Source organism: Hoplias malabaricus, chromosome 4 (genome assembly GCF_029633855.1).
Source record: "Hoplias malabaricus isolate fHopMal1 chromosome 4, fHopMal1.hap1, whole genome shotgun sequence".
NCBI lineage: Eukaryota > Metazoa > Chordata > Actinopteri > Characiformes > Erythrinidae > Hoplias > Hoplias malabaricus.
Window position 1 is genome coordinate 8,500,195 of NC_089803.1, and position 72,089 is coordinate 8,572,283.

General features: G+C 38.4%; 1 protein-coding gene across 2 annotated transcripts; it reads right to left on the minus strand.

Annotated features, from left to right (window-relative positions):
• Positions 1-28,089: 28,089 nt before the first annotated feature.
• Positions 28,090-55,532, minus strand: LOC136694122 (uncharacterized). Of its 2 annotated transcripts, none has more exons than XR_010802147.1 (6): positions 55,347-55,532; positions 49,464-49,626; positions 38,589-38,840; positions 32,289-32,847; positions 31,988-32,065; positions 28,090-31,031 (listed from the first exon to the last, which is right to left on the minus strand). XR_010802147.1 is itself a non-coding variant. In XM_066667509.1 (6 exons), the coding sequence occupies exons 2-5, from the start codon at positions 49,525-49,527 to the stop codon at positions 32,004-32,006; spliced, it is 915 nt and encodes a 304-aa protein (XP_066523606.1). In that variant the 5' UTR covers positions 49,528-49,626; positions 55,347-55,532; the 3' UTR covers positions 28,094-31,031; positions 31,988-32,003. The 2 variants fall into 2 exon arrangements, 1 of the variants encoding a protein (XP_066523606.1); XM_066667509.1 differs by having other exon boundaries at positions 28,094-31,031; positions 32,311-32,847.
• Positions 55,533-72,089: the final 16,557 nt, after the last annotated feature.

The following is a 72,089-nucleotide window of genomic DNA, read 5'->3' on the forward strand; positions in this document are numbered from 1 at the left end:
ATTTTACAGCAGCACTGCCTGTATTACAGTGTGCTTAAGGGTAAGATACAGGAAAGTATGGAGGACTAAGCTACAGTTTATTTTACAGTAGCACTGCCTGTATTACAGGGTGCTTAAGGGTAAGATACAGGAAAGTATGGAGGACTAAGCTAGTTTATTTTACAGCAGCACTGCCTGTATTACAAGGTGCTTAAGGGTAAGATACAGGAATGTACAGAGGACTAAGCTACAGTTTATTTTACAGCAGCGCTACCTGTATTACAAGGTGCTTAACGGTAAGATACAGGAATGTACCGGGGACTAAGCTACAGTTTAATTTACAGCAGCACTGCCTGTATTACAGTGTGCTTAAGGGTAAGATACAGGAAAGTACCGGGGACTAAGCTACAGTTTAATTTACAGCAGCACTGCCTGTATTACAGGGTGCTTAAGGGTAAGATACAGGAAAGTACCGGGGGACTAAGCTACAGTTTAATTTATAGCAGCACTGCCTGTATTACAGGGTGCTTAAAGGTAAGATACAGGAAAGTACCGGGGACTAAGCTACAGTTTAATTTACAGCAGCACTGACTGTATTACAGGGTGTTTAAAGGTAAGATACAGGAAAGTACCGGGGACTAAGCTACAGTTTAATTTACAGCAGCACTGCCTGTATTACAGGGTGCTTAAGGGTAAGATACAGGAAAGTACCGGGGACTAAGCTGTATTAACATAACACTTAAGGGTAAACCGAGAGAGTACACATCTACTTTATTGTGTAGTTTGTTCAAAGGATGTTAAATATATAAAAGGAACGGTATGCCAAGGATTTCTTGTTTGAAGATGATGACCCAAAGGTAAGTCTGCTGAGCTGAGGAAGCAAGAAAGTGTGGAAGACAACGCTGATGCATATTCCTTAGCCATGTAAGCAGAAGAGAAACCCCCGTTCATCATTAGTCTGCTATGTACATTAAATGCCCCAATGCATATAGGCAAAGCAGTGTAAAATATTTCTGAAGTATGTGATGATGATTAATGTGGTAAATCATGTCCTGAACCTAATGAGTACAAAGTACCTTGAAACTTGGCTAGTGCTTGTAAAGGGTCTGTAGGAGCACTGTAAACAATGTTAAAGGATCTATAGTTACATGCAGAACGGCAGGGAATTCAAAATAGTAGCTTCATTATTTATAAAAAAAAACGACAGTAATAATCACTTGCATAAACGCTCATATTTTTAACTCAGTTTTATAATCTATAATTATGCTCAGAAGTACAATGGATTCAGAACGTAGTTACGTGTCTTATTTGTAAAATGTAAGATACCAGTAATAACCACATATTTCTAGTATCAAACCCTTTACTTACTCAGTACTTAATATATCTAATGGCTTAATTAACAAGCACTTTCTCTGTACATATCCAGTAACTAACTTTCTGCACCTCCTAATTTAATATGACATTGTCTAAAACTGAACGATTTAGAAATTACAGTCTTTAAATAAACATTATCAGGAGAAGTTCTGAATTCACCAGTTGGTGCTGTTCTAGACTTGCCACAATACATTTCATACAACAAGACAACTATTGTATACTGCACTTTATCTCACTTCATCCAGTGTACTGTGACTGTAGTCTCCCCTCTGAGAAATGTTTTGTTTCAATGTGTACTGGGCACTGTGCATAGTGTAAATGACAAAAATCCACTCGACCTTGAACTTGATCCTGGAGCTGGTTCTGAGTGAAAAAGAAAAAGACCATTAGAGACCATGTTATAACACTTTAAAAGAGTAAAGAGAGGACTGATACCGATCTGTAGATGCTGATGTCAGCTTTCGAGGTTGTGAAATAAAGACTAAGAATTACTCAAGTGATGTCCGGTTTGGAGAATCATCATAAAAACCTGTCCCTTACTTATCCAGAGCAACACCTTCTCAACTGCAGAGATCAGGGGTCAAAAGAAATCTTCATTTCACAAGGTAATTTCTCGTGTGAAACTGTCTTCACTTATTTATCTTTTCAGGAGCTGAACTTTTTAATGTAGTGTGAGTGTATAAAGAGATTACATATTTCTGTGGGGGATTGTTACATTAAGATGTAATTATCATGCTCAGTAAAGAAAATAGACTGTGATTCTTTTTTTCAGGTTCAACCTACAAAGAGTTATTTAAACCTGTGGAGTCTGCGTTCCCCCCAGAGAGATAAACCAGAACTTGCGTCAAAACACTTATGCCACTCAGCGAGCAATTGTCCTAGAAACATACTAAACATACTCCAGAAACCTTAAAGGGTCTACATATATGGAGGTTAAAAATAAATTTATTTTTACCTGGTTGTTATAGAAAGATAAGTAACAAGAGGCACGTCTCACTCTCTGAGACTCAGACTGTGATTCTTGATGGCCCACCCATTCATAAACATATGATTATAGCACGATAATATGGCCACTGTTATTGGAGGATTGGGATGAGTGAAAAACCTCATTTCAGTCATATAAACCTAAGCACATGACTCTGTTTTATCACTGAAAGTGGCGCTCTAAGACAGCACAGTATTTCTGCTGCTTGGGCAGGAATGTCTTCATTTTGGAATGGCTTTCATTTCTGCAGCACGTTTGGCAATATTTCATTAGTATATTCCAGCGACGGATTTGGTGAAGCTGTTCTGTAACTGTGCAGAGGCACAAAATTCAGCTGAAAATACGGCTTGTAGAAAAGTTTGGGTGCTCTCTCCTGCTTTCAAGCAGTCATCTGAAGATCATATGTATGGCTTTGTTGCTCCAAAGGAGTTGCTAAATAGTTAAAATACAACCATTCATTCTTTGTAACCACTTATCCAGTTCAGGGTCATGGTGGGCCCAGAGCTACCTGGAATCATTGGGCGCAAGGCGGGAATACACTCTGGAGGGGGCGCCAGTCCTTCACAGGGCAATACACACACATATCTATGGACACTTTTGAGTCACCAATCCAACCTACCAACGTGTGGGAGGAATCCGGAGCACCCGGAGGAAACCCACGCTGACACAGGGACTCCGACACTACCTGCTGCATACAACATACCTAACATACAACAATTTACGTCCTACTGATTCAGTTGGTCTCGTGGATGGTGTGGGGGTGCTACTGGGCCATTATCTTTGACAGTGGGGAGGGGATTTCACACCTATGAATAGCCAATGTGTGAGCCACAGAAATTGAGAAAAACATTGTTACATCAGATTCATAACAAAATAGAAGAAAAAATAATAAAAATATCAGAAAGCTGTACAAATAAGTGTGTAGATAGCACCTACTTCTACAGAGTTCGGAGCTCTAAAGAAAACTTAATCTTATATAAATAAATGTGTTTTTTTCACTATATGTCAGCACAATTGAAACTAGGATTTTGGAAAATCCATGTTTAGAGTTAATTTAAACAAAAAAGAGATGAATGACATACAGACTTCTCTCGCATTGTTGTTGCTGGGTTTGTGCTGAATATTAGCATGTGTAGCTTTTTGGGAACAAAAATTTGTAGGAAGGTGAAATTTGTTACAGTATAAAAAGCATATCTGATCACCTCAGAAAGGCATCAAACTCTAGGGGGTTAATGGCTGACAAGCCATTTTTATTTAACTAAAATAAATACATTCACTGAAATAATGGAAAATATAAAATAAGCTCAGATATATGAAGAATTTAGAAATATTTCAAATGCTGAAAAAAATGCTTTAAAAATGCACGTACAGTTGTGCAACACTGTTGTGCAATTTTTTATGTTTTTGTCATTCATTCGTTGTCTGTAAGTGCTTATCCAGTTCAGAGTGGAGGTGGGTCCAGAGCCCACCCAGAATCACTGGGCACAAGGCAAGAACACACCCTGGAGGGGGCTCCAGTGCCTCACAAGATTTTATGTTCTTGTATTTATTGTAATTATATACAATTTGATACAAACACCATGCTTATTGCTAATATAAATAGTTTTTAAAAATCACATTTCTCAGCTTTAAATAGTAAATAACTTTCTTCATCTACAGCACATAATAGAGCAATAGAAATATGTGTGTGTAAGGGACGAGTCCCAAACCAGTATTGACTGCCTGTGGTGTTCAGACTCTCAGGTGGAAATGAATAACCATTAGATATGTTTGTCTAGTAGAATAGATAAACACTTCACACATTCACACTTTATCACTGCATCCACAAATACACACAGTGTGTGGTTAAAAGAAGAGGTGATGAACAATGTGCTAAACAGGCCTCTGTGCCAGCCTCTTTAGTAGATGCTGCTGGCATTGATTCACATGGGCAAATCATTTTTCACCCCAAATAGTAGAAAAAGACAATATTTGAAGAAAAAAAAAAAAAAAAAAAAAAAAAAAAAAATATATATATATATATATATAATTGAAATAATAAAATTTAATTTTATTTCCATTCTGCATATTGTCCCAGCTGAAACACTGAATACACTAACGTAGCCACGATTTCTGAATAATTTATTTATTTTCAGATATTTTTTGGCTTTGAAGTAAGAAGATGTGTAATGACAGCAAGAATGGACATAGTCACTCGCCAGTAGATCAGCATTGTTTCACCTGTCACAGTGCACACAGCAGTGATAAGAGCACCTTGGCCAATGCAACAGGAAAGAAGCTGAGAATTTTCTACCACAAAGAACAGATAAAGGTTGAAGATGTGTTGACAAAAGCTGATTCCAGTGACACCAAGAGATTCAAACCTAATCCAGACTTCGGCTTCATCGACCTGCCACCAAAGGAGCACCTGGAATGTCCCAAGTTGAAGGAAGGCTTCACCAGCGTCTTTGCTGCAGATGAAAAAGACAGCGAGGTGTACGTTGAGACCATCGAGCTGAATTATCAAGTACTCCTTGGTGCCTGCGTCATTGTGACCGCCAAGAATGAGATCAAGTTCAGGAAGAGTGATGGAGGGGTTTGGATCGATGAGGACGGCAGAGACCACTGCCCCAAGTGATCCAGAGTCTGGAAGCTGAGATCAACAAACACATTCATTGTTACATTACTTCATCCATTTTTGAATATGTTCAGTAAACATGAATGTAAATGATTGTTCTCAAATAAACAAATACATTTATACTACAGCTTTGCCTTACTGAATGTATATATACATATATATGACAAACATTCACCCCAAGTCCCTGAACGGTGAAACAATTTCTAAATACATTGTCTTATGTTTAATAAAAATGATCAGTTTTAACAGTTATACCCTCTTTTGGATTTGAAAATATATCCTGACCCACCCTCTTTTTACTATCCATTGTGTGATTAATTACAGAAGAATAATTAAAAAATATATTTTCTCACTTCATAGCTCATTATTTAGGGATTAACAGAATTTCTCAAAAAAATGTTTTGGTCGAAACCTAAACTGAATAAAATATAACATTTGGCCAAAGTCTGAATACAATTTTTGTTAGTTTTTGCCACTTTTTTCACCACTGCATCATTTAATATTCTACATGTGTTTTTGTATTGGTTTTCAAAATAAATTTCTAAGTTGGTATTTAATAATATTTATTGAATATCGAACATTTTTAACATCCCAGAAGACATACAAAGAAAGCCCAATATAACTTAAAATCAAATAAAAGTTAAAATAAAATATGTGACTTTGATTTAAATAAATTAATAAAATCTAAATACAAAATGACCATATTACTTAACATAAATACATTAATTAAAAAATGTAACATATCTCTGTATAGCAATAACAAACAAACTGCATTAAAATGTAAATTAAAAAGTGCATAATAAGACTAATGTACCACTATCGTACAAATAAGTCTACTTAGCCTACTTCTTTAGGAAAAGTGACAGACTATTGTTTATGAAAATTAGATTCTCTGTTTTCTCACATAAAAGTCTATTCCGCTTCTCCTCAGTGACATGAGATGCAGCACTAAACACTCTTCGCTGTCTGTGCTTGTGCAAGGAGCAGACAAGTACCTAGGATGGGAATCGAGAATCAGAATCATTAACTCATATGTCCTGTCCCAATCTTCACCCTAAACCCCTCCTGGAAGTATAAATAGTCTACCTGCGTGCCATCTGAGCCAGATCAGGAAAACGGCATTGATATAATCTTTAATGTATGAGAGGGTTATCACTCCTGGTGATAGTCTGTCTCACTAATGTGTGGTTGACAGCTTCTATCAGTGCACTTTACATAGTTTTCACTCAATGGTCTGTATCAGTGTCTTTGCTCAGAAGATATTTAAGTGCAGCAAGCCTAGGGATAACATCAGCAACAGTTGCAGCAGATGAGTGTATCACTTTTGTAAGGGGGAAAGTAGAAAGAGAATGTTCTCAAATAACACCCACTGGTATAAGGTCAAACTCACAGTTAGATCATAATCTGCTATATATGCTTTCCAGGCTTTCCTGCATATAATAAGTACTGTTCCATATTGTGCTCACTTTGTGTTGGAGATGTTTTGGTGCCATTCTGAACTGCTCTTGGATTGGTCCTAGGTGCTCACAGACTATGTTTAAAATGGCCTACTATTTCCCTGTCAATCATTATCACATCTGCAATACTGCACCGACACAAAGGTCCCTCACTGACTGCTAGAAAAAGAGTGTTGGCCCTACACCATGTGCCTTTCAGACCACTGTCTTCCTTAGCTTTGCCCATACTTCTTGCATTGTCACTAACTTTATCAGTCAATATGCCAAGGGTCAAACATGTTTTTAAATGCCTCAGCGATAGTTGCAGCTGTAAAGGTCCCTCTAAAATCTTGTGAGTGAAGCACAGACTTTGTAGCTTGAAATCTGTGTCAGTCCACTGTGCAGTTAAACTCAGTGTACTGACATCCGAGGTCCATATATCTGTCGTGAAGCTGAAGGCCTCAATATCCATGGGCAAGAGCTTGTGTACGTGACTTGAAACAACATACATCTCAGGTAAACACGTCTGACAAATGGCATCTACTTGGGAGAGTGTAACAGGCCTCAATATACTCTTTAAGCCTAAGAAATCCAACAACCATGAATGGCGAGGAATTCAAAGATGTCAGCCACAGATGGTGTGGATGTGCTGGAACTGGGAGGAGGAACCTTCCTTTTCTATGCTGCGTCTGTATTTTTCTCATAGTTTGTGTATTATTCAGAGTGTTTTGAATCTTACGCTAAACCTGAAGTGCTCTAACCCTTCTGCAGATGTAACCCTTTTTGACAGATCATTAGTCTTGTGTCATTCCTGGTACTGATACTGATCTGTAGATGCTGATGTCAGAGCTCTGAAATAAAGAAAAAAACATTACTCAAAGGAAGTCCGGTTTGGAGAATAATATTACAAACTCTCTTAAGTCTCTTACTTGTCGAGAGCCATACCTTCTCAACTTCAGAGACCAGGCCAGAGGGCAAGGGTCAAAGGAAATCTTCATTTCACAAGGTAATTTCTTGTGTGAATCTGTCTTCACATCTTTTCAGGAGCTGATCTTTTTAATGCAGTGTGACCTGTGAGTGAGTGTATAAAGACATGCCATGTTTTTGTGGGGGGGTTTTAAATTAAGATTTAATTATCATTCTTAATAAAGACTGTTATTCTTTGTTTCAGGTTCAAACTACAAACCTTTCATTGATAAAAATCCATTTTTCATTCATTATCTGTAACCACTTACCCAGTTTAGGGTCGCGCTGTGCCTGTAGCCTAGCCAGAATCATTGGGCGCAAGGTAGGAATACACTCTGGATGGGGTGCCAGTCCTTCACAGGGTAACACAGACACACACACATTCACTTACACCTACGGACACTTTTGAGTCGCCAGTCCACCTACCAACATGTATTTTTGGACTGTGGGAGGAAACTGGAGCACCTGGAGCTTCAACTAAAAGGAGAGAACGAGAAGGACACAGACGCGGGATCTTCCTGAAACACTGGCATCCCTCTACTCCACCATCAACAATCCTGAATGATCACGTGAAGTAGAGGGAAGACACCACCGTCTCAGTTAACTATAATTCCCTGTGTCAATGGACCCCCTGGATCTGCCGCCTTTATCTATGGGGGAGCACTAACTACTAAATCATAAACTAAACAAATGAGTTTTTAGCCTAATTTTGAAGATTGTGACTGTGTCTGAGTCCCGAACATTTTCTGGAAGATCATTCCAGAGTCTGGGGGCTTTATAAGAAAAGACTCTTCCCCCAGCTGAGGCCTTCTGAATTCTGGGAACTATTAAATATCCAGTACTCTGTAATCTGAGCAATCATGGAGGCTCATAATAGGAAATAGTATCTTGAAGGTATTCAGGAGCGAGCCCATATAGGATGCAGAACAAGCAGCCAATGAAGTGATGACAGAACTGGACTGATATGTTCAAATTTTCTAGTTTTAGTGAGGACCCTGGCTGCAGCATTTTCAACTAGTTGAAGTTTTCTTAAATTGCTGCTGGTGCATCCTGACAGTAGTGTGTTACAATAGTCAAGCCTTGAAGTAATAAAGGCATGTATCAATGTGTCTGTGTCCTGCAGGGGTAAGGCATTTCTAATCTTGGCGATGTTGTGAAGATGTAAAAAAGCTGTCCTAGTGATACTACCTATGTGCTGATCAAATGATTAATCATTTGTCATAATGTCATAATAAGATTATGACACCGAGATTTTTAACGTTCAATGCCAATGTCTGCTGTAGGCTTCAGGGTCATGCCACATTGGGATGAGACCAGAGCAGATTACATCACCAGACATTGTCTGGTCCAGTTTAATCACCTCTCTAGTATTACCCTTAATTACCTCAGACTGCTGCAGACAAATATTATTGGCCCCTACATGAATGACTATCCTCAAATATCTCCTGTTAGCTAACAGTCTAATGTTGCCACAAATGTCTGGCACTCTGGCTTCCGGTAAACAGCTGTCACTGTTGGCGCCCCTAAAGGTGTAGCTAATTTCATGTTGAATGATAGAGTCTCCAATAACCAGAGCACTTTTAACAGGCTTCTCAGCGGCTGTTTGTGTCCCAGTGGGCTAGCTTTGGCTTTAGCATCAGCCTTAGCTCTCTGGCTATGTCGCTGAGACATCACCCATTCACCCTGCTGTGAGGGCTCTAACGCCAGAGTCGAGGGGGTGCTGACTCTCCCTAAGGCACCTGGAGTTCTTAGCACTGAATCTCACTGTTTATCCCTTGATAATAATAATCCTGTCGAGATTATCTATAAAATAAATCTATGAATGGTTAGTAAGTGGTAAGTACAGAAATTAAAACAGAAATAACAGTACAAACAGAAATAACAGGAACAGACTAAGTTCTAGACTAAGTTCCAATTTTTTTTCTGCCTGTTACACAAACCATAGACAGTTGTATAACTATTTCGGTAACACTTTCTATGAAGCCCATATTTATAAGCCTTTATAACTGCAATTACACCCTTTTATAATTTGGTAATACTGCTTCATAAGCATACTTATAAACTCTGATAATGCCTCATAAGGCTATTATAATAAACTATAATTAATTGTCTTGTAACTTATAAATATGTAGTAACAAAAGTATCACTATTCATTATAATGCCTTTTAAATGTATAATAACCTATGCATAATTATGAAGCACCTATAATACATTTGACCACTTATAAACATTATTGATGCTTAAAATGTACAATAGAGCACATAATTATAAGCCATTATAATGGAAATTATAACTCTTTGTAACTTGGTTATAATGCTGTGTAAGCATATCTATAATCCCCAAAAATGATTTATTATGATCCTCATAAGACTCTTATAATTAATTACAATTATTTATTTAGTAACTTATAAACATGTAGTAACACAAGTGTCACTATTCATTACAATGTCTTTTAAATGGATAATGACCTGTGTATGATAAAGCACATATGTATTACCAATTATAAATACATTAAAAATGTTTAAAATGCCATCATTGAGTGCTTCAAGTAAAGTGATTATTTTAAATTATATCTCATTTTAAATACCTTGTGTCCATAACTTTCATAATGTAAATGCAAAATAATTACAGAGGATGTATATAAAGTCAGACATCGCTGCATTTTAAACCTTTTATTTTTGCTTTTTATTTCACAAAATATAGCAAAACAATTAGAGGTGTTTGGTCTCCTAACAACCAAAACTGATAAAAATATATGTATCACCCTCTTTGCAAGCCCAGGTGTGCCCAGAATAATATAAATGATTTTAAAGAACGGGTAAAATTGAAAGGCACACCTGCATGTCAGGTGTGAAAAATGCAAACACATTTGTTCATTGTCAAAGACCTGCATGTAATGAAAAGTTAAACATTAAGTTAATTAATTTTAATTTTTAATTAATCTATCAATTACATTTGGCTAGTACTCTGATTATTCTGCTGATTAATCACGTAATCTTTAACTACATCAGATAGAAAATAACTGAACAAAGCATACAAAGCCTTTCAAAGATTATGAAACACTAGGAAAATGAAAAAAAGCCACCATATAAAGGATTTTTTACTAAAAATAAACAAGACCAAACAATAGAAACTGACTTAAGTGAGCAAGAAAATATCATGAGCCTTTCAGAAATTTAAAAATCACCTTGAAGAAACCTATTAATATTTTTAATGTCTTCAATCAATATACAGTATGTGGCAAAAAACAAACAAACAAACAAAAAATGCCCATTAGGCTCTTTTATACTGTAAGCAAGAGCAGCAGGAGAATTTAAAATATGCATTATTGTATGGAGATACATTAATTCACTTTTCTTCACGCTCTCTACATTTGATACCATTCAACTCCATATGGGTTTGGCAGTTGGTGGAATGGTTAAGTTGCTCATATCCTACATGGGAGAGCAAGTTAAGTCCTCATGCAAAGAAGCAGCCCTGTAAAAGTTTGTGCTATTTGTAATGCCATCACTCTGGTGCTGCATGTATGAGGCAGTTTGAAGAAATCAGATGAATGTGGTTTTTGCAAACTTTTCAATATTAAGACAGTGAAGTGCTCTTAAGCAACAAAGTGAATAAGATTTCAACTTGGGCCGATGCCCCTGAGGCTCCACCTCTAGTCCCGCCTCTGACTAACTATAAAATGTATAAATTTTTTGTTATCATCATCAAAATGAATCTTTGCCAATCAAGAGAGATTTTTCATTGCATAATTACTGAAACCCAATACATAATCAATTTTTTAAAGACGTCTTGGATACAGCGACAAATCGAAAGTGGATCTAGAGATAATGTTGGCTATATATGAACTTCTTACTTACCAAGGATGTTACTCGGACCAGGGATTTCTTCCATTTTTGAGCGGACCAGCCCCTGAATAAATTCTTCTTTCTTTGACAACTGTGATTGGAGATGCTCTTTGTCTTGTTTTAGTACTTTTATAGTTTCTTCTCTGAGTTTCCCTTTATCCTTCTCAGCCTCCAGTTGCAATTTCAGCAGCTCAGTTTCATTGCTGGCATTTGGTGCTGCACTCACTGATTGAGAGGGAAAGAAACAGGAGAAAGAATAAATGTAGTAAGCCGCATAGTAAGCTGCATGCAGAAATAGTTATAATGGTTTACTTAACATGTTTGTTACTACTAAGTTAAAGTAATTTATTTTTTACACATGACTTAACTTTTTTTTTTTGTTGAACAAGTTCTTCTTACCTACACCTTCCACGATAACACTCTAAATATTATTAATTGCTGGTATATTATTATATGTTTGGCATAGATTTCCAACCATGGAAAAGATAAAGGGTCAAAAATCAGGGCTGTCACTAGAGATTAATGATTAGGAGGGCTAAGATTTAACCAGAGCTTCAGAGGCAATTGCCTCATAGCAGCAAATTTCTTTGAGTTACTGATTAAGCAAAGCCACAAGGAGCTGCTGGCTTTACAAAAAAAAAATGAATATCCATCCAAAGGTAGAAAATCTAAACTGAGTTGTGAACAACTATTAACTGATTATATATAGGTTTCTGTACTTATACTGTACCATACTTATAAACTCTGATAATGCCTAGCATCACTTGTACAATTTTAATCATCAAAAGCATTTAAACTTTTCTTTCTTCCTCAGTCTTTTTTCCCTACTTGTGAGGTGTGCCAAAAGGGTAAATAAAATATCTTTTTAAATGGCTAAATGGCATTTTAAGAGGTTAAAGAGAGGACTGATATGATCTGTAGATGCTGAAGTCAGGGCTGTCAAGGTTGTGAAATACATACAAAGAATTACTCAAATGAAGTCCGGTTTTGGAGAATTATCATAAAAACTGTCCCTTACTTAGCAACACCTTCTCAACTGCAGAGACCATGGGTCAAATCTTCACAAGGTAATTTCACTCATCTCTTATCACTTGTTTATCTTTTCAGGAGCTGATCTTTTTAATACAGTGTCCCTGTGAGTGAGTGTATAAAGAGATGGGAGGATTATTGGGGGGTTATTGAATTAAGATTTAATTATCATTCTCAGTAAAGAAAATAGACTGTGTGATTCTTTGTTTCAGGTTCAACCTACAAACCTTCCTTTAATGGCAAACAAGCCATTTTTATTCAACTTAAATACATTGAAATAATGAAAAGTAAAAAAATAAAAGCTCAGATATGTGAAAGAGCTCTGTAATATTTTGAATGCTGAAACTGAGAACATGTATTTGTACAGTTCTTTGCAAACATTTGGGTAACTTTTGTGTTTTTGTATTATTATAATTCTATAAATTGTATACAGATAACATGCTTATTGGTAATATGAATTATTTAAATGTATTTTCTCAACTTTAAATGCTGGCGGTACAGTGGAGCAGCAGGTAGTGTCAGTCACACAGCTCCAGGGACCTGGAGGTTGTGGCTTTGAATTCCGCTCCAGGTGACTTTCTGTGTGGAGTTTTGTGTGTTCTCCCTGTGTCCGAGTGGGTTTCCTCCCACGGTCCAAAAACACATGTTGGTAGGTGGATTAGCGACTCAAAAGTGTCTGTAGGTGTGAGTGAATGTGTAAGTGTGTGTTGCCCTGTCACCCATGGTGTGTTCCTGCCTTGTGCCCAATGATTCCATGTGGGCTCCGGACACACTGCAACCCTGAATTGGAAAAGCAGTTACAGATAATAAACAAATGAATGAATTTAAACAGTCAATAACTTTTCTTAATCTAGAGTACATGATATGAATAATCAATAGAAATCTGTGTGTGTAAGGGACACGTTCCAAACTAGTACTGGCTGGCTGTGGTCTTCAGGCTCTCAGGTGGAAATGAATTACCATCAGATATGTTTATCTAGTGAAAACCACTGCATGGGCTCAGAAATATATTCCACAACCACTGTTTGTGAACAAACTTCACCACTGCATCCACGAATACACACAGTGTGTTGTCAAAAGGAGAGGTGATGAACAATGTGATGTGGCACGGTGGCGCAGCAGGTAGTGTCGCAGTCACACAGCTCCAGGGACCTGGAGGTTGTGGGTTCGATTCCCACTCCGGGTGACTGTCTGTGAGGAGTTGGTGTGTTGTCCGCGTGGGTTTCCTCTGGGTGCTCTGGTTTCCTCCCACAGTCCAAAAACACACGTTGGTAGGTGGATTGACGACTCCAAAGTGAATGTGTGTGTGTCTGTGTTGCCCTGTGAAGGACTGGCGCCCCCTCCAGGGTGTATTCCTGCCTTGCGCCCAATGATTCCAGGTAGGCTCTGGACCCCCCGTGACCCTGAATTGGATAAGCGGTTACAGATAATGAATGAATGAACAATGTTAAACATGCTTTTTTAGAAGCCGTTGCTAGTATTGATTTAGACGGGCACATCTTTTTTTTTTCTGAAAGAGTATAAAGACAATTTGAAATGTTTAAATTCATTCATTCATTCATTATCTGTAACCGCTTATCCAATTTAGGGTTGTGGTGGGTCCAGAACCTACCTGGAATCATTAATTAAATTAAATCAAATTAATTAATTAATTAATTAAATCATTTAATTATACACTTTTATACAAGCACTACACTTATTGCTAATAAAAATGTTTTAAGCATCACATTTGCCAACTTAAAATAGTAAATAATATTTTTTATTATTTTTTATATTTTTTATCTAGAGTACATTATATCGATAATCAATAGAAATCTCTCAGAGACAAAGCCCAAAGCAGTATTGGCTGGCTGTTGTCTTTAGACTTTCAGGTGGAACTGAATTAACATCAGATGTTTCTAAAACCACTGTCTGTGAACACACTTCATTTGTTTAAATCTACAAATACACACAGACACACATTGCGTTGCTAAAAGAAGAGGTGATGAAGAAAGTGGTAAAGATGCCCCTGTGCCAGCCTTTTGGAAGATTAAAAATTATTAACTGTTTCAGTTTCAACATTTCAAATGTTGTCTGTATACTATTTCCATTTACATATATATATATATATATATATATATATATACACTTCATAGTGATTGTATTTGCATTTTGCACATTTTTCCCAACTGAAACACTGATAACTCTAATGTGGCCACCACTTCTGAACAATTTATTTGCTTTCAGATTATTTTCTGGGTCCACTGAATTATCAAGTACCCCATGGTGCCTGCTGCATTGTGACCACCAAGAATGAGATCAAGTTCAGAAAGAGTGATGGAGGGGTTTGGATCGATGAGGATGGCCAAGACCACCACCCCCAGTGATCCAGAGTCTGGAAGCTGAGATCCCAGTAGGGCTGAGAGAATGAGAGTCTGTGCACCGTTTGAAACACATATATCAGTATATCACTTCATCAGTTGTTGATTACGTTTAGTAAAAATGAATGTGAATGATTATTCTCAAATAAACAAATGAATGAAATACTACTGTATGCACGTTAAATATTACATATTTAAAATATCTGGCTATCAATATCTATTATTTAATGAAGTCATTTTAAATCTCATTTAAATCTCATTTAAATCTCACACTCAGAAAGATTTCTTCTTCACCCCATACTGTTTCTAGACTATCTGTTGTACTGGGGCACACACAGTTTAGAGGGGGACCACTGTGCTAAACAAATAATAACAGAAACAGTTTAAATCTAAGTTTTGCACCATTTCTCCCTCTTTCATACAAAAATGTTTAGAGAACTGTGCAATTACTGACCTTCTACAGATCTTGACTTAATATGCCATTTTCCAGAACTGAATGATTAATAAATGACAGTCTTTAAATGTACACACTCAAGAGAAGTCCTGTGGAGGGGTGTTACATGCTCTTACCATCATTGTCTGAGGGCAGGGTATGTCAGACTCTTTGTTTTCGTGTGTATTATCAAACATTTTGAAAGATGCTGGGGCATTATGGGAAATGTATTCTCCCAGTAATTTGGGTCCGATGACATCCTTAGCTTCACCCAGTATTTATCTAGAACACTGTCATAAATTCTGTAATACGTGCTTTTTTCCCCCCCAGCACAATAAAGCACAATAAACCAGATGTAGACTGCTATGTGTGGACTAAGACATAGCTAGATACAGGACTCCTGGAGATATAAAGGGATATAAATTTAATGTAGGCTATAAGCTTTGTTTTGTAGATATCCGATGTGAAGGTAAGGTGTTTGAAACTAAATCCTGTGAATGTAAACTAAGCATTCATTGCTCACTATGGTCACTGCTGCTATGATTTTCAAAGGGGCGCTAGAAGAGCAGGAGCGCTAGCACAGCTCACCACTTTAATTCTGCATTTATTCCTAAGATTTTGAAATGTCTACAAATTATTGCTGCAACTGATTAATCAACAATTTAATTTGACTTCATTTTAAGCAAAAAGCAGCTAATGCATCAGTTAGTACTATATTAAAAAAATTCTCAATTACAATTCATATTGAATAACTTGAAAATATGTCTAGTAAAAAATTCAGGCACATTGACCAAGGATGTGTGTCATGTTACCTGGTCTTGCCTCTACCCCTGCCCCAATACTTGTACTTGAACATTGTACTTCCCAGAAAAAGATGTCCTCTTGATGGCAGTCTCTCTAAAATCCAAATGTATTACAACCTTTTCAGCTTCAAACATAATTCACCATGTGCACTGATAAACCTAGCCCCTATATCATGACATGGGTTTGGCTTTTGACCCTTTTACTTACTTACTTTTTTTTTTCCTGAAAACAAATGTATACATGGACAACAGAGTTTCAGTTTATATTTCCCAAACTGATTATTTCCCAAATTGATTTGTATTTTGGGGAAGTCAACTACTAGCTACATAGCAATACCTAATACAGGCCCCTTTGGCCTGTATGTGATGCAGTACATGTCCATAATTTATATTTTCATATATTGAAATGTATCCATACAATGTTTGTGTGACGCATGCCTTATGCTGAGTGAATTACTGGTAGCTATGATAGACTAGTACTTTTATGTGTATTTACATTATTCTCTCTTTGTAGAATACCACACACACACCTACACACATGTTGATACTTGTACCAGATTACTGTTCATGTACAAGTCAAATTAAAGGCCAGTTGAAAGTAAAATCAGCTGATGAACAGATTAGTGCAACCACACATAGGTAATGACATAAAGTCTTTCAGCATTATAAATGTGAATACCTACCATGAATGGATGCAATTATGGTTTCACTATCACTTTCTCACTGAATTAAATATTTTAGTGAAAAGTCTGAATTAAGCTTTCATTCCAATGTGTCAACAAAAAGAAAATGTTTCTGCACCAAATATACACTAGTAGACAATATAGGCTAATTAATGTCCTGAAAGAAATAATGGATGTAATGAGGTTATATTACACATTAGAGGTACAACTGAGGTCAACAAATTTAATTTATCAGTGAACTCTTTATCTGCTGCAACTCTAGTATATGTATTCTCATTCAAATCTATATGCTTTTTCAAAGGAATCAGAAAAGCAATAAATCTGAAGTGGTACTGTTTTCCATACTGGGCCTATATTCACAAAATTCTCAAAGTAAAATGCTTATCAAACTGTAATAAATTTACTGAGATGTCCTAGGTCAGCACTCATACATGTCTTGTGAATACTAGCCTTGTTCTGCAGTACCATTGCCCTGCATTTTGTAGTGTCTTATTATTTAGATGCATAAGTTGTATTGAGAGCAGGCTAAACTCAAAAAATGGAAATAGTGCTTCAAAATCATAATTGAGAAATATTATGTGAACAAATGTTTTGTGTATACCTTACCTTTCTGTGGGTTGATGCAAACATGTCGATATTTGTCTCTTCAGAACTATCTTCTGTTGATGTCAGGGCTGTCTTTTGCCTGAGAGATGTCTTTAGTCTCTGCATCATTTCAGCTTTTGCTGCCCGAGTAAGCTTTGCATTCTTCATCTGTGTATGAAAAAGAAAAAATACAAGACAGGGCATGTGATTGTTTAAAATATGAAATTCTGATTGCCTCAAACAAATGTTCACGTTGAGTGTAGATTCTGTCTCAAAAAAATATTAAAAAAAAATATATATATAGCCCTCATCTCAGCAAGTTTATTTACGAATTTTATCAGCAGTTTTAAATTGCAGGAAGTCCAGTGTGCCCATATAAGGCACACAAATAAGTCATGCTTTCCAATAAAACTAGCATTAAAACCAATGATAATAAAAAGCTATTATTCACCAGCCTGTTGTGGTCAGACTCTAATGTGTCTGATTTAGTTGCTTCATTGATTTCACAAGATGCCCTCCTCTTCTTCATTAATACCCCTCTTTTTTCAGTTGTCCAAGTATTTTTGCACTTTAAAAAGTCATTCTTTTTATTAATCAACTCTTGGTATATATCTAACAAAATGGAGGGCAAAGGGATTAGCTTTCAATGATCACATGCATGTTTTGACAACACCAAAACAGATAGTTAGATAGATAGTTTACAGATATTTAACGTTACCCTGCCTTTCTTGACAGTAAAACACAAATGTAAGTTTCTTGAACATTTTGGCTCATACTTTGCATACTAATATTAGCTGTTATCAAACTTTACTATCACAGTCTAGGTGAAACATCAAATTAGCACTGTACATGGCTACTGGAAATGTACATGTAAAGTAACTTTTTGACAATCTACAGAGCACGTCCAGCCTTACAAAGAGGTCTACTGAGTTTCAAAGCAATGTGATTTAAAACCCAAAAGAGGGCTGTACATATGTTTTGCAGATGATGGCTATCAAAAATTAAATTGGAGTGACTGTCCTCTCAGGTTTATTTGTATCGGTGTTGTATATAATTCATATAATAACTCAACCCTTATGAAGAGAAATAATTCAGTTGTACATTTAACAGATGGAACCTTGTGTAAAATAATGAGTATGGTAGATATCAAATCAGATGATGGAGACTATACTGCAAATATCTCTTGTATTTTGGTAAAAGAACAGGCAAAAAGTGCAAACATTTGCAAAAATTTGCAAACATTTTTCCACTCTGTGGAACGACATACCTTCACATACTAACTAAAATGTAAAAAGTGAAACTGACCTGTATTAGTGTTGCAATGAGAAATAAAATTATGTCTCTTCAGAAGACTATATATTTGTCATTACTTGATCACCAAATGTACAATTTATACAAACTACCTTACATTGAGTGCAAAATGCCAGGAAGTAATGAGTGCATTCAAGAAATACTTTCAGTGCAAGAGATACTCTTGGAAAAGCTGGGTCTTCAATGATTTCTTGGATGCGGAGAGGGTTTCTGTTGCTCTGATAGTGCATGGAAGCTCGTTCCACCAGCGTGGTACCAGAGATGAGATGTGGGTTTCCTCCGGGTGACTGTCTGTGAGGAGTGTGGTGTGTTCTCCCTGAGTCTGCGTGGGTTTCCTCCGGGTGACTGTCTGTGAGGAGTGTGGTGTGTTCTCCCCGTGTCTGCGTGTGTTTCCTCCGGGTGACTGTCTGTGAGGAGTGTGGTGTGTTCTCCCTGTGTCTGCATGGATTTCCTCCGGGTGCTCTGGTTTCCTTCCAAAAACACATGCTGGTAGGTGGATTGGTGACTCAGAAATGTCCATAGGTGTGTGTGTGTGTGTGTGTGTCGCCCTGTGAAGGACTGGCGCCCCCTCCAGGTTGTGTTCCCACAATTCGAGGTAGGCTCAGGACCCACTGCGACCCTGAATGGGACAAGCGTTTTCTGCTTCTGCTTCTGCTCTTATCTTTTTGACACACATGGCACACACCCCGATTTTTATATTTGATAATCAGTTGTTGGGTCTGAGAGCACTATTGCAGAAGTTTTGCAATCAAAAAACAGATGTGACTTTGTTTTTTGGACATCAAGAAAAGAGAATTAAGAACTACACCACTCTGCCATGTAAACATCTCTACTTACTATAAAACAGATATGACCATAGTGTAGATGAGAAATCAGAGCCAAATCAACACTGGAGAAAGGACTTATCACTGAGATAGGGGAAAAGGGTCATAGACATTTGGAGTTCTCACAGATGTTTTTTTTCTGGAGAACACTTCAGTCTGTAGCTTCAACGTGAAACTTGACTTTAAATAGCATGGTCCCACTTGTCTAATATGGTCCCAAGTGTCTCTAATAATTGTGTAGTTACACATGAACAACATATGCAACAACAATGTAACTACTGATGAATTTGCACCTGTTACTGATGGATTACAGTAGTAATTTATGTAACAATTTCAGTTTTGCCTAATTCCACAAATGGATCTTAATAGTTTGAATAGCATATTCTCTCTTAGGACTTAATGTAAAGTGGGACCCACCATTTCTTTACCCATAGACTGAAGAAACAACATGGGAGAGTTTACTGGCCATTGCTAATCTCTCCAAACAAATGGTATGGAGAAATGTGAGCAATACAAAAACAGCATTGAACTGCACTACAAAATTACCTTGGTGTGGTATGGCTGATTCATTTAACTGGAGAACCAGAAAAAGAATAAAATAACCCTCAATATGGTATTATCACAGCATGATGATTACGTGTCTTGTTATAAGTCTTATTTGTTTATATTCTCAGGACACTTGTTTGCCGAAGTAGCATGTATCAGTAGTGTCTGTACAACTGTCTGTCTAATATTTTGCACATTCATACAGGTTTCTTATGCAATATTAAAGCTATGTTATGGCTTTTATCTTTATCTGAAACACACATGGAACACAATCTGATTTCTATAATTAACAACAAGATACTCTGATACCTCTGATATTTAGACAGACATTAGTCACAATTTGGTCATTGTTTAGATATTCAAACCCACTTTAAAATTAAACACACATTAATTTTCTAGATTAAAAAATGATCATATTCCAGATTACTTTTGTGAGTGCTTTTAAATGCACGTAGCCTCCAGTCCTGTTTATCCTAGTCATCAACAATAAGAAAAGATAAGTTTGTAAGCTCAGCAATGGATTCTTAAGAGATCATACTAAAAACAATATATTAGGTAGGTCACAGAAATCTGTTCTGTAGTATCATTTATTCATCATTAGAGCTCTTTGGAAAGATTGAGACATTTTGTAAAATTCAGTAGAACAACAATCTGTGATGTGCTGTAGATGGCTCAACTGTGGAGATTGCCAAGAGCACCCATTTATATAATCTACTGCTAAATTAGTGTACTACGGTTTACATACTGCACTTTTTTCACTTACATTTCAGCCATAGTGAACTGGTTAAGAATGTACCGTCTCCCTTCTCTAGTATTTTTGTTTATTGTTATTGTACCTTTTCCCGATTGTTACAGGCTCACACTTGTGCACTTTATTTAGTCTTGTGTAGAATTTTTCTATGTCGCATGAGCAGTGAGATTATCAGACTGAACCAGTACCTGGATAAGGTTTTAGAGAAAAAAAATTGTAGACCACTACATAACTAATTCAATGTTGAAATGAGATAAGAACAATATCTAGTCATCAACAGTTACAACAAAGGTGTGTTCAGCATCAAACAGAATGACCACAGAGTCCTTGAAGGAGACTGTGAGATCAGGGTTTAGGCCATTAGTTCCCAATACATACAGTAGCACACTCCTTCTAAGGTTCAGCTTTATGTTGTGGGCATTCATTCATGAAGCAGTGTCCACCAGGCATGTTGGAGCCTGAGTGTCTGAAGAAAATGAGGAGCTGAGTGTTAATAAGTAGCAGTGGTTGGAGAAATCATGAGAATTATATTACATCAGCAAGAGAATATGTGTGAATGGAAAAGAGAATGTGACTGTATTTTATGCTTGTTAAGTCCCTAGAGCTAGAGCTGATTAAGTTTGGTTTGCCTCTGTGAGAGCACTGAATCTGTGCTTCGTTGTGCTATGAACATAAAACATTTTTGGTAATGTTAAATACAGCCCGCTAATTACTGGGTAAGTACAAAGTTCCTGTTAAAGTAGCAATCTGTAACATTGACACCACGCGTTTAAAATCACAAACTGTAATAAAGCTTCAAAACAGTGGAGATAGCTGTCTGTCTCCTCCTCCTTCTCAACAGATATTCGAGCTCGAGCAGGTTGCCAGTTTGAGGAAAACTGAACAAACAAACAAGAGACGAGTTTAAGAACCCGCTAAGGAACATAATCGCTAAGAAGAATGTGCCATAATCAACACATTTACACAGAAAAGTGTTCATCATTTTACTAAAACATCTACAGGTGTTTGTCATAAAATAAGAATATCATAAAAATGTGATTTATTTCAGTAATTCCATTCAAAAAGTGAAGTTTGTATATTATACTCATTCATTACACACAGACTGATATATTTCAAGTGTTTATTTCTTTTAATTTAATGATTATAACTGACAACTAATGAAAACCCCAAATTCAGTATCTCAGAATATTTGAATATTGTGAAATGGTTCAATATTGGAGTCACCTGTTCAAATCCACATTAAATATTTAGACTAGACAAGGCTGGTGTTATCAATTGTCCTTTCCACCATAAATGTCATTTAGGAGGCAGATCTTATCCACATTTTTTGTAATCAAACATTTAATTCCACCTTACATGTGCCTGTTTATGAGTCCTAATGGCATTATCTGCCAGCTTCTTGGATTTTCTGTTCCACCTTAAGAGCTGAAGCTAGCGCTATGGCTTTTGAAACTTTTTGGAGCAACTGTTATTCCACTTTATCTGTTTAGAACACACAAACCAATTGTAATATTTAACCAATTATTCACAATTTTCATATTCAGTCATTTAACTTCACCTTAAATGGGTCTGTCTAAGAGCCCTACTTGCTTATATTTGCTGTGTACTACCAAGCTTGATCTCTCTATTCCACCTTAAATAGGTGAATATGCTAGGCTTTTCAAACAAAATTCATTCTCCTTAGTTTGTTTTAAAACACACACACCATGGAGAAACACACATGAATCTGCCTCAATTTCTTTAAAATAAACAAACAATGGTATTTACACCTTTCAATCATATTGTTATTCACCCTCTTCATATAAAAAAATAAAAAACACAGCACAGTCCTGACCATTTCAAATGCAGCCTCACTTTCTTTATTTAAAACACAACCTATGGCCTTTAATCCTTTTAACCTATACATAGGCATCTGTAATTCTATATTTTTTCAGGAGAAAATTAGCCAGCTCTGGTTCTGTTCTGTAGTGTTGCTGCTTCTAAACTGGCACCACATTTCAAACATAATTTCAAACAATATTTCCTCTCGTTTTACTCCGTCTCTGGTCATGGAGATTTTTAGAAGGGCAGTGTGGCTTTATGGGTCCGGTAAAATTATATACATAATATAATATACAGAACATAATAACATTAACTATGTTCACTTGGTCATTTCATGACTGTGAGACACTGTTTGTAGGCCTGGCCACATGGTGGACTGTTATATGATTGGACAGAGGGGGGGATCACAGGATCTCTGCTCCGGACTGGGCACATCTCACGGAAAATGTACTGCTTATATAGATTATTAAATTGAGTTAAAATGTGAAAGTTTATACAAATGACTGTTATTGTATTTTTTTATAAATAAGGAATGCAGCTACTATTTGGAATTCACTATGTTTCTGAACGTAATTATAGATCCTTTAACATTATTTACAGTAAACCTAAAGAGAAGGACATGGTCAGCTACTTTCATTACAGACACTAGCCGAGTTTCAATGTGCTTTGAGTTCATTAGGTTCAGGTTGTCTATATGTACTGGGGCATTATATGAAGATAGCGGACTAATGATGAATGGGTGTTTCTCTTCTGGGTACAGCAGGGAATATGCATCAGTGTTGTCTTTCACTTTAAATTACAACCTAGTGAGTAAGTACATGTTCAGTAGGGTGTAACAAAAACATAAGCACATGGGAAACACAAGGGAAAATGGCTCTTTTTAATTTCAAATGACACACTTGAAAAGGAAATAGTCATGGCTTACTTAACAGGTACTTTCTCTGTACTTACGGTGTGCAGCATTTGTAAAACGTTTGTAGGATACTCTGTAATAACCACATATTTCTAGCATCATACCCTTTACTTTATCAGTACTTATTGAATCTTACAACTTAATTAACAGGGACTTACTCTGTACTTACCCAGCAATAACAGGCTGTAATTTAAAGTGTTACCCATTTTTTATAATACAATAGCAAATACATTAATTAATCCACTACAATGCACTGCAGCACATGTTTTGGGGATTTCAGTGTTGGATGTTGGAAAAAAGTAACTTTTAACTGTGTTTGAATTCCACAAATATTCTTTGTCCTTAGTTAGTTGTGAAAGAAAAGTTAAGAATTACTCAAATGAAAGCTGAGGTTGAGCATCACTATGAATACCATCACTCATTCGTCCAGAGAAACACTTTCTCAACTTTAGAGAACCAGCCTTAAAGGGTATCTTCACTTCCTTTTACAGGTTCATTTCACTCATCGATACCTGTTTATCTTTCCAGGAGCCAGTTTTTTTAATGCAGTGTATTAATTCCAGTGAAGGATTTAAGGGTGCTAGGACTGTCTTCAGGTTCATTCCAGATTTAATCATTCGACATAAAAGGATGAGCACATGATGTGTTTTTTTTTTTAAGTTCAACCTACAAAAATATATTTGCTTTATGCTAACATGTAATGGATTTTTTTTATTAAACATATATATGTGTGCGTGTGTGTGTATTATACATAATGTGATTAACTAAATTTTCTATTAAATGTCATGTTAAAATAAAAAGAACAATTGAAACATGTGGCCACCATTTCTGAAAAATCTCTTATTTCAGGTACTTTTTTTCAATCTCCTCTGAGAAGATGGGGGGAATTACAGCAATAATGCAGTAATAATGAAAGTCACGACTCAACAATGACACCAGAGAGTGTCCAGATGTGTGTGACATGGACGTGTCAGTGTTAGGACTCTTAGGAGAAGCTGATCTCAGAGTGGAGGAGTGAAAAGTAGGGCATGACAGTCAGCTTGAGTCTGTGACCCAATCCCAGGTTTGGTGTTATTGCTGGTGCTGCTCTCACATTCTGTTGTTTTTCAGTTTTCTAATGTAAATAGCTCCTCACTCCCTCTATTCTGAAGTACATACATCATTAAACTACATTATACACTGTATGGTATACTTCTTTTGTTCTTCTTTTGTATCTTTCCTTTTTCTCAGTGCAGGTTTCCTTCCTCTGTGTCCACATCCTTTCAGACCCAGAGTGTTGTTTTGCTCTTCTCACAGTGGAAGGATGAGCTCAAACAGCTGTAAACATGTTTACATCTGAAGTGCACATGCTGGTTGTAAGGGACGAAAGTATAAAAAGATGTTCTTGTTTGGGAGTGTTTAGGGGGAGACACCAGGTTTGCGGCAATGTTAAAAGTCTCACAATTACTGTCTCGAAATATGTTTTAAAACTGTATTTTAAACTATTTGAAACTGTATTTCTAAAATGAGGAAGAAAATCATCTGTGCAAAATTCAGTTTTGATGAATATTCTTCACAATTTTTACGTATTTTACTCCTTTCTCCACTTGCATCTATTTTCCAACCATTAGTTTTTTTAATAAAGGCGTATCTCTGCCCACATTTGGCTCCACCTCCGTCACGTTTCACAGAATATCTTATTTATTGCAGAATCTAACTAGGATAGTTTTTGACAAATGATATAAAGCCAACAAGAACTGTTTTCACCACCATTTTGGTGGCAACCTGTGCTCAAGACTGTTCTGTAATTAGCTGAACTGGATTTACTTTTTACTTTTTGGATGCTTCCATTTGCTGGTAAAATGTTGCAATGGTGTTGTGTGAAATGCTGCAGTAAATGGTTCCATGATAAAAATGCTTTTAAAGTTCACTTACAAGAAAGAAGTTTATTGAAGTGTGCTATTAGTATACTTACTTTAAACAAAAAATAAGCAAGTATATTTTCAGTGACTTAACACCATTATGCTTGGCTTATATTGACACGTACACAGAAATATCTTAAATATACTGGGCTTAGACTTGTGCTTGATCTTTTGATGGAGATGTACTAAGAAAGGTATAATCAAGAAGTCTTGCCTTTTAGATAAAGTTTACATATACTTTGCTTGTACTGTAGTTTGAAGTGGAATAGCTTACGTGGGTGGAACTGAAGTTGATCTTTTATTGTTAATTAATTGTTAATATTTAATTGTTAATTGTTAATAACCATCACAGAAACAGATTAACATTTTATTGACTTCCTGTGAGAGTACTGTGACAGACTTGATTTATACAGACTGATATAATTCATTACCACATACATTCATTCATTATCTGTAACCGCTTATCCAATTCAGGGTCGTGATGGGTCGAGAGTCTACCTGGAATCATCGGGCGCAAGGCAGGAATACACCCTGGAGGGGGCGCCAGTCCTTCACAGGGCAACACACACAGTCACACATTCACTCACACCTACGGACAATTTTTGAGTCGCCAATCCACCTACCAACGTGTGTTTTTGGACTGTGGGAAGAAACTGGAGCACCCGGGGGAAACCCACGCGGACACGGGGAGAATACACCACACTCCCCACAGTCACCTGGAGGAAACCCACGCAGACACAGGGAGAACACACCACACTCCTCACACCTGGAGCGGGAATCGAACCCACAACCTCCAGGTCCCTGGAGCTGTGTGACTGTGACACTACATGCTGCGCCACCATGCTGCAGGAGTGAGTCTCTTTTGGTAATACATAAATCATTGGCTGCAACACTGGACTTTTGATATAAAATCCAGTAGGGTACTACACAAAAAAAAATGCAAGACTGAGGGTTGTTCAAATTACAAATATGCCGTCTGTACGTATTTGTTTAATGGTTGTCTTCTGAACATAATTAAATCATAGCTAATTATTTCAATCTTAAGTGATTTATCTTCAACATGTAAAAAAGGAATATGTCACAATATTTAATAGCTTTATCAGGTATTCCAGTTTATCAATTAATACAGTGGTGGTCTAAAATATCATAAATGATATCTTTAAAGCAAAGTCATGTTAATTTAACATAATTCTGAAGAAACCTTCATGTTGGTTTAAAATAGAAATTGATTGTTTTACAAAAAATGATCATAAAGATGCCTATGTGAACTGCTAGTGAGCCGTGTTGTGTGCTCTGTTATTTTTCTATGACTTCATTGTGTATATTCAATTCTTTAAATCTTGGTTTTGACTTTGCGCTCTTCCTACTTCGACTATGAGTCAGTTTTGGCCCCTTTTGGTTGCTGACAATAAGTTGCTTGTGGTAAAGTTTTGTAAATACATACACTGTGTACTGTGTATATATTTCCATTTGTTTTGGGAGAGGGTTTTGTGTGTGTTTGTGTGTATACCTACAGAGTGAGGTAAAACATTGTCTTTTGTTTCCTTTTTGTTTCACTTAGGTTAGAGCTGTCTGTGGGTCAGCTAGGTGAGGTGTTTGTTATTTTGTCGTAACAGTTGTAGAAAACTGCATAACTAATTCAATGTTGAAATGAGATAAGAACAATAACTAGTCATCAACCGTTACAGTAAGGATGTGTTCATCATCAGACAGAATGACCACAGAGTCTTTCAAGGAGACTGTGAGATCAGGGTTGGGGCCATTAGTTCCCAAAACATACAGCATCACTATAAATACAGTCACTCATTTTCACAGAGCAACACTTTCTCAGCTTCAGAGATCCAGGTTTAGTGGTATCTTCACTTCCTTTTACAGGGTAATTTCACTCATTTACATTCACATGTCTGTTTTAATTTGACTGTCATGTGTTTAAAGGTGCTAGAACTTCAGGTTCAAGGATGAGCACATGATATATATATATATATATATATAGGTTCAACCTACAAAAATTTCTTTCCTATTTGCAAGCAGTTGAAAATGTAAATCTATGTCACATCAACTTTTAAGTGTACATTGTAGGTTGAGGATATTTTGAGTTGAAATAATAGATTTTCGGTTCCTTTAAATGTGTAAATTGTTTCACTGGTATTTAAACTTAAGGAAACATTATATTGCGATATATATATATATATATATATATATAAACTTATTTAATTGGATATTTCTATTAAATAATAATTAAAAAAAACATTTGAAACACTTGTGTGACCAGTATTTTTGAAATATTTCTAATTTCAGATTCCTTTTTTGGACCTTCTGAAAGAAGATGGGAGAAAGTCACAGCCGTAATGCAGTAAATGCACCTGTTACTGGTAGTGTCATTTTTTCCAGTGCACCTGGCAGTGATAAGAGCACCGTAGCCAATGCAACAGGAAAGAAGCTGAGAATTTTCTACCATAAAGAAGAGATAAAGGTTGAAGATGTGTTGACAAAAGCTGATTCCAGTGACACCAAGAGATTCAAACCTAATGCAGGCTTCGGCTTCATCGACCTGCCACCAAAGGAGTACCTGGAATGTCCCAGCTTGGAGGAAGGCTTCGCCAGTGTCTTTGCTGCAGATGAAAAAGACAGCGAGGTGTACATCGAGACCATTGCTTTGAATTATCAAGTACCCCATGGTGCCTGCTGCATTGTGACCGCCAAGAATGAGATCAAGTTCAGAAAGAGTGATGGAGGGGTTTGGATCGATGAAGACGGCAAAGACCACCGCCCCCAGTGATCCAGAGTCTGGAAGCTGAGATCTCAGTAGGGCTGAGAGAATGAGTTTCTGTGCCTTGTTTAATTTTAGATTAAATGTAATATTCTGCAGTTGTTTGTGTTCTCAAATAAATAAATGCATAAATGAGTAAATCCCTGCTTTACTGTCGTTTCACTGCGCTGTTCCTCTTACAGCACACATACACAACACACTGAGACAGCTTGATAATGAAAAACATGGGGCACTCCCAACATCACTGAAATGTGAAATGATTCATAAAAGCAGCCAATAAAGTCAGGACAACTCATATTTTAAACCAGGGATTTCTTACAGAAGATTAAATACATTTTAAATCTGCTCTCTTAATATCAGTAAAAGGCAGAGCTGCTGAAACATACTGGTAGTGACAGATTTTGAAAGGGTGAGTGCAAGTGTGATAAGAATATAAAGTGCCACGGTATGGAGTTGGGCTGGGTGTTGAGGGCCGTGCTTCATCGATGTAACACTCAGACCCACAGGACTAAGGAGAGTACACACAAAAGGCAAAGTGAAAACCATGGTCAAAGAGACAGGCAGAGAGCTCAAAACATGTGAAAGTCATGACTCAATAATGACACCAGAGAGTGTCCAGATGTGTGTGACATGGAAAAGTCAGTGTTAGGACTCTGGAGAAGCTGATCTCAGAGTGGAGGAGTGAAAAGTAGGGCATGACAGTCATCTTGAGTCTGTGACCCAATCCCAGGGTTGGTGTTATTGCTGGTGCTGCTCTCACATTCTATTGTTTTTCAGTTAAATCGGCTGAAATCTGACATTAGTAATAATAAATACAAATGCTATGAAAATTAACCAGTGAAAGTCAGACATTGCTTTTCAACTATGCTTCAACAGAATTATAAAAAAAAAATAAACTCGTGAAACAGGCCTGGACAGAAATGATGGTACCCTTAACTTAATATTTTGTTACACAAACTTTTAAGGCAATCACTGCAATCAAACGATTCCTGTAACTGTCGATGACACTTCTGCACCTCTTAGCAGGTATTTTGGCCCACTCCTCATAAGCAAACTGCTCCAGTTGTCTCAGGTTTGAAGGGTGCCTTTTTCAGATGGTATGTTTCAGCTCCTTCCAAAGATGCTCAATACTATTTAGGTTAGGGCTCGTAGAAGGTACATTTCAGAATAGTTTTCCTTTTTTACATAAAGCTGGAGAAATCCATATTTCATTTGTCTCTTGTCTGTTCTCCATCCAATTCTGGAAGGCTTTCTGCCAGCTACAGGGGTACTCTGTGAGACTTTCATGATCAGTCCAATGGCCAGACCAAATGGGGCAACCAAGATCTGAGAGGCAGGGCAGGGCAGGGCGGGGGCTAAAGGGCCATTTTCTTTGACAGCAGGGAGGGGATTTCTCACCTGTGTTTTCACACCTATCTCTTGAATGGTCAATGTGTGAGCCACAGTGTCATGTTAGATTTGTAGCAATATAGAAGCAAACCTACATAAAATGTCTGAAAGCTGTAAACACCCATGTGTAGCCAACACCCATGTTTCCAAGATTCAGAGCTCTAAATTTCATACAGGTTCACAATGTGTTTTTTCACTATACATCAGCACTTTTTAACATTTTTTGCAAAGTCCATGTTTAGAGGTAATTTAAACAAAAAAAATGATGAATGACATACAGACTTCTCTCACATTTTTGTGGCTGGCTTTGTGTTGAATATTAGCATGTGTAGCTTTTTGGGAACAAACTTTATTAGGTAGGTGAAATTTGTGAAAATGTCAAGACATGTCAAGAGTGCCACATAAGCTTGGCCAGTAATTTGGTAAAGTCCCTCGAGTGTTCTCTCAGGTCTCTTTCCTGTCAACACTTTAGACTGAACCATTTCACTCTGATTTGTCTTTTAAAAAGCGTTCTTTCCTCAGGTCTCTAAGTTTGTAATTCTTTTCTTAACTCCAATCATAGTTTGGTATATTTGCTTTCTGGTTATTTAGCCTCCTTTTGCTTCTTTTGTTGGGAAGCCCCCCTTGAACCAGAATTGCTACTATAATCAGTTTAACAACTAACAACTGTTTATTTTTATTTATTATTCTTTAAATTGCATATGGATAATTTAGATTTAGTGGCTGTTTGTGGCTATATCTGTGTGGTTCCTCTTTCTGTGTTCAGCTGTAAACAATGTTTAAACAATGACATTTCTCTGTAGAACAGTTCTCTGTAGATGTATGGCACCTGAAATATAGAATGTACTAAACTCTCTGGCTCCTGGATTGTACCCATCTACAATAAACCACCACAGCCACTCCCTTTCGCCTCCCCCCTACCCAATAGGTGATGTGTGGTGAGAGGACAGGTGTGGATTGGCTATCCCAAAAAAAAAAAAAAAAAAATACAAAGCACTTTGGGGATCTCAAAAATCATTGTAGATGTGGAAATAGTCATAAATTCATTCATATAAATAATACACATTATATAGATTATGTTTCTAATATAGTTCGTGTTTTTGGAGAACAGTGTGAGATGCAGCTCCACAGGGTCTGAGATCTTAAGGGATGTAGTGCATGACATACTGATGTATGGCCTTTAAATAAAACATTACCCCTCTTCTCCTCAGTGGAACACAGTTCTGGTTCTTAATGCCTCATCTGTGACCTGCTTTGGTCCAAACCCCACGCGCCCCACAGCAGTGTTCTCTCCCTGTCTAAACAGCCCTGTTCAGAGCGCCCGCTCTCAGCACCTTTTCCTTTAAATGATAATGAGATGCTCGCAGTTCACCTCGACCTCGAGCGCTGTGATCGGACAGACTCTCATGAGGGGCGTGGCAATTCTAAAGTCTGCACTTGACGTCAGATGTGGAGCAGGATCAGAACAGCCCGTTTTATCCAGTGTTTTCCGACTTTGGCTGCACACAGAAAACTGACTGGGTGGTCTTGTTTCACAGTGTGTGGGTTGGTGGGCTCCAGATACCACCATTAATGTGCACATGCACTGAGCATGTTCTTCATAATGTTGTCTTGTTTAAAAACATTTCTGAGGATCGTCTTCTCTTTTCTGCTGCTGCTGAATCATTGGGTCTTGCTGTGAGTCAGAAGAGTCATTTCCCTCTAATACTGCAAAACACACACACACACACACACACACAGAGTCCTTTCTTTGTAAAAACAAATTGTGATGTGTCAGTGGGGAAAACAAAGAACCCATCCACACATATTTGCATATTAAGCAAACCAATGCAATAACAGGTGTTTGTTTTTTTTAAATGGTGAATTTACTGTGGATGTTGTAGGAGAGTTTTTATAGTTTATAATGCCAAAAGTGGGTTCCTGAAGGAGCACTCATCAAACTCAAATGCACCTAAAGTACTGCACTGGACATTTATTTCAATTGACTATTTACAGTGTGGACTTTATGAGAAAACATAATTTTGTTTATAGTTTTGGGAGTTATATAATACATTGTGTTTTCACATCCAACCAAAAAAGCAGTTGCCCATAAATGATGATGTCACACCATGAGCAGTGCAGAACTGTTTCTGTTTACATTAGCACAGTGTTTTCTATCCCAGGACCATGGATTTGTGTGTGTGTGTGTGTGTGATGTCTCCATTTGAACAATTCCTTTTTTTGTTGTTGTTCTTTTAAGTCATGTCAAGAAGAATAGAAGAAAATGCAAAGCATAAAGGGCTAGAAGCATTTTTGTGCCACTTTTCTCATGTGGATACCTTCTAAAATATGCGTAGGCCAAAATTTTTATTTAAAAAAATGCAAATAAAAAATGGGATGGGGTAAAAATATGCAGAGCAACATATGGACTACAGTCTGCAATTGTAAAACTACAAAGTGACTGGTGTGGCCAGTGGAGTTGAGACAATGGACAGTGAGGGTAGATTCGACTTTTAATGTTTTGGCTGATCAGAGTGAATCTCGGACGTCTCTCATCTGGCCTCACATCAAAGATGCACCCAACCTCCACTTTTCTGAAGGGACTTATTTAACTCTCAGGCTCTGGGGCTAAAATCTACACAGTGTGTGTGTGTGTACGTGTGTGGTTGGTCTGTGGTCCTTACCTTAATAATTATCTGCTTATTCATCATCATCATCATCATCATCATCATCATCATCATCATCATAATCATCATCATCATCTAAATGTGAAAGGGAAAAAAACTGATTCAGCTTTGGATCCTGAACAGAACATGAATTAATTCTGGATCATTATCAGAGTATTGACTGATCGTAATCAGAGAGCCGATTAATCAGTGTTAATCAATCATTATCTGTTCATTATGAGAGTACTGATTGCTGTATCAGAGTATTCATGAATTAATATTTTTCGAGGTTAAAGCCTGTAAACCCGTGAACACTTACAGTAAGGTGACTTTAGTCTCACCATTTAAATCCTCTCTTCCTGGAGGCTCCTCTGCTGACCATGGTCTTCTACATGTATTAAAATGTAAATGTATGGATTGGTTCAAACAGGGGAGTAATGCACATGCAGCGTACTTCCTTCTCCGGAGGACAGTGCAAGCAATCAGTAAACAGACGATCAGCAACATCAGAAAAGAGAAGGACCAGCCTTCTTTTTCTTCAGGCCAAGCCACGGCATTACGCTCAGTGAAAAATGACAGTGTCTGAGTCTCTGTGATCACATTAGTGCTCAAAGCATTCAGGTATTTTATGAGTGTTTCCACACACCCTTCCATCACGTAATGCTTGAGGAACTGGTTGAGCTGGACTAAGTTGTCCCACTTAATTTTAACAGGGATAAAATTCAGGTCCAGTGCTTCCCACTGAACAGTGTTAGCGTTAAAGAAGAGGACAACATGCCCATTGTGCCTGTATTCGACCACACTCTTCAGTACAGTCACATCTCCAGTGGAGGATCTCTCAATCTCACACCCACGCCTCTTCTCATAGTGAAGAGTATCTGAAACACATACAAATACATTGACCATAGACATTCCTATTGGTACATATATGAACCCTAAACATCAACCCCACTCACAGCTGCCTCAAAAGCACAGAGACAAAATATATGACAGACATTGTCTTAATGGTCTTTAATGCTCATCTATGTATGCAAGCATATATATATATGTGTGTGTGTGTGTGTGTGCGTGTGCTGGTGTTTAGTCTTGTTAGTATATCTGTGTGCTGGTGTTTTGTCTTGTTAGTGTGTCTGTGTATGCTGGTGTTTAGTCTTGTTAGTATATCTGTGTGTGCTGGTGTTTAGTCTTGTTAGTATGTCTGTGTGTGCTGGTGTTTAGTCTTGTTAGTATATCTGTGTATGCCGGTGTTTAGACTTGTTAATATGTCTGTGTGTGCTGGTGTTTAGTCTTGTTAGTATATCTGTATGCTGGTGTTTAGACTTGTTAATATGTCTGTGTATGCTGGTGTTTAGTCTTGTTAGTATATCTGTGTATGCTGGTGTTTAGACTTGTTAATATGTCTGTGTGTGCTGGTGTCTAGACTTGTTAATATGTCTGTGTGTGCTGGTGTTTATTCTTGTTAGTATATCTGTGTGCTGGTGTTTAGTCTTGTTAGTGTGTCTGTGTATGCTGGTGTTTAGTCTTGTTAGTATGTCTGTGTGTGCTGGTGTTTAGTCTTGTTAATATGTTTGTGTGTGCTGGTGTTTATTCTTGTTAGTATATCTGTGTGCTGGTGTTTAGTCTTGTTAGTATATCTGTGTATGCTGGTGTTTAGACTTGTTAATATGTCTGTGTGTGCTGGTGTTTAGTCTTGTTAGTATGCCTATGTGTGCTGGTGTTTAGACTTGTTAGTATGCCTGTGTGCGCTGGTGTTTAGTCTTGTTAGTATATCTGTGTGCTGGTGTTTAGTCTTGTTAGTGTGACTGTGTATGCTGGTGTTTAGTGTTGTTAGTATATCTGTGTATGCTGGTGTTTAGACTTGTTAATATGTCTGTGTGTGCTGGTGTTTAGTCTTGTTAGTATGCCTATGTGTGCTGGTGTTTAGACTTGTTAGTATGCCTATGTGTGCTGGTGTTTAGTCTTGTTAGTATATCTGTGTGCTGGTGTTTAGTCTTGTTAGTGTGACTGTGTATGCTGGTGTTTAGTTTTGTTAGTATACCTATGTGTGCTGGTGTTTAGTTTTGTTAGTATACCTATGTGTGCTGGTGTTTAGTCTTGTTAGTATATCTGTGTGCTGGTGTTTAGTCTTGTTAGTATGCCTGTGTGTGCTGGTGTTTAGTTTTGTTAGTATGCCTATGTGTGCTGGTGTTTAGTCTTGTTAGTACAAACTTGATTCCAAAAAAATTGGGACACTAAACAAAGTGTAAATAAAATCTGAATGCAATGATGGCAAATGTCAATATTTTATTCGTAATAGAACATAGATGACAGATCAAAGGTTTAATCTGAGTAAATGTAACCTTTTAAAGGAAAAATATGTTGAATCAAAATTTCACAGTGTCAACAAATCCCCAAAAAGTTGGGACAAGTAGCAATAAGGGGCTGGAAAAAGGAAACTGAGCATATAACGAAAATCTGAAAGACCAATTAACACTAATTAGGTCAATTGACAACATGATTGGGTATAAAAAGAGCTTCTCAGAGTGTCACTGTCTCTCTGAAGCCAAGGTGGTAAGTGGATCACCAATTCCAACATTGTTGCGCAGAAAGATAGTGCAGCAATAATAGAATGCGTAAAATAGCAAAGACTTTTAAGTTATCATCATCAACCGTGCATAACATCATCAAAAGATTCAGAGAATCTGGAACAATTGTTGTGCGTAAGGGTCAAGGCCATAAAACTCTACTGGATGCTCGTGATCTCCGGGCCCTGAAATGTCACTGCACCTCAAACAGGAATGCCACTGCCAAGGAAATAACAGAATGGGCTCAGGAATACTTCCAGAAAGCATTGTCATTAAACACAATCCACCGTGCCATCCACCGTTGCCAGCTGAAACTCTACAGTGCAAAGAGGAAGCCATTTCTAAGCAAGCTCCACAAGCTAAGATGTTTACACTGGGCCAGGGCTCTTTTAAAATGGAGTGTGGCAAAATGGAAGATTGTTCTGTGGTCAGATGAGTCACGATTTGAAGTTCTTTATGGAACACTGGGACACCATGTCATCCGGACCAGAGAGGACAAGGATAACCCAAGTTGTTATCAACGCTCCGTTCAGTAGCCTGAATCACTAATGGTATGGGGTTGCATGAGTGCTTGTGGCATGGGCAGCTTGCATGTCTGGAAAGGCACCATTAATGCAGAGAACTATATTCAGGTTCTAGAACAACATATGCTCCCATCTAGACATCATCTCTTTCAGGGAAGACCCTGCATTTTTCAACAAGATAATACCAGACCATATTCTGCAGCAATCACAACATCATGGCTATGTAGGAGAATGATCTGTGTACTGAAATGGCCAGCCTGCAGTCCAGATCTTTCACCTATAGAGAACATTTGGTGCATCATAAAGAGGAAGGTGCGAAAAAAGAAGGCCCAAGGCGATTGAACAGTTAGAGGCCTGTATTAGACATGAATGGGAGCATTCCTATTTCTAAACTTGAGAAACTGGTCTCCTCTGTCCCCAGACGTCTGTTGAGTGTTGTAAGAAGAAGGGGGGATGCCACACAGTGGTAAAAAATGGCCTTGTCCCAACTTTTTGGGGGTTTGTTGACGCCATGAAATTTAGAAACAAAATATTTTTCCTTGAAAATGATACATTCTCTCAGATCTGTGATTTGTGTTCTGTTCTGAATAAAATATTAGATGTTGGCACCTCCACATCATTGAATTTGGTATTTATTCACAATTTATTTAGTGTCCCAACTTTTTCTTCTGGAATCTGGTTTGTTTATCTGTGTGTGCTGGTGTTTAGACTTGTTAATATGTCTATGTGTGCTGGTGTTTAGTCTTGTTAGTATATCTGTGTGCTGGTGTTTAGTGCTGTTAGTATGTCTATGTGTGCTGGTGTTTAGTCTTGTTAGTACAAACCGGATTCCAAAAAAATTGGGACACTAAAAAAATTGTGAATAAAAACTGAATACAATGACGTGAAGATGGCAAATGTCAATATTTTATTCGTAATAGAACATAGATGACAGATCAAACGTTTAATCCGAGTAAATGTAACATTTTAAAGGAAAAATATGTTGATTCAAAATTTCACAGTGTCAACAAATCCCCAAAAAGTTGGGACAAGTAGCAATAAGTGGCTGGAAAAAGGAAACTGAGCATATGACGAAAATCTGAAAGACCAATTAACACTAATTAGGTCAATTGACAACATGATTGGGTATAAAAAGAGCTTCTCAGAGTGTCAGTGTCTCTCTGAAGCCAAGATGGTAAGAGGATCACCAATTCCACCATTGTTGCGCAGAAAGATAGTGCAGCAATACCAGAATGGTGTTACCCAGCATAAAATAGCAAAGACTTTTAAGTTATCATCATCAACTGTGCATAACATCATCAAAAGATTCAGAGAATCTGGAACAATTGCTGTGCGTAAGGGTCAAGGCCGTAAAACTCTACTGGATGCTTGTGATCTCCGGGCCCTAAAACGTCACTGCACCTCAAACAGGAATGCCACTGCCAAGGAAATAACAGAATGGGCTCAGGAATACTTCCAGAAAGCATTGTCAGTGAACACAATCCACCGTGCCATCCGCCGTCGCCAGCTGAAACTCTACAGTGCAAAGAGGAAGCCATTTCTAAGCAAGCTCCACCAACTTAGGCGTTTGCACTCGGCCAGGTGTCTTTTAAAATGTAGTGTGGCAAAATGGAAGATTGTTCTGTGGTCAGATGAGTCACGATTTGAAGTTCTTTATGGAACACTGGGACATCATGTCATCCGGACCAGAGAGGACAAGGATAACCCAAGTTGTTATCAACGCTCCGTTCAGAAGCCTGCATCACTGATGGTATGGTGTTGCATGAGTGCTTGTGGCAGGGGCAGCTTGCATGTCTGGAAAGGCACCATTAATGCAGAGAACTATGTTCAGGTTCTAGAACAACATATGCTCCCATGTAGACATCATCTCTTTCAGGGAAGACCCTGCATTTTTTCAACAAGATAATGCCAGACCACATTCTGCAGCAATCACAACATCATGGCTACGTAGGAGAAGGATCCCGGTACTGAAATGGCCAGCCTGCAGTCCAGATCTTTCACCTATAGAGAACATTTGGTGCATCATAAAGAGGAAGGTGCGACAAAGAAGGCCCAAGGCGATTGAACAGTTAGAGGTATTAGACATGTATGGGAGAGCATTCCTATTTCTAAACTTGAGAAACTGGTCTCCTCTGTCCCCTGTTGAGTGTTGTAAGAAGAAGGGGGGATGCCACACAGTGGTAAAAAATGGCCTTGTCCCAACTTTTTTTGGAATTTGTTGACGCCATGAAATTTTGAAACAAAATATTTTTCCCTTAAAATGATACATTCTCTCAGTTTAAACTTTTGATCTGTGATTTGTGTTCTATTCTGAATACAATATTAGATGTTGGCACCTCCACATCATTGCATTCAGTTTTTATTCATAATTTATTTAGTGTCCCAACTTTTTAGGAATCTGATTTGTATACTTGTGTGTGCTGGTGTTTAGACTTGTTAATATGTCTGTGTGTGCTGGTGTTTAGTCTTGTTAGTGTGTCTGTCTGTGCTGGTGTTTAGTCTTGTTAGTATGCTTATGTGTGCTGGTGTTTAGTCTTGTTAGTATGTCTGTGTGCTGGTGTTTAGTCTTGTTAATATGTCTGTGTGCTGGTGTTTAGTCTTGTTAATATGTCTGTGTGCTGGTGTTTAGTCTTGTTAGTATGCATATGTGTATTGGTGTTGAGTGTTGTTATTATATCTGTGTGTGCTGGTGTTTAGTGTTGTTAGTATGTCTATGTGTGATGGTGTTTAGTCTTGTTAGTATGTCTGTGTGCTGGTGTTTAGTGTTTTTTGTATATCTGTGTGCTGGTGTTTAGTCTTACTAGTATGTCTATGTGTGCTGGTGTTTAGTCTTGTTTGTATGTCTGTGTGTGCTGGTGTTTAGTAATGTTAGTATATTTGTGTGTGTGTGTTTGTTTGTGTCTACTGGTGTTTAGTCTTGTTAGTGTGTGTGTTTGCTGGTGTTTAGACTTGTTAATATGTCTGTGTTTGCTGGTGTTTAGTCTTGTTAGTATATCTGTGTGCAGGTGTTTAGTCTTGTTAGTATATCTGTGTGCTGTTGTTTAGTGTTGTTAGTATGCCTATGTGTGCTGCTGTTTAGTCTTGTTAGTATGTCTGTGTGCTGGTGTTTAGTCTTAGTATGTCTGTGTGTTCTGGTGTTTAGTCTTGTTAGTATATCTGTGTGTGCTGGAGTTTAGTGTTGTTAGTATGTTTATGTGTGCTGGTGTTTAGTCTTGTTAGTATGTCTGTGTGCTGGTGTTTATTCTTGTTAGTGTGTCTGTCTGTGCTGGTGTTTAGTCTTGTTAGTATGTCTATGTGTACTGGTATTTAGTGTTGTTAGTGTGTGTGGTGATTTTTAGTCTCGTTACAGTGTGCTGGACGGGGAATTACATATATTTATATTAAACAGCAGTTTAGTTTATAGTGTGGTTCATGTTAGTGAAGGTACTTTTTGTTTACAGGACATATTGCCGATGTCACATACCTGCATTTAATATATACAATGATTTTTATAATACATGACATATTTGACATGATGTTTTCAGCACTGACCATTGGGGCTGATTTCCAGGAGGTCGTCAAAGGCTTCAAACTCATTTACAAACGACTGCTTCCCGCTCGTGTGCCTCATTCTGCTCCTGGAGGCTTTTTCTTTGAGAGTGGACACCATATTCTTGCCGCCAGTGTAGTAGTTGAGCTGTTTCCCGTCGGTCAGGATGGCGGCTGACTGCTGAATGTACTTCAGAGAGTCGTTCTGCAGAGGGCTGTAGTGAACCATGTGGATGTGGTAGATGTAGTGTCTCTCTGTGGGACAGAAGAAAGTACTTAATTCCTCCAGTGATTCTCCTTCACTTTATGACACCTAGCCATTACACTGACACCTGGTGGCCTTGATGTATCAGATGACTCTGTACTAAACCAATTTTATTCATTGCCTCTTCCATGTGTTGGACACACTCTGTGGAACAAAAACTGGTTCATTTAGGGACCACAAAGCAGTGGCCCAGGTGAGTATCAAAAAATGTAATAAATAAATGACAAACAGTCACCCATATAGGCAGGGTGTACATTTGAAGACTTTCCACTGATGCCTGAATCCACATACAATACTGAACATTTATATGGAAATCAATCCAAGCTGCTTGAGTCTAGTGTGAAGTATCCACAATCAGTGATGGTTTGGGGAGCCGTGTCATCTGCTGGTGTTGGTGCACTGTGTCATATTAAGTCCAAAGTCAGTGCAGCCATCTACCAGGACATTTTAGAGCACTTCATGCTTCTCTCAGCTGACAAGCTTTATGTAGATGTGGATTTCATTTTCCAGCAGAACTTGCCACCTGTCCACACTGCCAAAAGTACCAATACCTGGTTTAATAACCACAGTATAACTGCGCATGATTGATTAGCAAACTCACCCTGATCTAAACCCCATCGAGAATCACTGGAGTATTGTCAAGAGGAAGATCAGAGACACCAAACCCAACAATGCAGATGTGCTGAAGGCCACTGTCAAAGCATACTGGGCTTCCATAACACCTCAGCAGTGCCACAGGCTGATCGCCTCCAGTAATGATGCAATAATTCATGCAAAAGGAACCCTAACCAAGTATTAAGTGCATACACTTTACATACATTTCAGTATTCTAATTTTCTGAGATAATGACGTTTGTGTTTCCATTGGCTGCAAGCCATAATCACCATTGTTAAAAGAAATAGATCCCTCTATTTGTAATGAATCTATGATTTTCACTTTTTAATTGAATTACTGAAATTAACTTTTTGATTATATTGTAATTTATTGAGATGCACCTGTATGTATATATATATATATATATATATATCACTTTATTGATCCCAGAGGGAAATTTGTGTGTTACAGCAGTGCAGTACAGAAAAAAAAAACAGGAACAAGGAACCAACATACAGATGTTACAGAAGTCACGAATATTGTGCAACCACATTAACAAGATTAAAATATATATTAATTGAGTAAGTAGAATAAATATTATGCCGGTGGCAGTGCAGAGGTGCAGTGAGGCAGTCACAGCATACTAACAGTTATATCTAGTGGACAGTTAAAAGATCAACTTAGCTGTTAAAGGCAAAACAGATCAAGTTGTAATAATGGTAAATAAAGTGACTGTGTTCTGTATGACCAGGTTACCTCTACTACCAGTCAGTAGGTTGTAATATGTCATAAGAGCATGAAACCAAATGAGTGTGCACTGTAAAGTACCTCATAAAAAGTTGCAGAGTGCAATAAAAATTTAACATTTCTGTGTAAATGCATGGATAAGGTCATCTGTGCATACACAGTAAATTCACCAGTGTTAAATCAACACTATTAGTGTTAAATTAACACTGTTAGTGTAATGATTTAGCACTCTCAGTGTTAAGTTAACACTAATAGTGGTGATTTAACCCGGGAGAATTTGCTGTGTAGTGGTATGTAAATGTTCCTTAATTTCTGAGGTAATGCCTGACACAGTGGAGGGGAATTGTACAGTGAGATTTGCGTAGGAAGAAACAATCTCTCGATGGATGCGTGTTCAGTATTTGGTAAACAGAAGGTCACTGTTGCACTTCTTACCTATGTGTTATAAATGGTGTTATAAAACCCATTTAATAATCTTTAAATAACAGACTGTAAATTAATAAACTTTTTTTTACTAATTACAATCATATCAATCATATACAAACTATATACAGTAATAAAAGATGTGTCAACACAGTCTGTGATTATTTGTTTTCTGTATCAAGTGGAGAATTTTCACCAGCTTCACTATGTTAATGCTCTGGGCCATATTCAGTAAAGCAGAAGAGATGTGAACATCAAGATGGCTACGGCAAAACTTACTGAGGACGTACACACCTCTTAGCCCACTCAAGCTCCACTACCACCAGGAAAAAATCCTCGACCTGAGTCCAGTCAAACTCCACTGCTTTGACAGACAAGTCTCAGCCAATTCTCAGCAAACGAGGCAAAACAATACAAAACACACCCCACCTCCCTTCAAAATTTAGCAGCTACAAAATACACCAGTGTAACCGAACCGGACAGACAACTATGCCACCCTTCCACGCTCCCTGTCTTGGTTATGTACTATATATTTATAATTGGATTATTAGGGTTTTCTTTGTTGTAATCCAGTTTTTCATGTTGTTAGAGAAAGTTTCAACATTTTAAAGAGACGTATGCTGCCATTAAGACAATGTTTTTTTTTTCTTGGACATCCATGGTTATTTCAGCAACAATGCGAGGCCTCATTCTAAATGTGCCACAACAGCCTGACTTCACAGACAGTGTGTTTTCTTGACCTCCCTGTCTGCTGTCCAAATCGGTCACCTATGGTCATCATGAAGGAAACCTGACAAAAAAGATGGCTGAGCCACTGAAGTCTTGTATTAAGGCAGAATGAGCAAAAAAGTCCAGTAGTCAAACTTCAACAATTAGTATCCTCAGTTCCAAACAACAAGAAACTTTGATGTAACTCAAAATTGGAGTGTGTTCATTCATTCATTCATTAAATGTGTTTATATGGACAATATACAGCCATCTTTGCAATGCCAGAGCAAACTATAATGCACTTTGAACTTTATTTGCATTCTATATTTTTATCTTTGTGGCTATATTCAGTTATACATATACAGTCTATAAAAATCACAGATACTTGGACTGCTATGAAGCAGCTGTACGTTAACCTAATGACCTATGGCAAGTGTGGCTTAATGCTACATCTCCACAGCAACGATCCAATATCCAGTCTCTTACGGCCAAACAGGACAAACCTGTTCTACTTATTTACAGCCTAAATCCAAATAAATGCTGGATGATCAGGCATTCACAAATCAATCAGCATCAATGTTGTAAGAAACAGGAACTGATTTTCTTGTTTTGAATCAGGTCCAACAGGCTAAAAGGATTTAGACACACAAGCAGAGGGATCTATTGTTAAAGTCACACCCAGAGCTACGTGGTCTTTAAAGGAAGGAGTTTATAGTATGTGAAACAGTTACGGGTTTCACAGTACACCATGGTAAAATTCCTAGCACTTATCATTACCTTTTCATATTGAGCTACCTGAAAATCATGTTTGATTACTATGGTTTAACAAATTCAAATACATCATTCATCAAATTTAGAACATGTCACAGTATGTAACATGGGTTTTGTTTTTACTGAGCTCCTCAAGACTGCAGCTACAACCAAGTTTGAGTGGCACAGTGTCTTGGTGGTTAGCATGTTTGCCTCTCAGCTCTGGAATCTTGGGTTCAAGTCCAATCTGGGTGGAGTTCTCCCTGTGTTTGCAGGGGTTTCATCCAGGGTATTTCCTTCCACAGTCAAAAAAAAAAAAAAAAAAGGAGTTTAGGTGAATTGGCTTCTCTTATAACTGTCCTGGTGTGTGAGTGAATACGTGTGTATGTGAAAGAATGTCTGTATGTGTGAATGTGTATGTGCCCAGACATGGATTGGCGCTCTGCCCTGGGTGAAACCCTTGTGCCCAATGCAGTCCTCCCAGGTGGACGGTCATTTCTGGTTGAGAGCATGCTGTGCATGTTTGGCTGCTGCTTTGCACCAGTGTGTGTGTGTTGAATGTCTTTTCTGCTGGAATTTAATCTGCTGAAGTCACTACACTAATGAAAATATTCACATCCACTTTTCTACTGCACTCAACCAAACAAATTGCTTCTCCACTGATGGAAGATTGCTGGATTCCCCTTCTGTCCACACCAGAGCTGCTCACCTCCATCTACCGCTGCCAAACTCAGATTACTCACTCGTATTCCCTTGCCACTGTCGTCTTCAACTGCTTGCATTGGGCTTTGATTCAAATGATGTTCTCATACTAATTCTGTAAAGCTGCTTTGTGACAATGTCAGATGTAAACAAGCTCTATATAAACAAATTTTAATTTGATTTGAATGTTGATTGTAAATCATCTTCTGGTTTCTAAAAAGGTGCTATATAAGTGTAACATTAAATAAATGAATAAAATATAGTTGCTGCTGATGCTCATGTAAACACACCTCTAAGCGTGCCTCACTCCATTCCAAATTAATGGTGCTGTAACTTTATATAAGTGCTTTTTTCCACCCCACCTTGAATTGTGAAGAAGTTGTGAGCCTCTTTCCAGCTGAAACTGTGCTCTGTATCATTCTGCCACCCTTAAGTTCTTCCTCAAATGATTTATATTAAAATGCATTAAATAAATTTTAGAGGGAATTAAATATTATTAAATAACAATTTATTTTTGTGCTCTTTGGGTTATCTGAAATGAACATGCCTCTTTAGAAAGGGACCTCAATTTTGCCTGTTAAGAGATTTTTTTTTTTTTCACAAAAACAACAAAACTGAATTTATACATTTGATTACTCACTACCTGTTACAACATACAGGTGTTGGACATAAAATTAGAATATCACGAAAGATTTGATTTATTTCAGTAATTCCATTCAAAAAGTTTAAGGTTTTTATTATACTCATTCATTACACACAGACATATATTTCAAGTGTTTATTTATTTTAATTTGATGATTATAACTGACAACTAATTAAAACCCCAAATTCAGCATCTCAGAAAATTAGAATATTACTTAAGACCAATACAAAAAAAGGATTTTTAGAAAAAAATGCTGGCCAACTAAAAAGTATGAACATGAAAAGTATGAGCATGTACAGCACTCAATACTTAGTTGAGGCTCCTTTTGCCTGAATTACTGCAGCAATGCGGCGTGGCATGGAGTCAATCAGTCTGTGGCACTGCTCAGGTGTTATATGAGAGCCCAGGTTGCTCTGATAGTGGCCTTCAGCTCTTCTGCATTGTTGGGTTTGGCGTATTGCATTCCTCTTCACAATACCCTATATATTTTCTATGGGGCTAAAGTCAGGAGAGTTTGCTGGCCAATTAAGAACAGGGAGACCATGGTCCTTAAACCAGGTACTGGTAGCTTTGGCAGTGTACAGGTGCCAAGTCCTGTTGGAAAATGAAATCTGCATCTCCATAAAGTTGGTCAGCAGCAGGAAGCATGAAGTGCTCTAAAACTTCCTGGTAGATGGCTGCGTTGACCTTGGACCCCAGAAAATACAGTGGACCAACACCAGCAGATGACATGACAGCCCAAACCCTCACTGACTGTGGAAACTTTACACTGGACCTCAAGCAACGTGGATTCTGTGCTTCTCCTCTCTTCCACCAGACTCTGGGACCTTGATTTCCAAAGGAAATGAAAAATTTACTTTCATCAGAGAACATAACTTTGGACCACTCAGCAGCAGTCCAGTCCTTTTTGTCTTTAGCCCAGGGGTGAGACGCTTCTGACGCTGTCTCTTGATCGAGAGTGGCTTGACACAAGGAATGCGACAGCTGAAACCCATGTCTTACATACGTCTGTGTGGTGGTGGTTCTTGAAGCACCGACTCAAGCTGCAGTCCAATCTTTGTGAATTTCCTCCACATTTTTGAATGGGTTTTGTTTCACAATCCTCTCCAGGGTACGGTTATCCCTATTGTTTGTACACTTTTTTCTACCACATCTTTTCCTTCCCTTCGCCTCTCTATTAATGTGCTTGGACACAAAGCTCTGTGAGCAGCCAGCCTCTTTACCAATGACCTTTTGTGTCTTGCCCTGCTTGTGTAAGGTGTCAGTGGTCGTCTTTTGGACAACTGTCAAGTCATCAGTCTTCCCCATGAGTGTGTAGCCTACAGAACTAGACTGAGAGACCATTTAAAGGCCTTTGCAGGTGTTTTGAGTTAATTAGCTGATTAGAGTGTGGCACCAGGTGTCTTCAATATTGAACCCTTTCACAATGTTCTAATTTTCTAAGATACTGAATATGGGCTTTTCATTAGTTGTCAGTTATAATCATCAAATTAAAAGAAATAAACACTTGAAATATATCAGTCTGTGTGTAATGAATGATTATAATATACAAGTTTCACTTTTTGAATGGAATTACTGAAATAAGTCAACTTTATCATGATATTCAAATTTTATGACCAGCATATGTATGTAAATATATTATTAAACCATATACAATATTAATAAAATTAGCCTTCATAAGAAACATAAGACCTAGAAATACATACAGGGAACACAGTCTGGGAGCTCTTATCTAAATAAAGATGTTATCCAGCAGCAGACTGTTACAGGTGGTGTATGTGCCTTGGAAAATATGAAGAGGTTCTTTTAAAAAGAGATGTCTCCCAAAATTCTATTATTGACAAATAAAGCCCTACATGGGCTCGCTCCTGAATACCTGTAAGATCTTATTTCCTATTATGCTCCTCCACGATTACTCAGATCATAGAATACTGTTTTTTTAATTGTTCCCAGAATTCAGAAGTCCTTAGCTAGGGGAAGAGCTTTTTCTTATAAAGCCCCCCAACTCTGGAATGAAAATGTTCGGGACTCAGACACGGTCGCAGACAGTAGCCACACTCTGGAAATGTTCACATTCTCTGCTTTACATTCACCCAAACAGAACAAAACTAACTCCATTCCTTTACATTTTTCCGAGTAAATGACCGCCCACGTGTCCGGCTGGATGGCCTGTCGAGTTCATGCTCCACGCTTCAGACCAGCTGCCCATGCTCCAGCCACCACCACTGGCCTTGGAGCAGCCCCTACACTGAAGTTTTCATGGACTAATAACTATTATTACCAGTAGATTGACCAGAGGAGGATATAGGTCCCCCTTGTGAGCCTTGGTTCCTCCCAAGGTTTCTTCCTCAGCTCGAAGGGAGATTTTCTTTGCCACTGTTGCCCCTGGCCTCACTCACCTGGTTAAAACTTCTGCCTCGACAGGATTTCTGTGAAGCTGCTTTGTGATAACATCAGTTGTATGCGCTATACAAATACATTTGATGTGATCCCAGATTTGGGCATGTAGTGATATTTTTTTTAGGTCAGGTCATGTTTTGAATATAACACATTCCAACAGAGGAATGGAATGTATAGTAGGAGGGGCAACGGACTTCTAAAATGAATGTAATTATGAAGTGAGAATTCTACTTTGTACATCACACATTTCAATGTCTCAGCCTTATCCTGTTTGAATAAGACTGTTCTCTTTAAACAGACAACAGCTTTAAATAAAGCGCACAGAAAAACAAAGCTGTGCAGGATTTATTTAAACAATTTACACAGAAGTGAGTGCTATAACATCAGATATTTACCCCTTTAAACCACTTCTATATACATGTACTATTTATTGTTATTTCTTTCTGTATGTCTTCTCTTGTGCACCATGTACACTACTGTGACACTACTTCCGGAAGTGTTATCTTATCTCAGCTCCTTTCTAGGTATGAGCACTGACTAGTTTTTCCTTCTAGTAGCTCTGACTATATTGATTTTATTAAGGTATCAGTTCTGGCCCTTGGTCTGACAAGCGTCTGAGCTCAGAGGGAATTTGACCCTAACATAACTGTACTAGCTAAGATACACATTCTGTCTGAACACGAAGCTCTTTTCTCAGCTGCTCTGGATAAGAGATTCTGCTAAATGCTCTAAATGGAAAACACACACAAACACAGTTTTTACACCTTTCAATCGTCACTACCTCTCACTTCCTTTATATAAAACAAACTACGGAACCTACATCTTTAATTTATACATCTACATGTCTATATTTGTTCAGACATAACTTGCTGTTACCTGTTCAAAAGAATATACTACTCCAGAGACACCAGTGCTTCAACTCTTTGTTTCCTTAATCTATGATCACAAACCCTGGACATTTTATGACTAAGTACAGTAAATACATTACAGATTGCTCCTTTAAGAACTCACATTAGCACATCACCACAATGTCAGTGATACTGCAGCGCTAAGGATGTCCCAAAAAAAAGGACAGTGAATGTAATATTTCCTTTTCCTTTTTGGGATTTCTTCTCTCCAACAAAAAAAAAAAAAACAAGTGTCTCAGTCTGAAATGCTAGACTTTCTTAGTCTCTCTCTCTGTCTGCTCATGGAAGAGGCACCTGTGGGGTTTTTTTAGACAAAGGGGAGCTCTCTTAACGTTAAAAAACACAAACCGAAATGAGGATGTTGCTCTATTCCTGCTCCATAGGTGGGTAACATTGACTTATTGCTGTTACAGTTATGTAACTTAAAGTGGAACTGACTCTAAATTCAGGAGAGCACTAACTGCATGAAAGTAAACACGGAGCAACCGTGCTACAAAACTAAAATGCTTGAGTTACACATGGGTTTTTGTAGCAATTCAAAAAGACGTGGAGCATCTGAATGTAAACAAACAGAGAAAACTGCATTTACAATCATAGGCCTTCCCTTTAAATGCTGTTCATCTGCACCACTTTAGATCTCGGTAATTGTTGAGGGCCATTGTTTCATTTTATGTATATTCTTTTTATCCCTCTTCCTCATGCTAAAATAAAATTTCTTGCATCTAATGTGAAATTAATAAAGATTAATTGACTCTGACTCTGACAAATCGATTTGTAATGAACATGTATATATCAACCGTAACATTAACCTCACCTCCTTGTTTCTGGATTCACTGTCCATACTCCCAGCTCCACTGACCACACTGAGACAGTCTTAGTTCTACAATTACAGACTGTTGTCCACTTGTTGCTCTGTGTACATTGTTAGCCCCCTTTCACCATGTTATGTGGACTGCCACAGAGCAGGTAGTATATGATGTGGGTGATGGATCAGCGCTGCAGTGACACTGATGTGGTGCTGGTGTGAGTGGATCAGAGTTTTTAAACCCTGTGTCCACACACTATCTACTCTGTGACACACTTCTACATCGGTGGTCCATCTCGTAGATGTAAAGTCAGAAACAATAGCTCATCTGTAGTTGCAAAACAATTATTATTTATTTTAATTTGTTATTTGTTAAGTTACGAGAAAAAGGGGATGTGCGTGTGTATACTTTTTATTTATTTATTTATTTAATTTTGCTCAAACAGTTGTAACAACAAGCCTGGTAACGGCAAACAACGGAGACACCTGAAAAAACCACAGCTTGTATCTGTTAACTGCTCTTTAAACAAATCCCTTGTGGCTATAAAGCCTTTTCTTCTCTTCAGTTTTCTCTTTTCAGCTATTTTCTCTTGCAACTTTAATTTCTCTTTCTGCCTTAGTGTTTTTTCAGTTTTATCTTGTTTTCTCTTTTGCTATTCACACCACTACTGTTTGCTCCTTCAAAAAGGTGTGACATTGGCTTGTGTTTGAGCCTGGCTTTATATGCGGCACTGCACAGCTGAAGCTGGTTGGTGCGGACTGTTGCTGAGGATTCTGGGACTTTGAGTCCTGAGACGCAGATCCACTAGCTCTTCCTCTGCGCAGGCCTGGCCCCCTGCTGGTGGCTGGCTGCATCGACCGGACTCTGACAGTGTGTGTTGGTCATCCTTTAGTCCTTCATCAGTGACACAGGACTCTGTCGGCTGGATGATTTTTGTTTGGTGGATTATTCTCAGTCCAGCAGTGACACAGGGCTTTAACAGGGTCTGATGGTCCTAAATGCTCCCTGGGCACAGCAGATGACTGTGTGTGTTTAGTGTGTGTGTGTGTGTTTCACTGTCACAGGCGTGTTTAAAACAAAGATCAAAGTTCATTGTACCGCTGTACTCTGAAACTTATTATTGTACATTTTCCTTTTATCTGTGTTATCTTCTGTGATTGTTAAGAGTCCCATTTTCTAATGTTTATTTTCATGTATTTTCACCTTTGACATTCCTCTTGGTAACAGATTATCTTTTATAATTATCAGTTTGCTTCTAATCTGAAATGTGACAAAAATGAATAACTTGCCCTTGCAGCCATTGTAGACCGTTCTGGGAAACTTCTCTTCCCACAGCAAAACAAACATCCCCCTACTCCTCAGAAAGTCCACTTCTTTTAAGGTGGAATGGTGTGTTTGAGTAAGAAGTGACTGTATCTTTTTGGTGTCTGAAATATAAGCTGTCTGAAAGTTTATTTTCACTGTTTGAATTCCCGCAGAAACTCATTTGTAACTGGAGCTGTTTAGTTTTGTAGCACTTTCGCTCTATGTTTACTTTCATGCAGTTAGCGCATGAGTCAATTCCTCCTTGTAACTGTAACAGTAGAGTTAACTGGAACAGCAAATATATGTCAATATTACCCACCTATGCAGCAGGAATAGAGAAACATCCTAATCTCTTTTCATGCTTTGCAACGTTCTGTGTCTCCACCGGTCCCATTTCTCGGAATTGGCTCAGCCAGCGACTCACAAAGCGAATGCCTGATACATTCTGTACTGAGACACTTAGATTGTTTCCCATTTACAGAGCCAGGTTGCATAAAAACCTTTTATTTGGGACTGAAATGAATGGAGAGTGGTCTCTGAATCTGACACAGCATTATACTGGACATATATGTTTGTATATACTGGATCCCTCAGGAACTACTGAGATTAGCAGCATTTCCAGCTTACCTATGTCCTGAGCCAAGACCCAGTGAGTGACGAGAAGCAGCAGCAAACATGAAGAGAGTGCCATGATGGCAGCAGTTACACTCCGAGTATTCCAGACATTCAGGGTTCTCTGCTTCCCAATTCACTGGAACACGCCATGCATCAGTCCCTCGATTGTGAGCCTCTGCAAACAAGAAACGCTCAGTAATGTGCCCCATTTTTTCATATTTAACATGTTTGAAGTAGGAATGGGTCATGTTATACCACTACATAAGTAGTTTCTTTATGTTTATAAAGTGATTATAATTTATATATTTATTTTTATATAAGGTGCAGCTCTCATAAAATGGTGTAATAAAATGATTTAATAAAATGATGCAATAAAATGATGTAATAAAATCTCATAAAATCACGAGCGGGTCCACTACATAGGGTTGCCACGTTTAAAATAGATTTAGTACAGAAACTGCAGTTTTATTATATAAAATGAAGAAAAAATCCTTAATAATGTTCAAACCTAAAACCACACACATGCATTGTTTCCCAAATGTTTAAATAACTTCATATTCTCTCGCTATTCCATACAAATAGGTTTTCTATTTTTGCTCCCTCTCTATTTTATCTCCCTATGCATCTGCAGATCCTGTTTCATAGGCACAAGGAAATTATTTCCAAAGTTGCTTCTGAACAACTAGTTTGTATATTATAGATGTAAATCTATTTATCCCACCACTGAAGGTCCATTCATACTGCCTGGCTCTGAGAGAAGTTTGTTTTTGCCCTGATCTCCTGCTATCCACACCAGACCAGCTACTCACCGTCTAGGTTTTTGTTTGTGTTGATATACTGTGAGAAATGATATTATTTTCATTCTAAGACCTTTTAATGCCACTAACATAATGACACAATAACAGCACTTTAAAGAGCAATGAACATTCAGCAAAATATTAATTATTAAATATATTCTGGATTTTGGATTCTAAATTATTTTAATAAAGGAATAAATGAAATAAAACCAGAAAACAGAAAAGAGTGAGCATCTAAAATACTGGTGACATTCATCCTTATGTAAAGAAACACGCAGGTAAACGCATCAGCCATATTAAGGCCAGCAAAAATAAATACGGAAAGCATTGTTGTGTTTCTTAGCAGAGAGGGAACACAAGGTCAGTCAGAAAAAACTCCAATTTGTTCAACAACAAGTGTCTTATTTAGGACATGACATATCTGCAGGGGGTACCTCTGTTACCAGCCTCTGACCACTCACCATTACCAGTCATCATCATTTGCACTGAAATAGACTCTGTTTTGTGACTTTCAGATTGATAAGAGTTTGAACTATTGTTTTTATTATTATTATTATTATTATTATTATTATTATTATTATTACTACGACTACTATTATTATAGACATAAATCCTCATTATGTCCATTACACTTTCATCAAGGTCGGAGCGGTATATCGATATGTTAAAATATATCGAGATAGAACAGAGTGGTATATGGAGTGAAGCTACATTGTTTATATCGATATTTGAAGTTTTTAAATTGTACAGAACCATTCTGTTCTCTCACTATGAGTCTGTGCTCTGCTCACAGCCCTGCCCCCAACCACATTCTCTTACACAAACACACACACACACACACACACACATACACAATGAAGGTGAGTAACACAGAGTTAGTCTATAAAAAAAAGAACAGCGTGTCAGTTATATGGCAGTGGTTTGGATACAGGGAATGCTGAAAGGAGGTAGTATTAAAATGAGGGGGTACCCAGCCTATTTCACCACTTACAACAGCAGCACACACTTCTGTACAAAGCTGTTAAACTCTGAGGTGCTGCTGCCACATTTCTGAAGCGTTCATGTCCCAGTACAGTTCCCTAAACCAGTTCAGACAGCATTGCAAGCTTCATTAGCTAACGCTGTGCCTTATGAAAACAAAAGTATGAAGTGGCATGGTGTTTCTACAGAGCAAAGAGTGTGATCCCCGTCTCAACAGGAGAGAAAAAGGGCTCCAAAAGGCTGATTAAAACTCCTGACCCACGATACCAATAGCCCAGTCGCAATTTCCCAATGTACATTTAAGTCCAACAGACCCTTTCCCACCGGCTCGCAAGAGTAAATCATTTTGCCTTGACGACAGATACATAGTCAAGTCACACCTGTGAGCCAAAGTGGAGCATAACTTTATTAAAGATTGGGAGCTTAAAAGTGTGTGTCTGCAGATGAGCTATTTCCCAGAAGTCCACACTGGGAGCACAGAGCCAAAGCCTTTACACTGTTCTTAAAAGCACTTTATTACAGACGCTGTAGGTCTGTAAGTTAATAAAGTCATTTGTCATGTTCTTCAGTCTTTATTTTGATAAAAACTAATGTTTTTCTAACATCTTCTTTAGCTTTGCTTTAAAACTGAATTTTGTTCAATGTATAATTATGGGGAAAAGGCAAGACACCCAATGAAAACCTTTGTCTTAAACATATTTAAACATGGACATTTGATTTTTATTTGAATAATGAGAGATGAGGTTGAGCTAGCACATAAAACAATGTTCTGTTTATAAAATGCTCATAGAACATTTTTTCACATTTTTCACAATATGTATTGTGAGATTCTTCCTCCAGCCTCAAGGGTGTTTTTCCTGCCACTGTCATCTTCAATTGCTCACCTGGGGCTTTCTTTTTTCATTTGTAGGCTGCTGATATATTGTTGTGATTTCTGTAAACCTGTTTTGCCATATCGGTCATGGTAAGAGCTATAAAAGAGTACTGGAAGATGTAGCCAATATTTGTATCACAATATATTTCACCAATTTTATTAGATGCGATATTATTTCGACATGAACATGAACAATTTAAAAACCACAAGAAATATGACAACACCATCAAACATAAACCTCTTGGTTTTGTCAATATTAATATTCTGAAACTAAATTTAAAACCGATCGCAGCGTATCATGATGTATATTAAAATATTGTCAATATGTTAGATGTTATATCATACTTCTTGAAACATATCATTGCTTTATTCTATGGCACAGGTAGTGTCTCAGTCACTCAGCTCCAGGGACCTGTGTGAGTGTGTGTCGCCCTATAAAGTACTGGCGCCCCCTCCAGGGTGTGTTCCTTCAGACCCACCGCGTTACAGATAGTATTTGTGTGTTTTATACTGATATATATTTAACTACTGTCAAGCCCTAATGCAGAACCATTTTTATTGACTGGATTTTACTGAAACCATGTATTGGATCACATTCCCATTTCACTGCAGCATTTTTTATTATTCTTTTTTTTATCTGAAATTAAAATGGTATATCAGGTTTTTTCTGCTCATCTGAGAATGCTTTAAGCTAGTTATTAGACCACACGCTGAATATTTGAGGGAGTGGTGATTAGCAAACACACACTGTAAACACACACCTAGCTCCTGTGAGCCATATTTCCTGGCACACAATTACAGTGTGTTTTTTCCCACATAATGGAAACACGGGTCTTTAGAAGCATGAAGAGTACATCTGATCTCTTCAACAACAATCTCTGCACACTGAATTGTGAGTCATTCATTGGCACAAAAAAAACTATGTATTTTGTTCCCGTTCTGCTGCAGTAACAGCTTCTGCACTTCCAGTAAAAGGCTTTTAACCATGTTTGACCCCTGATGGCATTCAGCCACTTTAACATTAGTTAGTGCAGAGACAGACATTGAACAATTAGCTCAAGAGTATATTTCTGATGTATAACATTGAACTATTCAAAGCTATTATTGCCCTCTCCCACTGTCTCACAGCACAATGCTTTACGCTAGGTGAGCTCAGGCTCATGTGCAGCCGCTCCAGCGCAACCGGTTGTGTTGACAGTGCTTCTCTATGGAGATTATACACAAAGTGATTGCACAACCGTACATGTGTGTCCACAATGAGTGGCTACATTACTGTGGGTGTGTAGTGTATTATCGGCAAAACAGACACCACGGGTTCAGAGGATAAATACAGGTCGAAGCTCTTAATAAACCTCCCTCAATGACACATGATCACTGCTTTCACCCTCACATAATGGTCATTTCAAAGGAACAAAGAGAGTTAAACTCTTCTGGAACACATTAGTGTCTTTCTTCCGTCCCAGTACATCTTAACACATCTGTTGAAGTGGTTTAAGTGGGTACAGGCTGAACTGGAAAAACTGGTTCCCGCTAGAAGACACCGAGTGTCAACACTGCTATTATTTAGTTTGAAGGAGCCTACAAATCACATGAGAATTTAGATCCAAATAAACACACACACCTTACCAGTCTGAAACTCAGTCAGAGGTGCATCATTTCAGTCAACAGTTCCAAACTATCCATAAAAATGGCCAAGAATGTGGGGTTTCGTGTTTGGTTCCTGCATTCAACTTTATTTTTAATATACAACAATAAAAAAAAGAGGATATAGAAATTTCTCTGGTCTAATAACACATTTCTGGTTTATTTACAGACTAATAAAAAGGTAACACCTGTTCTACAGCAGGGGCTCCCAAACGTCTTGGAAAAAAGACCCAAATGTATGTTAAGGATCCCCTATGAAAGCTTCCTACATATTTATTTTCGTTTTATAAATGCATTCATTTTTTAACAATTCTATCACGTCATTAACCATGACAACACATAATTTAAATATATATATATATAAATTAAATGTCAGTTTCCCCCATGACTCCTGCTCTAACAGAAAATGGAGAATGGATTTGTTCTTCTTCTAAGAACTTTATCATGTTCAGGGTCGCGGTGGGTCCGGAACTCACCCGGAATCATGGGGCACAAGAGAAGAACAAACCCAGGACAGAGCACCAGTCCATCACAGAGAGTCACACACTCACCCAGTCACTCACACACACACACATGCAAACAGTTTCACACAGTCACTCCACCTAGGCAACACAGACAGACACAGAGAAATAACACCACATTCTTCACAGACAGTGAACTAAGATGAGGATACCATCCTGGATTCTGGGACCCTGCAGCTATGTGACAGTAGCACCTCCTGAAATGCCACTCCGTTGCCTCTGACATACGGATACTTCCTCTAGACATTAAAGCAATACTGTTTTTATCAATGTGCTGAGCTTAAGATATCTTCAAAAACAAAGGCTACTTTTTCACAACCCACAGTTCATCCATCCATCCATTATCTGTAACCGCTTATCCAATTTTAGGGTCACGAGGGGTCCAGAGCCTACCTGGAATCATCGGGCGCAAGGCGGGAATACACCCTGGAGGGGACGCCAGTCCTTCACAGGGCACCCACAGTTTATAATGAAATTAATTTTAAATGAGTTAAATTATTCTCTATTTAAATGTGATGTTATTTTAGGGCACAGTTTCTCTTGATCTGCTGATTTTTACATATATATATTTAATGTAAATGTTTGCAACACATATTGCACAATCAAGAAATATATCAATGTGACCAGGCAGAGGTCATCAAATCTGGACCTTGGATCCATGTTCCAGCCTGGGAATATGAAACGGCCTGCCAGACTGACACTGGACCTGACCAATCAGGCACATTCATAATCGCCTGCTGATTTAATACTCTAGCCTGGAGCCTGGGTCAAAGGTCCGAGGCTTCAACACATCGGGACCAGGAGTGTCCAAAGTGTTTCGCATGACAATTCACATAATGAAAGTCTGCTTAATAATGAAGGAGTAGTGAGAGTCCTTTCTGTGGCCAGACCGCACACATTATGCAAAAAAATCATACTAGGTCCAGCTGCTGCGGCCAATAATTGAATAAAACCTCGTTGAACTCGACAAGAAGTCGTGGTTTTGTCATTTAACACACACTTTAAAGCGCTCTACCCACATATACAACAATACATCGCCTGACTGTGACATAAAATACGGCACTTACGTCTTTCTTACCTTAAACGTAAGGACAAACCGCTTTGAAGAATACCTGCTGTGTCTGAGGACAGCGGGTACAGCACTCCGTCGTCTCTCTGAAGCAGTCGGACAGGTAGAGTCGGTTTCAGGTGTCGGTCCTCTACGTAAATACACGCTAGGAGCAAGAACACGTTTCACCATCTCATATCTTCGTTGGCAACAGATACAGTCATCCGCGGCTCTTTTAAACATAAACGTCATTTAACCTCAAACAGCCGTTAACCTCGCGCTGCCAGAGCTGAGGGAGCGTCCACAAACTACGCACTATACACGGATGTAGGCGCAAACTACGACACCTGCCGACTCAATACAGGACATTCGTTATACATCATTTTGAATAACTATAAATAATACAGTACAAATAGCCGTAACCGGTGTGTATTTGCATTTTCTTTGAATAATAATACGTCCACAGCACATTTGTTGCACGTTACTGAAATCAAATTTCCCTACACAGTAAATTCACCATTGTTAAATAAACATTAATGATAACTCAACACTACGAGTGTTAAATTATCACGCTAACAGTGTTAATGTAACACTAATAGTGTTGATTTAACACGGGTGAATGTGCTGTGTGCAGTACCAACTACTCGGATTTATTGTTTATATAAAGTAGTAGTAATAATAATAATATCATATTGTTTGTTCATCATTATATTCACAATATTTATATATTGCATTAAAAAATATTAATTTAAAAATCTCTACAATAACACAGACCATGCTGCATGAATAAATAATGATAAATAAGAGAGAGATGTGTGTTCTCCCCGTGTCTGCGTGGGTTTCCTCTGGGTGACTGTCTGTGAGGAGCGTGGTGTGTTCTCCCTGTGTCTGTGTGGGTTTCCTCCGGGTGATTGTCTGTGAGGAGTGTGGTGTGTTCTCCCCGTGTCCGCGTGGGTTACCTCCGGGTGCTCCGGTTTCCTCCCACAGTCCAAAAACACACGTTGCAGGTGGATTGGTGACTCAAAAGTGTCCGTAGGTGTGAGTGTGTGAGTGAATGTGTGAGTGTGTGTGTTGCCCTGTGAAGGACTGGCGCCCCCTCCAGGGTGTATTCCCGCCTTGCGCCCGATGATTCCAGGTAGTCTCTGGACCCACCGCGACCCTAAATTGGATAAGCGGTTACAGATAATGGATGGATGGAAGAGAGAGCTGTAAAAGATAAAAAAACATTTATTTTTAAATACTTTTTAAATTGGTCTTTCCTGTCAACTAAAATGTATTTAATTATTTTTCCATCATTATTTTAATTATGTATAAACTAATCTCATATTATTATTTTTTTACAAATATCATCTGCCTATTTATTTAATCATTTTATTTCCTTTAATAATTGTTCTGTATTACATTTCTGTTTATGGCATTTACAGTACATTTACAGTGCAGGACGACCCTTCTGTACTCCTCCTGTTGCGAATGCTAAGGGAGTTTTTAACCTAAGCATTTCAGTGTATAGTGCTCTGTTTGTAAAATATAAAATGCCTTATATTTATGTTAGTGTACATAACGTCATGAAGGTTGAAATTAAGTTACGCCATCTTTAACCTAAGTGCACATAACGTTGTATTACTTACAAAAATGTTGAAGTGCAAATATATGATCTGTTTAATCATAAACTAAACTTTCCATATCAGTAACATGTCAATGTGCTTCACACATAGGTGATGAATATTAACAGCACAACATGCTAAGACCTAAATGAGTAAATAAGCGAAGCTACAGATGAATAATAATAATGATAAATACAAAAAGAGACAGAAATATAGTTAATGAGATAAACCTTTAAATGTTTCTTAATCCTCTGTCATTTAGAGATGGACCTGAATTCCTGTGTTTAGAAGCAGAGTTAATGGAAGATACCTGTCTGTGTCCCCTGTTTTTAGAGAATTCTTTTACAAAGAAACTCAATCTACATTTATTCATTAATTTCAGAAATCATTTTTAATCCATTTTCCAAATTTAAAGGACGATAATATTAACACTAGATTAAAAGTGTGTAAACAGCTCAGTGTCACTGCTGGACTGAGAACAGTCCACCGACCAAAAACATCCAGCCGACAGCGTCCTGTGTCACTAATGGAGGACTAGAGGACGAGCGACACACACTGTGCAGCGACAGATGAGCTACTGTCTCTGACTTTACATCTACAAGGTGGACCAACGAGGGAGGAGTGTCTCACAGAGTGGACAGAGAGTAGACACAGGGTTTAAAAACTCCAGCAGCACTGCTGTGTCTGATCCACTCTACACCAGCACAACACACACTAACACACCACCACCACGTCAGTGTCACTGCAGCGCTGAGAATGATCCACCACCACATCTCTCCTGCTCTGTGGGGGTCCTGAGCAGATGTACACTGCACCTATGTGTATAATCGTTAAACGCTTAAAGAGGTGTACTTGTTTTAAGAGTAGCTCTGTGTTCACCTCTCTGTTCAGTTTGCAAACCCTCTCTTGCTTTGTTTTATGGCACAAACTGCAGTAGTGCTTATATCACAAGGTAATATAGGGTAAATATTAACTCATTCTTTGTTTCCACAGGCCTTTCACATTCAGCCATACTCATATTTCTCCTTTGGCTACACTTACACTGCAGCGTGAGTCAGAAGTCACAGGACACTTTATTTTTTTGATAAACAACATGACCACTTTCACATTGGAAAAAAATGCCCTTGATTCAGTATTGTGGCCATGTTCCAGACGTAGCCTAAAAGATAGGCACCTCACCCATTACTTGCTGAGGTATTCAGATTAAAGGCTGTCCTGCGACGTCTGACTCATCCTGTATACAATGTATTATATACTTTATAATCCTGTCAGTGTTATAAAATACTTAGGAAATTTGATCGACTGACACATCCAACCTGCTGCCAACTGCTGCTAATGTATAAAATCAGACAATGTGTCAGAATCAGCAAAACTGAAAAAAATCAAAATAAAACAAAAATGTTACTATATTTGCAAAATACACACTCATAAATATTAAATAATTATTTATCATAATCATTTATATTTCCTTGTAATTCTGGTTGTTGACTGGTTCAAATCATTCATGTCATATAACGAAATGTTGGGAAACATTTTGGTTTAATGCATAATTTGAGGTTGGCACAGTGGTGCAGAAGGTAGTGTTTCAGTCACACAGCTCCAGGGGGGGGTTGTGGGTTCGAGTCCTGCTCTGGGTGACTGTCTGTGAGGAGTGTGGTGTGTTCTCCCTGTGTCTGCGTGGGTTTCCTCCGGGTGACTGTCTGTGAGGAGTGTGGTGTGTTCTCCCTGTGTCTGTGTGGGTTTCCTCCAGGTGACTGTCTGTGAGGAGTGTGGTGTGTTCTCCCTGTGTCTGCGTGGGTTTCTTCCAGGTGACTGTCTGTGAGGAGTGTGGTGTGTTCTCCCTGTGTCTGCGTGGATTTCTTCCAGGTGACTGTCTGTGAGGAGTGTGGTGTGTTCTCTCTGTGTCTGCGTGGGTTTCCTCCAGGTGACTGTCTGTGAGGAGTGTGGTGTGTTCTCCCTGTGTCTGTGTGGGTTTCCTCCGGGTGACTGTCTGTGAGGAGTGTGGTGTGTTCTCCCTGTGTCTGTGTGGGTTTCCTCCGGGTGACTGTCTGTGAGGAGTGTGGTGTGTTCTCCCTGTGTCTGTGTGGGTTTCCTCCGGGTGACTGTCTGTGAGGAGTGTGGTGTATTCTCCCTGTGTCTGCGTGGGTTTCCTCCGGGTGACTGTCTGTGAGGAGTGTGGTGTGTTCTCTCTGTGTCTGCGTGGGTTTCCTCCGGGTGACTGTCTGTGAGGAGTGTGGTGTGTTCTCCCTGTTTCTGCGTGGGTTTCCTCCGGGTGACTGTCTGTGAGGAGTGTGGTGTATTCTCCCTGTGTCTGCGTGGGTTTCCTCCGGGTGACTGTCTGTGAGGAGTGTGGTGTGTTCTCTCTGTGTCTGCGTGGGTTTCCTCCGGGTGACTGTCTGTGAGGAGTGTGGTGTATTCTCCCTGTGTCTGCGTGGGTTTCCTCCGGGTGACTGTCTGTGAGGAGTGTGGTGTGTTCTCCCTGTGTCTGTGTGGGTTTCCTCCGGGTGACTGTCTGTGAGGAGTGTGGTGTGTTCTCCCTGTGTCTGCGTGGGTGTCCTCTGGGTGCTTCGGTTTCCTCCCATGATCCAAAAACACACCGTGGTAGGTGGATTGGCCGTAGGTGTGAGTGAATGTGTGTGTGTTTGTGTTGCCCTGTTGCCCTGTGAAGGACTGGCACCACAGTGTGTTTCAGCTTTGTACCCAATGATTCCAGGTAGGCTCCGGAACCACCACAACCCTGAACTGGATAAGGATTACTGACAATGAATGAAGGAATGAACGAATCATTTGAACAAGCAGCTGTCCTTCACATTGTGTAAAATTTCAGGATGAATCAACCAATAGAAAGAATTCAATATTTTGAATTGGTTTTCATTAAAAGTACAAAAGTTTATTTTTCCTTCTGTACGTTTAATATTTTGGAGATACATGGGGATTTTGGACAGCGATGATATAGAAGTATGGAAGTATTAATATACTCGTGGGTGTGCTTTTCCCCAGTTCCAAACAACTCAGAGTGGAGGCCCATTATTTTATCAGCTAGTCTAAATCATCAGAAATCTTTGATGTTTGATGCATATGACTTTACTTTTTCAAAACAAAGCCCACATTAAATCAAAGAGACAAAAGCATTAAGGTGGTTAGAAAATGCATTTGGTGTTGTACTAAGCTATCTAACTAACTACACTGTGGAAGTGAGGGCACTGTGTATTATTGGAACATCAGTGCAGCTTGCTACTTTGTGATCAGGTTGCACCACTGATTTTGTGGATTTACACTTATTATTTTTGAATAAAAGGATCTGGAAATACAAAAAACAGGGTCCACACTTCAGTTCCTGTGCTGTTGCATATTCTGAGGAATGTGAACTGATTACTTGTTATTTAACGTTTTGTTAAACTCTGTCCCTTATCAGTAGCTTGTTTAATTTTACAATAGGTCCTCAGTTAAAAGTAACAAACTCTCCCTGGGGTGGTTTCTCGAGGGCGTGCCTTCAGTGTTTTGGTTTAGGCTACAGAATTACACCACATACTTCATTGCAGTTATTAATCATCTGCATCAGACAAAGAAAAACTTTCCCTTTCTACATGTTATAAGCAGGTAGGTAAATAGGTCAGTTTATTTATACAGCACTTCTCAAAGGCAAGGAAATGAAGTGTTCCTTAATGACCTAACTAAAGGTAATAAATATTTTACCTTGAGCGTACCACCACAGTCATAGTTTTTTCTTAAGAGTGTATGCCTATTTTTTTAAAGACGTTTCCAGGTAAGTTTCCATTTGCACAGACATCATGAGTTGTTGACACAGTGTAAAGAGAAGATGACAGTGTCCAATTATTTAAACAAATATTTGCACTTTTTTTTATTAAACCTCAGAGTTAACAAAGGCAGAAAGCTTTATAATAATTATATATAATTTATAGTTTATTGTAAATAGAAAATACATTTTGTGGAAAGTGTAGATTCATCACCTTCAGTTCAAATTACATTATTATTTGGAAGTAGGAAAAGAATTTCAGAATAATCTGATGAAAACAACAGGAGATTGGCTTTCATTTATGAAAATAAGCATTTATTTACACTGCCGCCAGGGTTTTGTCTTGGTTTACAGTTTAAACAAATGGGAAAAAAATCTGAATAACTGAAACATGACACCCAGCAAAACACCCACCACTTCATGACACGAATAAGACATTTCTGCACAATGAGTATCCATTTTCTAAACTGTAAAGGCCATGATATGATCTTATAGAAAGGGGAACCATATGCAGGGAAAAAGCCAGTGTTCAGTTTAACACTGGAGATCATTGTTGCGTTTGAATGGAACATGTGGACGGTACACTTCCTTCTATTCCTGGAGGGTAATAACTGTTTAATTGCCTCATACAGTCCAAGGTCCAGGGTTAAGTGTTAATGCTCTTTTTAGAAACAAACAGAGCTTATATACGGCTTTAAATAAAGAGTACTTTAGACTACCCGTAACTTTGTTTGTCCCCCAAGGGCACTTTAGTACATTTCTTGTTCTATAGAGAAGCAATGTGTTAATGGGTCTGTAACTGGTCAGTGGTTCACCTTGATGACTGATTAGTTATTTAATCTAAACCCTATGAGTATATAATAGTATTTGGTCCATTATAATTACAATATATAAACATTAAATGTCCTATATGTTTGTTTGCAGGAGACCCAAGGGACATTTGTATTAAAAAAAGTAAATAAACCGGGATGCTCCCAAATGTTGGTATTTTTGCTCAAATAGCAGACCAGAAATGTTCTAAATTTATTTTTTTTAAAGAAACTGTAAAACTACAGTTATAGTTTATATATAGTTTATATACTATAGCTATAGTGCTTTATTGTTGCTCTATGTTGTACATTAAGTGACGACACTGACACTTATGTCCTGTTCAGGATTAGTATTAAGTATGATATATATATACAGATGTATAAAATATGCTGCATATACTGTATATTTTAACATATATGGTATTTGTTGTAGTAAACATACCATATGTTAAAGTGTAACTGCACATACCCAGAGCCTGGGTAGAAAATAGGGGATGTGTAATAAAGTGTTTATTGTTTAATGATGATTTATGTTCAGGGTTTTATTATATAGTGAGACAGATTAGACTCTGCTGAGTGTTGTATATGCATCATATGTTTGTACGTTGTCTCTGTCCTGCCTTTTGGAAGCTGGAACCACTGCCTAGGAAAAAAAAACATGGGAGAGATTCCTACTGGACAGTCCTCAACTTTAGCTTTTAGTTAGCTATCTGTATATCATCACTGTCCAATGAAAAACATGTATCTCCAAACAGTAACTTTAAAAGAGAAGGTGAAAAAAAAACATCGCTGTGACTTTAAATAGAAATCCACTTTGGAGCATTTTTTTATTAGTCCATTAATCATGAAATTTTCACACAGTGTGAAGGACAAGTTCAGTGTTCGAATCATTACCACAGCAACAGACCAGTTTCTCAGAAAGATTCGTTCTCTGGTGGCAATGAACTGCTCCTATAACCAGCGCTTCCGCACATAGCTGTATAAAAGGAAGGCAAGGCACACAATTCAAAGTGCTTTATAGAGTCAGAAGAATCAGTAAAAAGCAGTTACACTAAGAATAAAACCAATAAGGGTCATTCATTCATTCATTATCTGTAACCGCTTATCCAATTCAGGGTCGCGGTGGGTCCAGAGCCTACCTGGAATCATTGGGCGCAAGGCGGGAATACACCCTGGAGGGGGCGCCACCCACGTGGATATGGGGAGAACACACCAACTCCTCACAGACAGTAACCCGGAACGGGAATCAAACCCACAACCTCCAGGTGCCTGGAGCTGTGTGACTGCAACACTACCTGCTGCGCCACCGTGCCGCACCCAATAAGGGTCCTTTAAATCAATTAAAATAATGTAATAAAAGAAAATAAAAGACAAACTGCTCCTTCATTCTCAATGGAGCTGAGAGAACTAAACATTATTTTAGAAACAAGGAGGTAGTGTTAATGGTATGGCTCATTGGTGTAATTTTTTATGGGGCATTTTTACAGTTGTAATTGTGTTTTAAGCCTGTTTTGAGATCAGTTTCTGAGGACATGGAGGAGTCAGACTTAGACGAGAATGAACAACCTTCAGTGTCTACCAGACGCCACAGAAAATGGAGAGAAAATCAAGCCTCTGATGATGCACAGGGCTCAACAACAGAATCTTAAGCTTCTATAAGCACATTTTTCAACAATTTACAAATACATTTTAAATTCAAGACTTCAACTTTACAAATATTTGCAATGTAAATTTAAAGAAATGTATTTATTTTGGCATACAATTATGATATATCTATGAAAACCAGAACATGTATTTATGACTGTAACTGTATTTGTACAGATTGCAGACTGAGAGACACAGATTGGGATGTACTCATCTGTGAACAGTGAAACCTATTTGTGACTTGTGTTTTATTTGTGGATTAACATTTACACATTTGTAAAGTATTTTGAGACTAATCTCTCTCCATAGAAACCAGCTCACAGGTACACAGCTCATCTTTACAGCCCTCTACAAGTCATTAGAAACAAAAGGAGCTGACAGGGTGATTATGGAACTTACTTATCAGTCATAAATCATGTATTTGATGAAGAGAAAGATTACCTTTACAGAGCCATTACTGCCAGTACAGTATTGAAGACCAAACATAAGTGCTATATTGAACTGATTTACATTTTGTTAAATACATTTACTTTGTACAAATATTAACTGTTTTTGTAGGTAGACCGCATGTCTTCTGATGCCCAGTAACACTTAGGAAGTGTCATGAACACACACCCGTTGGAGATGAGTGCAAGTTTAAAGAAGAGAAGTGTTAAAAAAAAGTCATAGTTCAGAAAATCCTGCTAGGTATAAGGAACTGTAAAAACAAGAGAAACTATACAATGCTCAGACACGCTAGGAAGCTACAAACAAGACCTTGCAAGGACCCTCTCAGCTTTTATAGCTGGCCACACTGTGCCTGATAACAAAAAAGCGGGTGCTTGTTAAAAGCTGGGTGTATCAGACCTCTGCAAACCTGAGGCAATCCTGCAGCGAGATGTCACAGGGAGCTTTGCTGAGGCATAACAATAACTTGAAACAACCATTGTGTATGATGACAGTAAAGTGACAGGTGAATGTAAACATGTTGACAGTAAAGTGCAGGGTTATTTCTGAGGTAGGTTCAGGAGTCTGATGGCAGTGGGGAAGAAAGTGTTCCTTAACCTAGTGGTCTTGCATTTGACACTTCAGTACCTCCGGCCTGAGGGCAGAAGTGTGGACAGTCCATGCTGGGGGTGGGTGGGGTTTTTAAGGTTGGAGGTAGCTCTCTTGTGGACTCTGTGGTGGTCGATGCTCTGCAGAGAGGGCAGTGGAGTCCTAGTGATATTCTCAGCAGCGTTCAACACCCTCTACATGCGCTTCTCTGCTGCTAGAATAGCACACGGTAATACAGCTAGTAAGGAGGCTGTCAATGACACAGCTGTAAAAATTGCTGTGGATTTTGGGAGACATCCCAGACTTTCTCTGAAGGTACAGCCACTCTTGAGCCTTACTTCAGTGAAGACTTCATATGGACATTGAACACCACACAGCTGGTCAAAAAGGCTCAACAGTGGTCCTATATATTGTCATTTAAATTGGTTTATTAGAGTTAACTAAGTAATTCCTGTCATTCTTGTGTGATTTAAATACACATGATTGTAATTATTAGGCAGCCCAAAGAAGACATCCCTATTCTTCAGATTTTGCTAAAACTTGGTGTAAAGACTTATACCAAAAAGCATTTGTTAATTCAAAATCAATCGCTCAGCTGACCTTGATGGAGCCTTTTGAAGGTTTAGAAGGCTGTCATACAATACTAACCACAGGATGTATATTAAATTCTTTGATGAGAGAGAGGAGGCTGTGGATCTAGGTAGCCCTAGAAGAGAATTTCTTTGGTTACTTACAGAAGCCTATGCTCCATCAGAAATTGTATGAAGGACATGAAGGACATCATAACTCGGCTCTTGACTCACATGATATGTATCACTTCATTTATTCAGGATAGTTTTTGATATGTTTTAAATAATTACGTTTTTATTAAATTATGGGATATCTGAGCTGAAGTTCTACCATATCAGATACAGTATTTTCCCAAAACGTGGATGTCAGGTAAAGGATTTACAGATTTCCGTGTCTTTGCTATTTACACACACATATTTAATTGCAGGCAGAATTGTTGCTGTCAGCCACCATATTTCCTCTCAAAAACCCTATTTACTTGCATTGTGAAAGGACCAGAAATGAGCTGATCTGGACTTGAGGGAATTGCAGATACTGAGCATTTTTAAAATTAAAAAACATTTTTAAAACCTTTGGGTCATTTCTGTTTAATCACACTATATTACACCTTTGTGTAAATGCATGTTCATTTATTTCTACAAAGGTGTCTGAATCACAATCCATTGAAGAGCATCGGCAGTCTACAGAGCCATTGGCAAAATGCCTCGCTAATGATGGTTGTCTAAAGCAACTCACAAGTTTGGCTGACCAAGGATCAACTTGTTCTGATGTTTCAGGTGGTTAATCGGGTTCATGGTCTATTCCAAAAGTATGCTATGATCTATTATGGTCTGCACTACTGTGACCATTTGAACTAATGGTGTTATATGATTGTTAGGAGGTTAAATTTAATAAAATACACACCATCTAAAAATTATTGTTCTACATGGGTTCTTTAAAAAATGGTTCTATATAGACGTGAAGGGGTTCTTCAGAGTGATGGAGAATGTGCTGTAGATGGTTCTATACATGCCTTTTAGAAAAGTGCTCTATACGGCACCAAAAATTGTTCTAAAGTAATAAAAGGTGCTAATAACTTAATTAACAGCTTTCAGGGCAAAAATAGGACATCTGTTTGTAAAAACATAACAGAGACAAAATCACACAAACTTTGAGACACAAACGTTCCTGATTTAGAAGGGCTGGCTGTGAAAAGGTATTATTTACATTAACTATAGTGTCATGGTGGAAACAGGGAACAAGGCACAGGAATAAGTGTAGATTTGGGCTTCTTTTTGTAAAAAGCAATCACACACCAAATGAATACACAAGCAAACAGGAACTTAACGTAAACAGATACTAAAAGATACCAATACCAAAAGAAAACAAGACACAACTAAAGTTTTAAAGAATTAAAACACAATATAAACAGCTAAAGAGATGAACTCATTAATGGTAACTAGGAGAATCAGTAAGAAATAATGATAATGACAGATAATAGAGAACATATTAAATGGAGAAACACTGGGAGACCAGAGAGAGAGATATAATGAGAAAAGACAAAACCACAAAATAGAGGAACAGTAATAGAAAACGAAGAAATATGGACATAAAATGTAAATTGGACCAAACAGACACAATAAACCACAATTATAATAGACAAACCTTAAACAGGAACCATGAACATGAGTCTGCCATGAACATAACAACCGGGCAGAACAAGGAAGATTTTCACAAAAAACATTTTGGATTATTTTTTCTTATTGGTATTCAGATTTTTCTACTCTAGTCACCAGGACCTCCAGTTCAGAACATCTGCAATACCTCAGAGTCCTGTGTGAGTGTCTCAGCCAGCATCGTGCATCAGCACATCAACACCAAGTGCACGTGCATTTTCTGGTCCCAACCATCCCGTGAGTTCACCCACCTCCTCACGCTCATTGACTGGACCACAAGGTGGATGGAGGTAGGGCTGGACAATAATTCAATATCAATATATATATCGCAATATATTAATTAATTAATTAATTGTCTGTAAATCTTATCCATTTAAGGGCCGTGGTGGGTCCGGAGTCTACCCAGAACCACTGGCAGCAAGACAGGAACACACCCTGGAGGGGGCACCAGTCCTTCACAAGGCAACACACACTCACACACTCACATCAATGGACATGTTTGAGTCACCAATCCACATACCAACGTGCGTTAATGGACTGTGGTTGGAAACCAGAGCACCCGGAGGATGGTGATGTCTTGTTGTTTTCAGTTCTTGGCAGTTTTTCTGTGTCTTTTTGTATTTTTCACATTGATATAGGAATTATATCGTATTGACCAGAATTAAGAAATACATTGTGATCTAAATTTTGGCCGTACCGCCCAGCTCTTGATGGACTCTAGATACTTTCTGTCAGAAGAAGGAAGGTCTAGTCGCCATTGCTACAGATATACACTTCTCTCACCATGCTCTAAGGTCTTGTGCTGCAAATTTATTCCAACATCTCTGGATAGGAATAACACTGGCAGAACCTATCAGAGAACAATTATTTAATTCATGCTTGTATGTACATTAGGGTTAAAAAGATCTGAGGAGAAATTAACTTATTGGTTGTTTATAAAGTTTAAGAATCATACATTCCAGCCCCGGCTCTTAAAGTCCCTTCCCAAATGCTTGCAGTATTTCAGCAACACTGCTCTCCTCTCAGTGTAGACTGGCCGTTCCTAAAATGGGTAAAGCTTACATCAGCTTTAATTTTGAACAATCACATGGCTAACATGGCTTGGCCATCTCTTCGCTCGAGCTAGCCATAGTCACAGAACGTGTTCTGAGACTCAGAAGTCATTTGCCATGGCATCTCTAAACTCGCATTCTCTGGATTTTATTTCTGCAACTGCCAAAGCCTGAAACGTTTTGCCTGCTGGTACCCATTTGCTAGATACCCAAGCTCATTGACTAGAAACCATGACTAGTGGCCCAACATCACACTGCTCATTAGAACAGACAGGCCGTTCCTCCCAAGCACTGCTCTCCAGATTTTCCAGCCATTGTCATTGTGAGCATTGAGTGCATGGAATCCTCTCCAAAACTGTGGACTATCCCCACAGTCCCCCAGTGCCTCTCTGTGCAAGGAGTTTGGTTCCAGAGCCAGGTATATCTACCCAGGTAGGTAGATAGGTATATCTACCTGGTATCTCTCAACCTCCAGCACCAGCTAGGTGACTTTCCCCACAGTGTGGGAGTGCCAAGAACCAGTTTCTGTTGCCAAGGTCCATGCCACCAAGGGCCCTGTCGTCCCCACCCTGTGCCTGATGGACATTGCCCTGTATCTTTACTCCAGGCCTGTTCACCATGGCAAAAGCTCCCAATGACGTGGCACTGGAGGTCATTAGACCACAAAAGGCCTTCCTTTTGTGTTATGACATTCAACATTTCAGTGTTAATGTTATAGCTTTGAATCTTCACTGTAACTGTTTACTGAACTTACAGTGGTAAAGTAACATACCACCTAATATCTGGGATAGTGTGGAAAATTGGCGACCAACCGCATTAGTGCCGTTTGCTGTGCCATTATTGATCACAGGGTCTGGAAAACAGCAGAGAGGAACATGACCAATAAACATATATACACTGCAATAAGGAAATACAAATGTTATCAATCTGAGTTTAAGATAGGACAAGTATATATTCATCTCATAACACATGCGGCAGATATTGATTTGCTGCTTAAACAAGTTGATGATGTGTGGTGCAGTGGAGCAGAAGGGAAGGTTTCAATTCAACCCTACGCAATTCTTAAATTCAGTCAGTTTGCATTATATTACACTTCTCATCTGTTTTCTTAGTGGATAAGTGAAAAGAACATTTTGACCATTTTCATCCGGATTTGTTCAGATGTTACAAAAAAAAAGTTGACAAGTATTTAAAGAGAACAGCTAGACATCATTTGTTTATTTCTACACACTTCATACATATGATCCAGGAAGTCTCTAGCAAAGCAAGTTAAATCTGTAGGGTTTTTAGTGAATCAGACATGTCCATTGATGTTTGTTACTTTTGTTTGCAGGTAACGAATGAGCGGTGCTCTGGACGTGTTCTGATTCATGACCGTAATGAATAAGCCTACTTACTAGTTAATACTTCTACTTACTTCTACTTATGAAGAAGTGTGTGGTCAACACAGCTCCAAAAGCTCCAGAAATCTGTGGGTCTCCTCTCATCACTTCACTCCAGGTGTATTTAATTCATTAGGTACATCATAACTGCTGAGAGACTGCACTGCTGCTGTTGGGTTTAAGTGATGACTAAACTCCAACTTGCCTGGAGTGAAGTGACCAAAGCACAAATGCCCCACATATGGAGTGAGTCCCGTGTGAACCCCCGTGAACATACGTTGATTCTCACCCAACACTCAGCGACCAATTTTACTGTCAGCTTCTTCTGCCTTGTTAATGGACCCTGAAAGTGAAAGCAGGGATAACAGATTAAAAGTGGCTGTCTGTGCTACTTCTAAAGCGTGCCTGTTTGTGGGGCAACAAAGTGAGGAGGATGGAAAAGTAGTTTCTATACTGTGCCACTGTATACATTTTATCATTAATAGACAGCTACAGAGTGGACTTTTATTGTGGCCAGCCTAAGGCACACATGTGCAGGAATCACACTGTGTAATCAGCACCTTGATATAAAGAAGCCTTTGTGAGGGCAAATACAGAGGGTTCACCATAAGGTCTAAACCATTAATCAGTAACAAATACAGAAAGGTCACACACACACAAACAAGCCCACCTCACCTTAAGGCCATGGCTGTACACCACTAAGGATATATGTTATAATATATAATAAGTTATATATAGGTTATAACAGGTTATTATAAGGTTATAAGATACAGCAGCATTCACATCAATAGAAAGACCATATTTGCCAAAAAACATCTAAAGAAGCCAGCCCAGTTCTGGAGCAGCATTTTTTGGACCGAAAAAACTAAGATCAACCTGCATCAGAACGATGGGAAGAAGGCTTGAAACAGCTCAAGATTCAAGGCACACCACATCCTCTATAAAACATGGTGGACGCAGTGTGATGGAATGGGCATGTGTGGCTTCCGATGGCACTGGGTCGTTAGTGTTTACTGATGATGTGACAGAAGACAGAAGCAGCCGGATGAATTCTGAAGTGCACAGGGATATACTTTCTTCTCAGATTCAACCAAATGCAGCAAGGTTAATTGAACAGCACATTACCATACAGATGGACAAAGACCCAAAACATACTGCAAAAGCAACCCAGGAGTTTTTTAAGGCAACAAAGTGGAAAATCTGCAATGGATAAATCAGTCCCCAGATCTCAACCCCATCGAGCATGCATTTCACCTGTTTAAGAATCTTAAGGCAAGAAGACCCACACACAAGCAACAACTGACAGCCGCAGTAAAGGCCTGGCGAAGCATCACAAAGGTGGAAACCCAAAATTTGGTGATGTCTATGGGTTCCAGACTTCAGGCAGTCATTTCCTGCAAAGGATTCTCAACAAAGAATTAAAAGTGTTTTTTGTTTATGTTTTGGTATGGTATTTGAGCCTTTGAAATGAGGAAGCTTTGTAGAAAAATGGTTGCAATTCCTAAACTATTCACAGGAAATGTTGCTCAACCTCTTGAATTAAACCTGAAAGCCTACACTTCAGGTGCATCTCAGTTGTTTAAATATAATCAAATTCAATGGGTTGGAATGCAGAGCTCAAATTATGAAGATTGTGTCACTGTCCAAATATTCCTGGGCCTAACTGTATAGGAGGATGTGATGAGGTGAAGGCCAGCCTCATCACTAAATCTGTAACACGTAGTAGATCATGTGTTAAAAATGTTTTAAATGTTTTAAAAGTGTGTACCTGCTTGTCCCTCAGGTAGCTTGGTTAGAGGAGGAGAGGTCCATCCAACTTCCTTTTTTTTAGAAGCCGAAGGGCCCTCGGTTGACTAGAAAAAGGGGTGTAGGTGATCTAATATGGTACCTGTAGAGGAAAGAAGGGAACGGTTGGAATGAGATTGAGAATACTTACCGGTAAGATGAAATATATGTCGTACGTATGTTTATTTTTAGGGATCAGATCTTAGGTATGAGGATAATGGAAATTCGTTTTAAAGAGGTACTACCTGAATGTGGAGAAAGGGTTGGCTCAAGTTAATTAGGGGGCGGGGCTGAAACCTATAAAGGGGAGAGAAGGAGAGTCATTAGGGAGAGCCGGAAAGAGCTATCCTAGAGGCCTAGGCAAACCTTAATTTACTGATTGCTGTGAAGTCAGTGAAAATAGGCCTATTGTTTTCTTTTTGTATGATCCTTTTTACTTATTTTTCTCTTGTTATTTTTGTGTTTGGAGTAAATAAAATAAAGTTAAGCGCTTGTGGTGAATATAATTTTGGAGTTTGGAGTGATCCTTGATTGGCGGACCCAGTTTCCTGTCCTTCCACTCAGTCCCGTGGGAACGGTTATTTCACTACCTAACAGAGGACGATTGTTTCCTCAGTCTCAGTCTCAGTCTGACTCAGTCTCACCAACTGCCATCTGTACACACCCAATAAGAAGCTTGAAATCCAGTCATACAGCCTTCAAAATTACCTCCACCCTCATTTAGTTTGGTGAATTTACAGCTAAACAAGGATACCCGGAGGATACCCATACAGTCACAGGGAGAACTCCATGCATGTGTTCCATACAGCTGCCCTCATATTCACACACTGTACAATATTTCCCTCTTCTCTTTAGTTCTGGGTTCTTCAGGTGGAGCAGATGGAGAGCAGAATTAGAGTATGGCTGCTGAGGGTAAAGGCCTGAGAGAATAAAAGCGTTCAGTCTTGAACAGAAGGCTCTGTAAAAAAGCAGAATCCACAGCGGTTTGTCCTCGGGGTTGCAAGAGACTCAGAGCAGAAGAGTCAAATTTCTGACCCAAGAGCTTCAAAAGCTGCTTTGCTTTAACACAATTACCATCACAGATCTCTGGGGAACACTTCTCTCTGAGGATCACCTTCACACAAAGGTACAGTGTAGTTTTTATTTTGTCTTTAATGCTCTAATAATACAGCTAGTTCCCATCCTTCTAATCCACCCTAACAAATTTATTCTGGTCCAGATCTGGCCCCATCCCCATTTTCTTTAGCCCACTTGCAACATGCTGATGGGATCTGGTCAAATTGTTCCTGCTTGCCCCATGGAGGCCACATACATGCCAGATTAAGGCCATGTGACTCTAAAAATGTCCCATTTGGGCCACTTTTTGCTAATGTCCAGTGTGCCACAGCCAGTGCAGCTGTATATCTTTGAAAGAAGTGGGCCATATACAGTATATTGGTGTCATGTAACCAAGTGAACACTTGGTACCACTTTAAAATAT

Coding starts and splice junctions, on each gene's coding strand:
- LOC136694122 (XM_066667509.1), bottom strand. CDS start 49,527: ATGGCACTCTCTTCATGTTTGCTGCTGCTTCTCGTCACTCACTGGGTC. Junction 38,841..49,463: donor GGTCTTGGCTCAGGACATAG/GTAAGCTGGAAA, acceptor TCTGTCCCACAG/AGAGACACTACATCTACCAC. Junction 32,066..32,310: donor AGGAAGAGAGGATTTAAATG/GTGAGACTAAAG, acceptor TTTCACATTTAG/ATGATGATGATGATTATGAT.